Genomic DNA, 72,089 nt, shown 5'->3' with positions numbered 1-72,089 from the left:
TCTGCTACTTTGATACACTTAAGCCTTAAGAAATTTAATGTTTCTAACTGTGGTCATTACTTGCCTCATCATTTATGCGTCAACAACTTTGCTTTCTTTTCTGTATTAATCATCTTTGACATTTAGTGAGATCAGAAAAGTCATCAGTGGGTTCGGGAGTGTAAGTGAGAGAAGACCTGTATAGAATCTGCCAGTCACGGGCTGGGGGCGTGGCTCAGTGGTAGAGCCCCTGCCTAGAATCCCCCAGGGAGGGGCTGGGGGCGTGGCTCAGTGGTAGAGCCCCTGCCTAGAATCCCCCAGGGAGGGGCTGGGGGCGTGGCTCAGTGGTAGAGCCCCTGCCTAGAATCCCCCAGGGAGGGGCTGGGGGCGTGGCTCAGTGGTAGAGCCCCTGCCTAGAATCCCCCAGTGAGGGGCTGGGGGCGTGGCTCAGTGGTAGAGCATCTGCCTAGAATCCCCCAGGGAGGGGCTGGGGGCGTGGCTCAGTGGTAGAGCCCCTGCCTAGAATCCCCCAGGGAGGGGCTGGGGGCGTGGCTCAGTGGTAGAGCCCCTGCCTAGAATCTCCCAGTGAGGGGCTGGGGGCGTGGCTCAGTGGTAGAGTCCCTGCCTAGAATCCCCCAGGGAGGGGATGAGAAAGGATATAGCTCAATGGTAGAGCACCTTGCCAGAACCTTCCAGTGAGGGTCTGGGGGTATGGCTCAGGGGTAGCATGTCTGCTTAGTATCCCCCAGTGGGGGGGCTGGGGCATGGTTAGTGGTAGAGCATTTGCCTAGAACCCCCGATTAAAAATAAGGTGTGATTCAGTGGTAGAGCACTTGTCTAACATGTATAATATTTTGAGTTCTATTCCTAATAGTATCAGAAAGATCTTGTCTTGCTCAGAATTCCTACATTCATTAGCCTTGGGCCCGTCAAACTATGAACCAATGCAGTAAGGGGGTATAAGCCTCTCATTCAGATTGAGTGGTGAACTTAGTGGGTCTAGAACTATGAGACTGTATTCTCAGCACTAGGGAGAGACCAAAGCTCACTAGTAGTTTGAGGTCAGTTTGGGTTGCAGAGGCAATTTCAGGCCGGCTTGTGCTCCGTAGTAAGGGTTTATCTCAAAAGTCAGTCTCTACAAAATCCTAAGAGGCTGGCTGATGAAGAAAGGTTGGATTCCTAAGGATCACCTTAATGGTGGAATCACGGAAACGCTGGATACTTGAGAATTGCTCTCTGAATTCAACTCGTCTAAACTCGTAATTTTACAGATGAGGACAAGCAAGGGCCATAGACATTTAAATGGAGTCTTCTGATCTGAGTAGCTGACAGGCAGAGTTGTTATGAATGATTCCCAGTTCAGGTTGGGGAGCGAACTCAGCAGGAAAAGTTGTTGCTCAAGATGGAGGAACCTTCGTTTGATTCTCTCAACCCAGATAAAAGCCAAACTCAGCGACTTGTGTCCATGATTACCGCTGTGGCAAGACTCTGATGAACATTGGCAGGAGAAATCCAGATCCTATGGATTGATTGGCTAGCCCGACAAAGCCAGCAATAAACCAGGACTTTGCTTTAAACAGGGACAAGGAGAGGATTAACATTTGAGGTTGTCCTCTGATTTCCACTAATGTACCATGGCACACGTGTGCCTGCAGTCACATGCACTAACACACACACACACACACACACACACACACACACACACACACACTTCACCCTCAGACTGCAGAAGAGGAATCTCACAGAAGTCTCTTCAGGGTACCACTGGTCACCCAGCAGCAGTAGGGTGGATATCAAAACGGCACATAGTAGGTCTTCCTGTTCAATCCATGCCAACACTGGCAGGACTTATTTGTCTGTAAGCTAAAAGAATCTTTCCTTTTCTGTGATGGCTTTAATGTTTTAGGAGTGCATTCCTCATTCACAGGACTGAGAAAGGCTTTTACTCAGCCCTCAAACATAAAAACAGTCCATAGCAGGAAGGACAAATCACACTTTTATTAAAGCCAGCCCTATTTCTTAACCTATCATTATTGCTAAAACACAATTTCGTCTTCCTCTTCTGCTAACAAGAATAGATTCTACAGGGTCCCATGCTGTCTGTGACAACGCCGGTGTGGCAATTCATTTAGAGCCATGTGGATCAGGACTGTGTTCCAAATAACTCATACAGCATGCATTTCCTGAAGACTGATCCTAAGCAGGGCTCATTTTCCAGGTACCAATCTCTTCCCCTCAGGCAGACTGTTTTTCATTTATTAAATGACTGAGGGAAGCCAGCAGGGTGAGAAGGAAAGGAAAGTCCGATTTCCAATGAGAACTGACTCTGGTTCCTGAGAATCCTCTGGAAGACGAGGACATCGGCATATCCTGAGGGTTGGAGAGATGCCCAGGTCTGTAGAGTGCCTGTGCATGTGTGGGGCCTGACGTTCCAGCTGTCGATCCCATGGAAAAGAGGGTGCAATGGTGTGTGCCTCTAAGCCCAGCACTGGAGGAGTGGAGACAGGACCATCCCTGAGTCCTTAGCCAGTGTAACTATGTCAGCGATCTCAGGCTCAGAGCACGAGCTTGTCACAAAAAGCAAGGTAAGAATCATTGAGGAAAACATGTGATGTGAATTTCTGGCATCCATAGGCATGTTTACACATGTGCATGTGTACCTATGTTCACATGTGCACCACACACACACACACAGGCATCTTCACATGAACATACGTACTCACACACACAAAGAGAGGATGCATTTCTAGCCATGGTTCTCTTCATCATCTACATTCCCTGGACTGAGGAGTAGGAGTTTGCAGTTATAGTCTCCTTCTTTCCCTTCTTTCATCTTCTTTGTTTGCAATGAAGCCAGAACGTTTACTGGGGAATGTGGTAAACTTGGAACAGGTATGAGTTTTTTTTTTTTTTCCCCTAAGGTCTGTCACTCAAATTGGGTAGCTGTGCTGGCTTCTCAGTAGATAAAGGCTAGCAACAGGGTTGGGGGAGAGTGATTGAGATTACCTGGGTAGGTTGGAAGTTAGACAGACAACAAAACAGGTAGACAGATAGGTGATAGATAGATAGATAGATAGATAGATAGATAGATAGATCAATGATAGATGAGCAGATGAATGGATAAATGACTAGAGCTAGACGGTAGACGAGTGGATGGATGGATGGATACATAAATGTACATATAGGCAAATGATACATTATAGGTGGATGGTCAATTGGATACTGTGTTGGTTATCATCATCATCATCATCACCATCATCACCATGATAATCTGTGACCAAATACCTGACAGAAGCAAGGAGAGGAATTTTTGATTTGTTTTGGCCCACTGTCTGAGCAGTGCCAGTCCAGTTCATCATGACAGATAATTGATGTCAAAACAGAACATCTCACATTATGACAGGTGGGAATCATAGAAGAGAAGAGACATACAGGAAGGGGCTAGGGCAAGCTATAACCCCCGATGATGCATGCCAATGACTTGCTTCCTCTTATAAGGACCCATTTAATGCCAATAATGGCACCGTATTACAATCCAGTGAGGGATTAAATCATTGATTGGGTCCGAGCCTCCGTAATCCCTTCAAAACTCACACAAGCCACACCATCTCCTAGGCCTCTACCAAACTAGTCAAGGTGCTACTGAAGATTACCCGTTACAGATGTCTGTATAAGTAGATGGGTGGATTGATGGATGGATGGATGCATAAATGCATAGATGGATGGTTGGATAGATAAAGGTATGGACAGCTTTTCAAACAACATGCAGAATTGTGATTGTTTTAATTTATGCACTAGAGTGGTTTATTATGTAGCAAAGGCTCATGATACATCATCAGAGGAAAACTTAAGGGTAATAGAAAACAAGAGAATAAACTATCAAAAAGCTTGAAACGGTTGTGTTGAAGAGAAGTTATGATGAGGCCCTCAGAAGCCACGGGGTCCTGTTTGTTCTTAAACTAAAGCTTCTTGGGACAGGCTGTCTTTCAAGCATCCACTTCTTTCCATGTAATTTTGTAGACCAGAGTATCTAATATTGGTGTCTATATTTTGATGTGAGCTTCATCAAAAAATATGAGCCTGGCATGTGGCATGTATATTCGGTCGGTCCCTGCCCATAAGTTGGCCATAAGTTGACATTGACCTCTTCCTACCTCACCGACTGAGTTTTGAAGTTTATGAACACATATGTGTTAAGTGCTCACCATCCTGCTGTATCTATTCTTGCCATTCTCTGATCATCTCTTAAATATGACCTGGCTTATCTCCTCCTTGGTCTCATTCTGATTCTGGCCCTAACAGATATCTAACAGGTACCTGGCAAATGTGACTTTAAGGGGTTGGTGCTGTATCATTGGCCTGCAGGTTTCATCCTCTGAATACTGCATCCTGTTTTGACTCCATACGTACCACTGGACACATGCTAAGTTATCAGCTGCTAACCTGCTTTGCAACCACCAGAAAACCCCTTACTGAGATCAGCTCCCTCCGCACCAGTGCCAGGCAGCCAGACCCAAGGGCTCTCTTTATCCAACCCAACACAAGAGCAACATTTCTGAAGTCAGCAGCCAATGCCTCTTGCAAAGGATTATGGAGGACTTTTTCCCCTGCTGGGGTGGATTATGTGTGCTGCAAAACTTATTAACTTGTGAATCCTTTTTGTGTGTGTTAGGGGGAAACAGGTGCGTCTGAAACTGTTTTCCAGTAGCAAGAATGCACTTGATTTGTGGAGAGGCATTTTCCATTTGAGAGAGGGAGAGGGAAAAAAATAAATCTGCTTTCTATACATTAGTAAGTGAAAAGACTGTATTGTGTGTGTGTGTGTGTGCATGCATGCACATGCACACAGCCATGCATGTGTGCACGCAGCCATGCATGTGTGCATGCAGCCATGCATGTGTGCACGCAGCCATGCATGTGTGCATGCATGCACATGCATGCAGCCGTGTGCACATGTGCATGCACGTGCGCGCGCACATGCACACACACACACACACACACACACACGGCTGCATGCACACAGTGTGTGTGTGTGAATACTTTTAAATGGTACTAATGTCAGAGATCCAAAGTGTGAATACTTTTAAATGGTACTAATGTCAGAGATCCAAAGTGTGAATACTTTTAAATGGTACTAATGTCAGAGATCCAAGACACACTCATGATTTTAGGGAATAAGATGCTCAGGGGAGACTAATAGGAAATCTATTACTATTTTGTTAGAGATTGGATGTCAAGAGCTCCCCACCACAGGCTCATGTATTGAAGGCTGGGTCCCCTGATGGTGAAGCTCTTGAGGGGTGATGGGATCATGAGGGCTTAATTTCATCAATGACTTAATCCATTGATGCATTTCTAGCTGAAAGGGCTCTGAAGATGAATTCGTGGATGAGATTAGTACCCTCAAGACCCAATTGCCTCTCAATGGCATCATCGCCAGCTGGGGAAGCACACCAGCCTCTGTGGATATTTTATATCCAATCTGGAATAGGCTACAAGATGAGCACCTGTTGTTTTAATTACAATACCCTCAACAGAAGGTGCTTGGCTGATGATCTGTCTGTTAAGTCTCTCTCTCTCTGCCCCCTGTCTGTGGTGTGTATGAGTGTGTGTGTGTGTGTGTGTGCATGTGTGTCCATGCATGCCTGTACATGTATATGTGAATGCCAGAACGCTAGCCATTGTTCTTTGGGTTCCACTCATCTTGTCCTTTTTGTTGTTTATTTATATTTTGGGGCAGGGTTTCTTACTGGCCTGGAGCTTACCAATTGCCAGGATGGCTGGCCCATAAGCTCCAAGGATTCACCAATCTATCCTTCTCCAGCTCTGGAATTATAAGCTGTACCACTGCAGCTAATACTTCCTGCGTGGATACTGAGGATCAAACTCAGGTCCCATGCTTGGACAGTAAACACTTTACTGACAGCAGCACCCTCTCAACCCTGTTTTCCAGTTTTCATACCACCCTCTTTCTGCAGCATGGCACTTTGTATGCTTCCCTGTGGTTACCTTGCAAAAAGTCAGTAGCTTCTTTGTTTGAAGAGTTAGGATCTTTTAAGTCAAAGAACATTTCTTTCTTTTTTTTTAAAAAAAAAAGGTTTATTTTACTTTTAATCATGTGTGTGTGTGTTTACATGTGTGCATATGTGCATATGTTTTTGTGTGTTCATGTGTGTGTGTGTGTCCATGTGTGGGTATGTGTGCATGAGCGCAGGTGTACAAGAAAGCCAGAAGTGGATACTGGTTCTTGGAACTGAAGTCACAGGCTGTTCTGAGTCCCCTGATGTGGGCTCTAGGAACTGAGGGAAGATGAGGCAGTACGATTACCATTAGTTTAAATCCAGCCTGGGCTATGCAGTGAGTTCTACACCAGCCCAGGTTACAGAGTAAGACCATGATTTAAAAAAAAAAATCAAAATTAAGGGCTGAGTGCATTGGCATATACCTATAATCCTAGCCATGAAGAGGCGCTAGAGGCAGGCACAGCCTTAGAGCTCACTGGCCAGTCTAAGAATTGCTAGATTTAGTTTGAGCTCCTGTCGCAAAAACTAAAGTGGAAGGGACAGAGGAAGATGCCTAACATTCAGCTGCTGACCTACACACACACACACACACACACACACACACACACACACACACACACGGAAATTGAATACAAGAAAAAAGTTTTTAGATTGACTTAATTCATGTTTCAAATATCCTAATACAAATGGTCAATTACATGAAAATTACCCATGGTACTTTCAGGTGACAAGGAGGACTATTGAATTTATTGCTGAAGCACATATTTATGGAGCATCTATTATGAGCAATAAAGTCATCTAATACACCTCAGGGAGTGGATCAAATATGAAATTACCACATCAAGTTCTGGCACAGTCCAACAGTTCTGAGTGTAGGGATATAGACCCTGTTTCTGTTTAGAGATGGATTTTTGGATTAGTGATCTATCTAGGGGATGTCTAGCAAGTAGTGAGCCTTCTAACATCAGATATATGCAAGCAGATTATGCACGCCCACCTGCCAATTTCTGGAAAACAATCCAATGTTTTCATAATTATGAGAAGCAATAGTTGACTATTTTTTATGGGTTATTTTACTTTAAAAAGCATGTGCATGTGTGTGTTTGCATGTGTGTACATGTGTATATGTGTGTTCATGTGTGTGTTCATGTGTGTGTGTGTGTGTGTGTGTGTGCCCCTGTGTGGGTATGTGTACATGAGTACAGATGTACAAGGAAGCCAGAAGAGGATACCGGTCCTTGGAACTGAAGTCATGTGTATGCATGTGAACGTTTAAAACTTTAATGTTATGTGTATGGGGGGGGGGTTGTGTACCACCATGTGCCTAGTATCCTCAGAGGCCAGAAAAGGGTGTTGGAGTCCCCGGAACTGCAGTGACAGACAGTTGTGAGCAGTCTTGTGGGTGCCGGGAATTGAACTCGGGTCCTGTGGAAGAGTGGCCAGTGCTTTTAACCACTGGACCATCTTTCTTTCCTCAAGAGTTGATTCTTAAACTGCATTCTATTCTTGGGCTGACACCTTAGCTCTTTGGAGTGCTCACCTAACATGCAGGAAGCCCTGCATTCAATCTCTAGCGTTCTAGAAACCAGATGAGGTGCCACACACCTGCAATTCCAGCATCTGAGAGGTAGAAACAGGAGGATCAGAAGTTCAAGGTCTTCCTGGGCTACAGTGAGAGTTTGAGACCAGTTTAGGCTACAGGAGACTGTTTTTTAAAAAAGCAAAACTTGAAAGATGACTCCCCAAATATTAAAACATAGGACTTTGACTCATGATTCTTTCTCTCCTTCTCTGCTCCTCTCGCTTAATTCCTCCCTCCATTCTTCCCCTCCCCCCTCTCTGTCTCCCCCTCCCTCCCCTCTCCCTTTGCCTTCTCTCCTTCCAACAGGGATTTTATTTCAGGGGTGAAAAAACCCTGCCTTGTTCTTCATGGACTAAATTGGTTCAGCTCTAATTTTTGCATTTTAAAAGAATTATGGGTAGCATATAGCTTGGACAGGGGGTTGATAGATGGCAAAGGAAATTCACCTAGAAAGTGTCTTCTAAAGTGTGTCAAATGGGGTTGAAATGCATGGCTCAGGGCTTGAGATTGCTTACTGCTTTTGGAAGAGGACCTGAGTGTGTGTGTGTGTGTGTGTGTGTGTGTGTGTGTGTGTGTATAGGGTAGCATATGTGTGGGGGAGTAATATGTATAAAGGTAGTATGTATGTGAATAGTGCTGGTGTGTATGTGTAGGAATAGTATGTGTGCATAGGTTCTGTGTGTTTGTGTGTATATGTGTGTAGGGGTGGTGTATATGTATTGTAGGAGTGGTGTGTTTGTGTAGAAGCTATGCACATGTATGTGAAGGACTGTTGTGTGTGTGTGTATAAAGGTATCTGTGTATGTAGGGGTGGTGTGTGTTGTGTCTAAGAGTTGTGTGTGTGTGTGTAAGAAAGGTGTGTGGGTAGGGGTGGTGTGTGGTATATGAGTGGAAGGATGGTGTGTATGTGTGGTGTATTTGAGAAGTACAAATGTGTGCAATGTAAGTGTATATGTGTGTGTCTGTGTGTATGAGGAGTAGTAGACACCTGATAGGATGTGGGGTATCCTGATCTGTAATTCTCCAAATTATTCCTTCCAGACAGAGTCTCTCACTGAACCCAGAATTAGGCTCTCAGCCAGCAAGCCCCAAGGATCCTCTTGTCTCTGCTTCACCCAGCCCCAGGATTACAGGTGCACACTGCCACACTCAGCTTTTTACGCAGATGCTGGGATCAAAACTCAGGTCCTGATGCATGCACAACGGAAGCTCTCACTGAACCATCCCTCCAGCCCGTTGCAATTTTTCACATTTTGTGCTAGAGAGATGCTACCGCAGAATGAAGTTTAAAGAATGTTTTTGGAAGTCCAGGGTGGCCAGAGGGTGATGGTAAATGAGAGGTCACAGGAGGCACAGAGAGCTCATAAAGGTGACCATCCATTTGGTTGCCTGTGCTCCTGACAAAACAGTCCTGGTTATTTCCCTGTGCGTCTTCCAGTAGGGCATGTGACCCCACGATAGCTCCCTTGTGAGGCAAGACTTTTCTCATTTCCTGGCTCCTAATCTAATAGAAATGGCTAAACTAGTTGGCTGGCTCTGTTTGCAAGAGGAGGAAAATAGCCTAGGATCAATCATTGCCCCTGAACCCTCCTTCCTCCAGAGAGATGTTCCGGGTGGGTGGGTTGAGAGGGGCTGGTGCTCTCTTGACCCTGACATGTTTCCTAGCAACTGTTGGTCCCTCTCTTGGCTTTTGGTTGAAATCCAATAAAGGTGTAGCACTTTCCAGTGCTGGACCAGGATGGTGTACCCACACCGTGTAAGCTGCCTGCCTTTCTTTCACATTAGCGGTTGTTTTACAACTTGATTCACTGTCTGCCTGCCTGTTGCCAACCTTAGAATTGGACCCGGGTTTCCAGATTGCAGTCTCCAAATATCTCCTTATTAGAGGCATTTAAAAAATAATATCCTCTCGGAGAGCTGCCCGGAGGGTTTTCAATTCTTTTTTTTTTTTTTTTTTTGACTTTCCACTTATCCCCATGGGATGCTCAGTGCAAGTTTTCCCCTTGTTAGAATTCATTTGGCAGGAGAGGAGAATCTCAGATATGGACTTGAAAAGTAATTGAACATTTATAGTGAAGGAGACTGCTACAGTCGCTCAGCTGTAGGGCAGATAGAAGAGGACTGGCCTGTGCTTTACCTACAAGTGCAAAGTGCAGAGTTTTATCAATATTTGATTGTTTGGAGTATTAGATGCTGGAGGCTTGCTTTGTGCCCTACCAAGAGCTGACACCATTTCTAGATGGTTAAGGTAAACCCAGAAAATGGATTGTCTGGGGCTTGAAACAAATAAGGGTGCTTTGCTAACATCCCTACACGTATGGGTATACAGTAACATTTCAACGTGCATGCATGAGTGTATATGTGGTGACCAGATGTCACCCTCAGGTGTCTCCCTCGGTTGCTGTCTGCCTTGGTTTTTAAGGCAAGCTTTCCATTGACTACTCAGCTCTCAATTGGCTATCTTTATCATGCCCATCTTCTGACAAGGTGCAGGGAACATCACAGAAGAGGAAGTGGGAAGAATGTAAGAGCTGGGTGTGAAGCGTACTGTGAACTGTCTTCTGTGCAGGAAGCGGCGGCTGCCCTTAGGAACTTGCAGCAGCTATGGTTATGCATAGGATGTACACAAGATCAAGGCAGTCAAAATTCCAGCATCGATGAGGTAGGTCCTCTCCAGGCTCCACCCTTTACTGAAGAGCTATTGGAAGGAGAATTGTTCTTTTGGAAGGTAGGACCATTGATAGGTTTTTTTCATACTCCAGTGGAGAGCCCCATGCTCATGTGTATATGGGCAGCATTGATCATATTTACTGGGCTATGCAAAAGAAAAAAGGCTATCTTCCTTCTCTTGCTTCCTAAGTAGTATTTCCACTAAAAGAAAACTTTAAAGGAAAGAAAATGTGTATATGTCAGTATAATTCAGTACACATCACTCAGTTGCTCAGAGTTTTGGAAGAGACCACAAAGACAGGATGTGCTAGGAATACAAAACATACTTTGCATACTTGCACACACATGTATCCGTGTTTACACATGTGTGTCCCTGTGTGTACAGGGCTGAAGTCAATCCCAAGTGTTGTTATTCTTCAGGAAATGGAGTGGTTTAAATTAAAATAGACTGATTAGTTCATAGGAGCTGGCACTATTGTGAAGTGTGGCCTTGGAGGTGGTATGGCCTTAACGGAGGAAGCATGTTCCTGGGGGCCGGTGTTTGAGTCCTCAGAGACTCAAGGCAGGCCTAGTGTGTCTCATTCTCTTCCTGTTGCATATGGATCAAGATATAAAGCTCTCAGCTACCTCTCCAACACCTTGTCTTCCTGAGTGCCACCATGATTCCCACCATGATAATGGACTAAACCTCTGAACTGTAAGCCAGCTTCAATGAAATGTTTTAGTTTATAAGGGTTGCTGTGGTCATGGTGTCTCTTCACAGCAATTCAACCACTAACTGAGATAGATATTATCACCATGTTCTGGAGACAGGGTCTCACAAGGACCTAGAACTCCTCAGATAGTATAGGTTGGCTGGCCACTAGGCACCAAGGATCGGCCTATCTTCACCTCCCCATCTCTGGGATTAGAAGGCTATAACCCCATCCGGATTATTTTACATAGATTTTGAGGATCCAAATTAGGTCCTTGTGCTTGCATGGCAAGCACTTTGCTCACCAACTTCTCTGCAGAATCCAAACATTTTAAATTAAGATCTGAGACCATAGTCTGCAATGTGAAGAGAAGATGAAGCTGCTTCTCCCAGCATCTGTATTGTAACAGAAGCTGCCATGGATTAAGGGTCACAAGAAAGGGGTTCCTGGGAGACCATTGTCACTCTACCAATGTACTTCCCAATGGGTAAGGTCAGAAGGGAGAAACTACAAGATATTCACCTAGGCACATCCCATATATCTTTGGATAATGTGGGAGCTGGGCATCTATCTTACTTATACCTGAGCTGTGGAGAGAGACTTGTGTTTTCCTAGCCACAATCAACAAAAATGGAGCCATATTCTTAACTGAATTATCCCACAGAGTCCCTCTGTTTTGATTCTTGATTTACTGAGGCAGGATCTCATGTAGCCCAGGCTGATCTCCAACTAGTTATATAGCCAAGCTTGCCCATGAACTCCTCTCCCCGTTGCTGGGATTTCAGGCATGTACCACCACCCTGTATTTATGCAATGGTATGGATGGAACTAGGGTTTCTTGCATGCTAGACAAACACTCTACCGACTGAGCCACACCCTAGCCTGGGAAAAAAAGAGAGAATGGTATTAGAGTTTGGGTATGATGTCAGACTGGATTATTTAAAAAACTTGGCAGAAATGCTTTCTTCATTATCTCTTGTTTCTTCTGTTTGACCTTTAAAAGGATTGGGGAACATATTCTTGCCTTAGACTGACCTGAAAAGCTTAAAGATGTAATTGGAATTTCATATAACAGGAGAGGAGCTGGAGAACAAGAGAAATAGACTATCTTTAAAATCACAGCAGCATGGGGAATAATCATGGTTTCTATCCATGTTGACCTTGTTAATATGTAAACCTGATGTATACAGTTGTTTTAAAAAGCAAATAGCTATAATACAAACAAAAGTTAGAACATACACATTATTGGAGGCTGGAGAGATGGTTGAGAGGTTGTAACTGTTTCAGAGGACTTGGGTTTGACTCCTAGCACTGACACGGGGGCTCCCAATCATATGTAACTCTGGTTCCAGGGGATTCAGCAAACTCTCTGGGAATTTTAGGCAGATGACCTACAGTTGAGCCATACCTCAGTGTCTTACTGGATGGTTACTGGGCAAGTGCTCTACCACTGAGTTACATTCTCAGGCCCACAGTTTCTATGTATAGGAATATCATTTATTACAAAACCATTCCCCTTTCCTGCTGCCTACAGACACACCCATCAATCATCAAGTAGATGGAATATCCTAACTGAACAGGAGACCTCCTAATTATCAGTCAGCCTGTGTCCCCACGGAACCCCTATAATGTTAAACTACACTGGCAATGTTCTGTTCACAGTGTAACATTCATCGATCTCATTGATTTCTCTAAGAAATATAACTAGGTTTTGCATAATTTACGTGCAGGAAAATATCCATATTCATGTTTTCCCCTCCCATAGCCCGACAGTTCTGGAGAAACAAAGGCTACCTAGTTAACCAGAAATGGAGAAGTCGCTCTACTAGTTGAGGGAAACCAGTGTATTTTGGCTCGTGGTTCCCAAAATGTAGAGCCCATGATGGTGGAGAAATCGTGACAGCATGAGCCTGTGGTCAGCGGGTCAGATTCCATCCACACACAGGAAACAGAAGAGGAAAAAGAAGCTGGGTCAAGCTGTAAAACTTAAAAGCCTGCTCAAAGTTGTACCACTTCCTTCAACAAGGCTCCACCTCTTAAAGGTCCCATAGTCTCACTCCAAATAGATCCAGCAGCTAAGGATTGAAAGACATGTACCCATAGGAGACATTCATTTTCAAATACAATACCCAACAAGCCTTCTTCTACACCTGACAATATATGTGTCACTTTTTCTCTTGTATAGCAAGATGGCCACTGACAACTCATAACATCTCCAATGACATGCATTTCCCATGTGTGATGAGTCACTTCTTTTTCTTGTTGTGGCATTAAAATATATATTTAAATTTGTTGGCATTTCATCCATAAAGTCTAATCTTTCTTGCCTTGTAATATGGAATAATTTTAAAGTGATTCTTAGGTTTTGTTTACTTTATTTTGAAATGATATCTTATGTAATCAAGCTGACTGTGGACACACTATGCAACCAAGGATGAGCTTGAACGTCTGATCCTCTCTCCTCCATCCTCTGAGTGCTAGGATTGAAGGCATGTACCACTGCCCAGCTTAGAGATCACAAAACAAAATGGCAGAAGTGAAGCTGTGTGGCATTCAGGAAGTGAGCATACAAGGCAACATAGTACCAGCTTGTACACTTGGAACCTTCTCTCTGTGTCCAGGCACTGTACCAGATTCCAGGTCATATGGAGAAAACCTACTATATTGACTGATCTTCACTGACTTCATGAATTTTGGAATCACCTAGGAGACAAGACACACTATGTCTAGGTATGTTTAAGGGAGTTTCTACTGAGGTTTAACTTAGAGGAAAGAATTTTAAATATTGGCATCACTAACCCCTTGGCTGGGCCTTGAAGTGAAGAAAAATGAGAAATGAGTATCAGCATCCATCTCTCTCTGCTTCTTGATTGAGGATGCCATGTGAGCAGCCGCCTCACGCTCCTGCCGCAATGCCTTCCCAATCATGATGGACTGTCCCCATGATAATTTGTAAAACAGATTCTTCATTCCTTAAAGCTTCTTTTGACATGTATTTGCCATAGCAATGAGAAAAAGATATCTGTTTACCTATGTTAGTTCTGGCTGACAGTGCAACTGGGGTTCCCAGCTCCACAAAGAGCCAACAATTCCAAGTGAGGAATGTACTGTTTAGCTGAATATCACATGAGATAATACATGATGACTACTCAATGTTGTGACTATGTAGGGTGGTTATGGTGGAACTACAGATAACTAAGACACTATTAAGGTATACTACCAGGGATCCCTCAGCTGTTTCTTTGAAACACTAACACTGGCCTTGGTGAATACTTCCATCAACAAAGTGCTTGTCTTGCATTTCAGTCCCCAGAAGTTCCAAAAAAAAGCCTGCATCATCGTGTGTGATTATAATCCCGGTGCCTGGGAGGCAGGAATGGGAGGATCTCTGGGACTCTCTGGCCAGCCAGCCTAGCCTACTCCTGTGAATTCCTGGCTAGTGAGAGATTTTGTCTCAGCAGAGATAGACATCACTCCCAAGAAGAACACCTTTGTTGATTGGCTCTCACTGTCCAACTTAACCTTGGATTTGCTAGAAAGAGAGTCTTAAGTAGGAATTATCTAGATCAATCGGGTCTGCCTGTGGGATGTTGAGGGAGTCTGTCTTACTTGTTAAGTGATGCATGAAGACCATGCCTATTGTGGGTGACACCATTTCCTCAGCTTAAGAGTGGAGAAGGTGATCTGAGTCCTCAGCAAGTGAGAATCCATGTGTTTATTCTCTGTGCTCTGGACTCTGATAATGATGCTTTAAGTCTCTGCCTTGAGTTGTTCACAATAGCAGACTGGAACATGGAATTGTGAGCCAAATAAAACCTTTTTTACCTAAGCTGCTTTTCATCAGGGTATTTGTTAACAGCAACAGAAATGAAACTAATGCATACGTGCTCACTCACTTGAACACACACACAAGCACATACACATGAACACACACATGAACATACAACACACATAGACATACACATAAATACATGAACACACACACACAAAAGAAGTAAGTAACTGAATCAATAATTAAATGAATGAATGAACAGTTTCCATTCTGGAAATGTGCCCTGTTAGTTTGAGTCTACCTGTCCCTGGAATTGGCAGAAGATCAAAAATCATCCACTTCCCTCTCACTTCTGGATGCTTCCATGGCTCCTTGGTAGGTATCTTTCCTATTTATATTCATCTGATAATGTATTTCAGGCTCTCCCTGAAATTATCCCGCCAGAAAGATACAGAACCTCTAGTCAGCCTGTCTAATTCTTGGTGCACAAATTCCTCTACGGCAGGAAAAGATTTCTCTGGGGAAATTTTGGAAGTAGAGATTCTGGGGGAGCTTGGACACAATTGTTTTCTGTGGAGATGATCTTGGACAAAATTAAGCTGCCCTTAAAACTAGATGCTTTAGAAAATATTTTGAGGGTGGGGGAGGTGGTTCTCCCTAATACAAAGGATAATATTTTATTTATGAACTGAGGAAAACAATCTCCAAGTTACAAAATAAGGCGAAAGGCAATGGCCATGTTACACAAATTTCAATAGACCCATTCATTGTTGTCCTTCACACTCCCCACAGGGAATCTATAGAAGAAAGGCAGTCATTTTAGTTGTTGTTTTTCTTGTTTTTACAAAAAAGGAAACTGAGAATCAGAGTGGGGGAAAACGGTTCCAAAGCCACAAAGTTAACTCCTGTTCATGGCTGTGTGTCAGGACATCTCTGCCATCCTATCACTTGAGAGATTAAGGCGGGAAGATGAACTAAGAGATTAAGGCAGAAGTGAATTAGAGACCACCTTGGAAAGCATGTGGTGAGACCTATTTCTAACACACGAATTTGGAACTTCAGATTCTTAAATTGTAAAATGACATCCTTCTGTCTCTACAATATTCCCTCCCTCCCTCCCTCCCTCCCCTTCTCTCCCATTGTTTGCATCCTGGAATTCCAAATGTGAGCAACAACCCCATGCACCTGAACTACAGCTGTATTCAGTTCCCACTGACATGCTTTTCCTACCATGAAAAAAAAAAAAAAAAAAAAAAAAAAAAAAACGATATGCCCAAACTCTGAATCAAAATAAAGCTTTCCCCTCTCAAGTTGCTTCTTGTTTGTCACAGTGATAAGGGAGGTTGCTCCAGCTCTCGAAACTAGAGCACCTTCTGCCCTCCCTGGGGACCTGCACACACAGCCACACACTTCCCCACATATATCTACACACAAATTAAAATAAACTTTAAAAATAAAAAAAGCTATAACATAACCAGTAAGGTCTTATCGTGCCAACTTAAAAATACTTTTGTGTGCATGCCTTCGTGGTGTGTGTGTGTGTGTGTGTGTGTGTGTGTGTGTGTACATCTATGCTGTATATGTGCCTGGGTGCATATGTATACATGTGTGTACATATATGGAGTTCAGAGGTTAATAACAGATACCTTCCTCAATCATTTCTCCTATTTGTTTATTTATTTATTTATTTATTTATTTAGGTTATGTTATGGAATCTGGAGCTGGCCAACTGATTAAACTGGCTGGCTAGTAAGCTACAGAGATATTCTTGCCTTGGCCTCCACTGTATTAGGATTTTAGGACCTCACAGAGAGAGAGAGAGAGAGAGAGAGAGAGAGAGAGAGAGAGAGAGAGAGGCAAGAAGGAGAGAGAGTTGGGTATGTTTTAAGATTTATTTTATCCTTATTTATGTGTATGAGTTTGTTTTGTTTGTACAATGTCTGTGCACCATATGTGTATACATGTACAATGTCCATAGAGACCAGAAGAGGGTGATAGATCTTCTGGAACTGGAATCACAGACAGTTGTTAGCCTCCATATAAATGCTGGGTATCCACATCTAACCCAAATCTTCTGGAAGAGCAGCCAGTACTCTTAACCGCTGATCCATTTCTCTAGCTCCAACACACCTTGTCTTTTCTGTGGGTGCCAGGGATCCAAATTGAGGTCCTCATGCTTGCTCGCTCAGCACTTTACTGACTAAACCCCCTGCCTTGCACTTATTATGCCCACTTAACAGATGAGTTGGCACACTCGGGGCAGTCATTGCTACATTCTGTAGTCAGGGAGAAAACTCAAATAACCTGAGCTTGCAGCCTGTAGACTTGGCTTCCTGCCACCATACATGCAAAATAAATGGATATCTGTCTGAGTGAATAGATTGCTTGAATAAGCACTTGAGCCCAGTTCTTTGGAGGAAAGAGCACAGACAGTGCCCATAGTATGTAGTTCTGGACACAAACAAATTCCTCTTGGATGCTGATAGACATTTGTGTCTAGATATTAAGAGTATCTGACAGTATTATAGCTGCTCAGAAGCACTGAAACATTCTACCTAGGAAGCCGGTAATATATGTAAGAACGGGAGAAGAATGGGGGTGGGGATGAGAGAGGGGAAGGAGGAGAGGGTTTAGAAAGGATCCTAATTCTACCACAGATGCAATCCTTCATTTCTTTTTTACTACTCTGGAATGTTCTACTGGTGTCTATGCTGAAAGGTAGAGCAGCAACCTGTCATTGGGGATATTTGGTTGGCTTATCAGGCATCATAGTGAGATGAGGAGACTCCAACTTCTCTTATATTTTGTTTCTTCCTTTTCAATACTGTCTCTGTGAGGTGGTTTGAACATGCTTAGCCCAAAGAATTGAATTATTAGAAGGTGTGGCCTTGTTGGAGGAAGTGTGTCACTGCTTGGATGTGCTTTGAGACTCTCCTTCTAGCTGTCTGAGAATGCCAGACTTCATGGCCTTAGGATCAAGATGTAGAATTCTTGGATCCTTGCTCAGCATTTTATCTGCCTGGATGTTGCCATGCTTACTGTCATGATGATAATGGACTGAACCTCTGAACCTGTAAGCCAGCTCCAATTAAATGTTGTCCATTATAAAAATTGTCTTGGTCATGATGTCTCTTCTCAGCAATGGAAACCCTAACTAAGACAATCTGTTACATAAAATTTCCTAAGGAGACGTGAATACAAATTTACTCATTCCAGAGAGGGGAATGATACCAGACTGGTGTAGTGATTCCCCTAAAGTTCAACTGGAGATGATTCAGTAGCTGAGGGCTCTTCCAGAAGATCCAACTTCAATTCCTACCACCTATGTTGATGACTTACAACCCCTTGTAATGCTAGCTCAAAGAGATACAACACACACACACACACACACACACACACACAGAGAAAGAGAGAGAGAGAGAGAGAGAGAGAGAGAGAGAGAGAGAGAGAGAGAGAGATTTTTTAAAAAGCTCAACTTGATGAAGTATTAGTTTACATGTCTTAACTTACAGAATTACAGATAAGGATTATTTGCAGAAGTATTAGTGACCTCAAAGTGGCTGCATCACCACAAAGCTCCACCCCATCATGGATGATGCCTTTATGGAAGGAACACCATGGTTGCCATGTTTCAGTTCACTTTGCACTTTATAGACACTCAAGCATTTCCCTAGATAATTTTCAACTGGGAGAGGTCATAATGAAGTGATGGCTGGAATCTTAGGTGGGACTCCTTTGACCCTCTCCCTCCTTCTTCTGCTAGTGAGTGTTCATCACTACTATCATGGGCTTAGTGTCTCAGTTAGGGTTTCCTTGCTGTGAAAAGGCAGCATGACCAAGGCAACTTTTATAAAGGACAACATTTAGGAGAGACTACACACCCCTAAAGAAAACTAACTCCACTTTCTCTGGAAGCCATCAACTGTCAATAGCTCCTCAGCTATGGGTAGTAATGGCTTGTACAATCATGGTTTGTAAGTTGTTACACTTGCCCCTCACACTGGAATGCTGACTGGCTTGATGTTGTGCAGTTTTTGTGGTGGCAACTACAGGTGCTGCAGGTTCATGAGTCCAATGGTCTTGTCCTGTTCAATCTCTATTTCAATTTCTAACAATGCATCCCTGGTCAAGTCTTTGCCCTTTAACGAGAGTAGCCAGAGGCTTCAACAGGTGAATTCAGGATGTTTGAACAGGTGTCCCCAGATTTATATCCAGATCCATTGCATCCCAAACAGAAGAGAATCCTCCCCTAGTAGCCTCTCAGCACTAATAGAGTTTTCTTATCCAATAACCTACAGAGACTTTAGTAGGAAGTAAAAAGTCACTGTTGAAGTATAAACCCCTTTAAATGTTTAGATCAAAAGGCAAGTTTCCACCAAAAACAACATAATTAAACACATAGATATGCTTCACTTTAATTCACAAATGCTTCTGCACTTCTAAATTATTGCCACAGAGATCAGGGCCTGAGAAAATTAAAAACCATTATGCCTCAAAAGGATACATGATTTTTCACAGCTTTCTAAGTGAGATATCCTGGTGTGTAGAACTTTGCGTCGTTCGACTTCCTCCTTGATTTTGTAGCAATATTCAGGGGTGGATGGGAGCTGATTGGCAAACAACCACCAGCTGAGAATTCCTGCAGGCTGAGCATGATGGGAGCACAGAACTACTCAACAAGAGCCATGTTTTCCTACTGCTTCACAGTTAACTAGAGGGCAGCTGATGTGGTTTGCTCTTGAGTTGCTTCTCAAAGACAAATAGTGCTTGGTTAAACTGATGTCACTTTTCTTCCCATTTGTGTGTGTGTGTGTGTGTAGGTATGCATGTGCATGTATGTCTACCTGTGTATGTAGGTGCTCATTCCATGTACATGTGGAAGCCTGAGGTCAATGCTAGGAATCTGCCTTTGCCCCTGCACCTGCCCTTGCCCTTCCTCCTCCTCCTCCTCCTCCTCCTCCTCCTCCTCCTCCTCCTCCTCCTCCTCCTCCTCCTCCTCCTCCTCCTCTTCTTCTCCTTTCAATCATATCCAAAACTTACATACAGACACGACAATTCTTCCTAATCACCTTGCATTGGGGCTGTCCTGTTTCCATCTTCTGATATTGGGATTATAGTTGGGCCAACAGGTCTACCTGGCATTTACATGGGTTCTTGAGATCTGAACTCTGGTCTTCATGCTTGAGTAGCAAATGTTTTACCCACTGAGCCATCTTCCCAGCACAAAGCTAGATGAAAAATAGCTAACATTTTTTGTTGTTGTTATTTTTGAGAGAGCATCTCATGAAGCCAAGGTGGCCTGGAACTGGTAAGCTGACTGAGGTAGAGGATGACTTGAAGTTCTCATCCCACAGCTTTTACTTCCAGGCTAGGATTCTGTTCATTTTAGGCAGCGCTGGGATATAATGCCAGATTTCCACCCATTAAAGTAAATCTCCAGCTGGCAGCCTTGTTTTGGATGCTGTAGAACCTCTAGGGTAGATTCTAGAGGCCTTAGCTGGAGGAAACAGGCTATTTCCTGCAGTATCTTTGCTTCGTGGTCTACCATGTTCTGAACAACTCTTACCATCAGGATCTAAACTGCTCCACCACATGTTTTTTGCCTCTGAACTAAAACCATCTAAAACAGGGGCATCTAACTCTTTGGCTTCATTGGGCCACACTGGATAATGAAGAAACTTATCTTGAGCTGGGACACACATTAAATGGTCTGAAGATATCTACTCTTCTACCCGTGGAGTGCCAGAATATGTATCCACTTATTTTGTGTGACATTATGGTATGATCAATGTTAGGTCACAAAATGGGCTTCAATACTGATGTCAGTGAATTAAGATGGTGTGGCTCAGGTCCCATTAGTGCTGAGTTTTTTTTCCTAGGAAACAGAAGGGCTTCAATACAGCAGAGCTGATGACAGTGAATTAAGATGGTGTGGTTCAGGTTCCTTCAGAGCTGAGTATTCTTCCCTAGGATCAGAAACCTAAGCTTCTAACATTTCTCAGAAGTCCATAACAGCTGCCCAAATGTTTCTATCAGCACCTGTTTTGTCTAAACAAGTTCCTCCAAGCTGTTTCAGCTCCCAAGACACCTTCCCCTGGCCATCTACCCATATGAAACCCAGCAAGCTTTGGCAGCTGACACTGTCCCCTACTTCTGAGACAGCCTGGGAGTTTGCCCCTAATAAACTGCTTTCTTTCCAAAGAGTGGTTTTGCTTAGTGATTTCTTGTTACACATGCTTATAATCTTGTCATCCACAAAGTTCACAGTTGAAAACCTACACAACTGACTATAACTCCATTCTAGGAGATCAGGAATCCTCTTCTGGCCGCCACAGGGAACTGCACCCCCATGTACTTTCCCACAGATACACACAGGTACACATATGAATAATAATGAAACAAAAATGAATTATTATGAGATTTAAAATAGATCTCAAGAACCCACATAAATTCCAGGTGGATATGTTGGCCCATCTTTATTATCAGGGGCTTTATTGGTAAAGCATTTGCAATGCAAGTTTAAATACTAGAGTTTGAGCCCCAGATAACTGATGAAAAAGCCAAGTACTGGGGTTACACACTTGTAATTCTGGCACTATGAAGGTCGATTCAGGTAGATCCCTAAGAATCACTGGACAAACTTAAGGGGCATGCATCAAGCCAATGAAAGACTGAAAAAATTAAGTGGATAGCATGTGGGGATGGCAGCTAAGTTTGTCCCATGGCCTCCACATGGACATCTATGAAAATAACATACACCTATGAACACATGTACACCTATGAACACATAAATACTTTTGAACATATGAATACCTACGAACATGTGCACACCTATGAACACATGAAACATCTATGTACACATCAACACCTATGAACACATGAAACATCTATGAACATATGAACATCTATGAACACATGTGCACCTATGAGCACATGAATACCTACAAATACATTAACACCCATGAATACATGTACACCTCCAAACACATGAACACCTATGAACGTATCAACACCACCTATGAACATATGCACACTTATGACACATAAACACCTACAAACACATGAACACCTATGAACATATGTACACTTATGAACACATCAACACCTATATACCCTATGAACATATGTATACCTATGAACACAGGTACACATATGAACACATGTACACCTATGAGCACATAAACACCTATGAACACATGAACACCTCCAAACACATGAACACCTATGAACATATCAACACCTATGAACATATGTATACCTATGAACACATGGACACATATGAACACATGTACATCTATGAGCACATGAACACCTATGAACACACGAACACCTATGAACACACGAACACCTATGAACCTCTGCCTGACTCCTCAGCATTCCATCCCTGACGCCTCAGCATTCTCATGCTGTTTTAAGCCCATTGATTGTTTTGTGTTGGGTAAAGCCAGCTGAGAATCAACATTCATTTCTCTGCTCTGTGACTGTGAATGTGATCAGTGGCTTCAGGCTGTTGTAATGGAAGTAACCGAGCACACAATTGACTGTCTCACCCTATCCATGAGCAGCTACTGATTTACAGAGATCAAAAGTTCCATCAAATTCACTTATGATCTAGTAGGTGTCTCTGATGAAGAGATAGACAGTGCATAGGATCATGGTTATCATCGGTAGGGAGCAAACAGAATGCAGTTTCTTAGGGGAAATAGTGAGACTGGGCAGGGCAGACCACATCAAACAGGCTGCAATTCGTGCTTAGCATGTATTCGTGGATGACAATAAAGCAAAGTTGGAAACCTAGTTGTATAGAATGGTCAGTTCAGATCTGTGACTATAGGACTAAAAGGGGCTTGTGCTAGTATGGACAGTTGGTGGTTAATCTTGGTTAACCTTGGTTAATTGATAGAAATATTTGTCTTACATAGTATTTGGTCTAGTTAGCTTTAAATGTCAACTTGACATAGCTAAGAGTTGCTTGAGAATACAGCTGTAATCAAGAAACTGCCCATATCAAACTGGCCTGTGGGATGTCTGGGGACAGGGTTTATCTTGATTGTTGATGTATAAGGACCGAGTCCACTGTAGGCATCATCACTATAGGCAAGTCATTCTGGACAGGCATAGAATGCTGGCTAAGCATGAGGGAGAGAGTGAGGCATTAAGAGGCATCTTCCATGGTTTCTGCTTCAAATCTACCTAATTTTCTGCCCTGGCTTCCCTCAGTGATGGAGTGTGACCTGGAAGTGTAAGCCAAAGGAACTCTTCACTCCCCATGTCAATTGATTTATGTCAGAAAGTTTTATAACAGCAACAGAATGAGACTGGTGCAGACTCATAGCAGGCTCCATTGAACACCGAGACTCAAAGCGGGGCATCTTTCCAAAAGAGTGAGCTCAGGAATATGCAGTTATATAGAAGTCTAAGAAAACTGCATCATCCTCCAAACATGAGGAGTAAAGCCAATGACACCAACATAAGCCTGATGTTAGCAGGGGTACCATACCTATGCTCCATCCTGGACCTCTGGGAAGAAGGTCTAAATGAATGCATTACCAAGTAATGATTCTGTTGCAGCATTTTATCGATAACAAGAAAAGACTAGCTCAAAGATGCCGCATGTCAATGGAGCAGACAGCCCAGCTCCCCACTTCCCACAGGTCATTACCTGCTTCTAATTGGGTCTGAAAGCAGTAGGCTTGTATTTAAAGGTAGGCAGACAAAATGCATTGTATTTTTTCTCCCAGGAATACCATGAAGAGGAGCTGAGTATCCAATTGTAACTGTGGCTTAGGGATTCAGGTGAAGTCTCCATGAAGCCTATGTCCATCAGTCCAAGCTATGTGCCCTTGTTTGAGGCACATCACATCCCTGAGGCTGTGATTGCTTATTTATAAATAGAAATGAAGCCTGAAAAGATAGCCTTAGTGGTTAAAAGCAGTTACTGTTCTTGCAGAGGACTCAAGTTCGGTTTCTACCACTCATGATGTGAGGCTCAAAACTGCCTATAACTCCAACTATAGGCACTCAATGACCTCTCTTGGTTCCTACAAGAACTGAACTCAAATATACATAGCACACACAGACACAAGTGCATAGACATAGTAAAAATTATATTTTAATTGAAAGAAATGAGATGATCAAATGATGGCTATATAAACAACCCTTCTGCTACTTGAATATGAATCTTCCTCCTCCATTTGGAGGGAGATGGTTCTTAAATCTACCTCCCATTGCTTGGAAGAATGTTGAAAGTGTTCTCATCATTATTTCAGTCTCTGCGTATAGCACTTCACAATATTATAATCTGCAGCATCACATAGATTTTTCAGTTCATAGATGAGGATGCTGAGATTGACAGAGCAGAGGAGACCCGGTCAAAGCCATGAGTCAGCTTCCTGTCACTGTATCAAAATGCTTGAGAAAACCAACTTAAAGTGTAAAATGGTTCCCATTGGCTCATAGATTTAGTTTCAATCTATGGCCATCTGGCTCTGTTGCTTTGGGGTTCATGGAGAGGTCGAGTGGTGAAAAAGACTGCTCATCCCATGGTAGCTAGTTAGCAAAGCATAAACAGAAAGGCGGAGCCTGAAATCCCACTGTACCTACCAATGGGCAAGCCCTCCAATGGGCATACTCTCCAATGACGTACCTTTTTCCTGTAGTCCCTACCTGCTGAAATACCCATCACCTCCCAGTAGTTCCACATGCAGGCTACCAAACCTTTAACAGATGAGCCATTGGGGGAGAACATTTTAGATCTAAACTATAAGAAAGATCATGCCTTTCTCTAGATGATAAGTATATTCAGGGCCCAGGAAGTAATGTTCATAAGTACCAGGAAGTTCCTGAAATCTTTAAGACTCACTAAGCCCCTCCTCAAGACAACAGAAGCACTAATGTTGGCCAAAGAGAGGAGACTTGGCAACCAGTTACCTGAGCTGCTTATACATTGTTCAGGGAACTCCCAGGATATAGGCTTCATGTGTTCTCTCTCGTGTAGGAGTGGGCTTTTCAGTGACATGTCTGCTTTGAGCTATCCATGCTCCTGGAGGTAACTCCTAACCCAAACTCCTGTAAGTAACCTCAGTAAACTCACTGGTCACTAAGCTAGACTTGGGTGGAATTGTTTCCTTCATCTGTTGTCTGTGCCCTAGCTGGTTGAATAGATACTTGCTCATGTCTTCCATGGAAAATAATACAAAACACCAAAAGTCTAAATAGTCTGACACAAGCTCTGGTCTCTTAAACACATCACCTCATAGTAGTTGACACTGTAACTATGGGAGGGTATGTGTGTTACATGTTGATAAGGAAATAGTGAGGGAAGATACCAGGCCTAGGTTATTTTCCCCTCATTAATTAATTAATTTATTACTTATTCACTTTACATTCAGATTGATGCCCCCACCTCCCCTGGTTCCCCCACCACACACACACACAGTCCCTCTTCCCCCAGGCTCTTAAAGGGTGCATTTTCTCCAAAAACCACTACACTGGAAAATCAGCTTTTCCTGTGGGAGCTACACTCAACACACATACACATCATAAAGAGAGGGGAACTGGGAGAAAGCTGGTATGTATAGATGCTATCAAGCTATAGATGCAAAGGGCCAGCCAGTAGGCTCAGTTTTCAGACAGCACTTGAAGAGGTCAGAGAAACAGGAGCAGAATTTGCCTTCTGGAATGAAGGTATTGCGACCAGCTGGATGCAACACATAGGTGGTCCCTTCCCTATAAGACTATTGCTTAGGTGGGAGTAAATGCTGAAAGCATCCAGCCCCACCAGTAAATGGTACAGGCACAGACAGTAGCCACTCCAGCATTATTAGCTTGGGAACCTGGATTTGTCAATGAGCTGCAGAGAAAAAGCAGACTCTCCTGGCTTAGGGATGTATGTTCTTTGAAACAGCAAAGTTAGAATTAAGAAATTAAGATGAGCCAAAACTCCTACAGGTGTGCCCCTTCATTCACCTGCCATAGCCTGAAAGTTTGAATGACATAACAAGCTCTTAGGGATGGAGGTGGCTGCCCTTCACTTAGAAAATTCTACTAGGATGTCTCCATTCCGACTCCACAGCTCCCCAGGACCCCGGTATCATGTTGGCACTAGATTTCAATTCTGGCACTCCAGTGAGTTCTTACATAATGCTGGGGATAGAATAAGAATAACCATGACTTTCGTTGCAAGCTCAGAAAGGAAATATGTTTTTTTTTTTTTTTTTTTTTTTTTTTTTTTTTTTTTTTTTTTAACATACCTTGCTTCGCTGCTGAATTTTTAGTACTTTCAGAATGGATCTTTTCTTTTTCATTTGCATGAATTCCTTGGACCCGCTGCTAGATCTGAAACATGATAAATATTCATTGATCAAACAAGTAAACACGAATGTGAATGAACAAATGAGTGAATGAATGAATGAATGAATGAGCAAGCGTTGGAATGAAAGAGTAAAGAAGTAAATGAATGAGTCAGTAGCGGAGTGAGTGACTGAGGGACTGAATGGATAAATAGGCAAATCACATCTAAATCAATATATTTTAAGGTTTCCAAGGATGGCATAGGTCATTTATTACATCTATGGCTGAATTTTCTAGCTGTCCATGATGAGCCTTCAATAAATACTGCAGAATGAATGAAAGTTCAATGTCTGTCTTAGTAGCACCAACCTTCATGTCACACCCCCTCCCACCATATTTAAATGGGAAATATTTTTAGTTGAATTGGTCCAGATTAATCAGCATTGAGTCAAGAAAGTACAGCCCTGTGAAAGGTAAGATCTTGTGGAAGCACTCACTAATGTGTGGCCACCCAGTCTAAGGCTTATTTCAAGGCCCATCTTCACAGGGCTTGCAATGTAGAGAACATGGATTGTGGAGTTTTGGAGCTTGTTTTGTGGCTTCTCCAGTCAGACATAAGTAAACATCTATTTCTTCTTAGTAAGACAGTGAAGGCAACTAAAATCTAGTTTAGTTAACCAGTGGGCTTGTTGACACTACACACAAGGTTGTGATACAAAGGCAGCTTCATCATTGAAAAACCCACCCTCACATGGATACACACACATAAAAGCCTCACCCCTGAACCTCCTGGTCCATTTTCCGGCTGTTTCTGCTTTTGGAGTCTCTTCTCCATAGCAATTGCTACCACCTATGCAATCTCATTCAGGGGACTTGTAAACCTTGTCAGTTTCAGGAACCTCCTGTGACCTTTGAGTTGTTTGTTAACTAATCGCCTTCCAGAAGGAAATGTCAACTCAGAAGAAATTGCTATACAACAAATCCTGACTTTGCTTGTTCCGGAGCAGTGAAAGCACAGAGAACTCGGATCCCAGTCCTCTTTTTCTCAGCCAGTAGAATCCTCAGACCCAGTATGATGGTGTGATTGGTGTGATGCAGAGATGGATTAACACATGAATTAGAGCTCAGGAAGCTGTTTCTTTCTCAGCGGTACACTCACTCATCCAGTCTGCTAGATATTCTGGGAGCCCCTGGGTTCTTTGTCTTCCCCTCAGAGCTAACATGTTCTCTAGATATGATGGCATGCGTTGTTTATGTTTCCCAATAGCTCAGGTCCTCACACTCATGGGGTAAGCACTTCACCTATTTAGTTGTTGCCAGACCTCTTTAGTATGTAGTTTTAAAGATTAACTAGGGGCTGGAGATGTGGTTCAGTGGTTAAGGTGCCGCACTTAGTACCTGAATTCAATTCCCAGAGCTCATGAAAAGTGGGTCATAACTGCTGGTACCTCCAACTCCAGGAGATGTGAGCACCTGTTCTTACATGTTCATTCTCTCCCCACCAACCCATGCATAATTAAATAATAAAAGTCTTTAAGGATGACTTTAGTGGCATTAGAGAAATTCTCCTGGAAGCTATTGCACTGCAGAGATGCATGTGGCACTAGTACGCTGGTACCAATGCCAAGCTCACCGCTGGTAACCTCATCTCTACCTCCCTGCTGTCTTCAGCATTACCCGTAACTAGCTGAGTGGTGCGCTTCTTAGAGGCTCTTGAGCTGAGCTTGCCTGGTAACCGTTTCTTTACTGTGAGTTCTAAATGCTTTCCAGCAGTCAAATCACATTTGTATTGATCTTTAGAACATTTTATTGATCAAACACAGGGAGAGAAACATTTGAAACATAAACCTATTATTTTAACAATTTGTTGCCAGGAATAGGAAAATGATGTTCTTATGTAGTCCTGAATTTGGTGAGTGGGCTATCCCAGGATGACTTGTGGTAATAATCTAGGGGTGTCTAACCCATGAGCCACAGGTGCAAGAGAATGCATGGTTATTTTGTGTGATTTTATGGTAGACCTTGTCATCTACAAAATTCACAGTGAAGTACTGTGTGATAGAATTATAAAATGTCATAAAAAGAACTCTTGTTTTAAGTCAGTTGGGATACACTCATGGCTATTCTGGGTTATGTACAGCCTAGAACTATGAGTGGGACACCCCAGAAACTAGCCTCTAACCAGGCTTTTGAAGATTGCTTATCTATCTCAAACTTAGGACTTTTGACGCTGTCTTCTATGTTTCTGTCCCCAGAGGCTCTATGTAGGGATCCTGCTCCTTGCGGACTATGCCACCAGACAGAAGAACTGGTAAGGTTGAACAGAATCAGAACTGGGGAATCTCAGAATTGAGAATGGCAGGAGTAGAGCCAGCTCCCTGCCAAGCTCTACTTCTTCTGGAACATGTAATCATGACATTCCACTGAGAGGGCCATGACTATCAGTCACACAGGGACAATGCCTGAAGTTTTTCTCCATGCAAATAGAGCATCCCTAACATCTCAGACTAACTCAATGGGAAGCCTTTACTCCGGATCCTACCTGACTCCTGAAATATTTATAAGGGTCCTATCCACATGGAATAAAGTACACAAGTTATTTCACCAAGAATACTCCAAGAGTGGCTGTTTTACTGAGCTATAACATTCTGGGGAAGAGTTTTCTCTCCCAAAACATTTATCACTGAACCTTGGGTCTACCCAGCAGGCCAGGCTGGTACCCCTACTGCTGCTACTTGCTGCAGTCCTCCACTGGGTGTTGGCACTGCTGGGGTGGCACAGGAGATACCAAGGCTACCTGCACATGCTCCCCTTTGGAGAGATGTAACACTTTGGCCATTCTGGCCAGACCAGAGCCCCTCAGAACTTTTCCAGGGATCCAGAGATTTATCCATTCTGGTTCCGTGGAGAACAACACTTGGGGACCTCTATCACAGACTTCATTCTGCCTCCCCTAAGCTGCTGTAACATCCCCAGTGGCGACCCCTCTGCCTCCTGCTCTTACTGAGTTTCCTGACATGGTGGACTCTATCCTGAACTATGAGCTGAAGTGAAATCTTCTCCCCTTAAATTGCTGGTAGTAAAGTAAAATGGAGTAGCCACTTTAGAACATGGTTTGACAGTTTCTGAAAGCACTAAGTATGGAGTGTCCACATAACACAGCAAGTTCATTCTGTTATAGACTCAAGAGAAATGGGACACATTGATTCAATTAAACTTTCCAATGGGCCTGAGAAATTTCTCAGCATGTAAAGGTAACTGGCAGTGAAGACTGGCTCCTGTAAGTTGTCTTCTGACCTCTGAACATCCCTCAAAATTAAAAAAAAAAATAATTTACTAGAAAACATGTACAAGAGTGTTCATCTCAGCATTACTCACAGCTAAGGTAAAAAACATCCAAATTTTTATCAAGTTATTTGAGTGATTATATAAAAGAGTGTATGTTCATACAATATATTAGTATTTTGTCCTAAAAAAGAATGAAGTAAGATAGGCAAGGTGGTGAACTCTTGTGATACTGGCACTAGGGAATTCAAAGCCATCTCTGCTACACAGTGAATCTGAGGACAGTATGACTTACTATTGTGTCATAATTCCTTCCAAATTGAAACATTCTCTCTAGTGGCAGGAGAGGGCTCAGTTAACACTCACAAAATAAAGTTCACTAATCTTAGAAAGTTCCTGAAACTTAGGAGATTCAGAAGACACCCACATGAGGTTGTACTAACAGTAACAATTGCTGTGTGGAGGAGACTCTCCACCTGATAGAGCTGCCTGCAAGTTGTACAGAGAGCTCCACAGACAGGGTTGTCATAGGTTGTCACCCATGCAGTGGTAGGTGTCTGCTCATGCAGCTGCTCGAGTCATTCCTGTGCCTGTAACTAACTCCAAATTCACATTCCTGTAAACAATTCCAATAGACTTACTGGTTCAGAGCTCAGAGGTTGACTTTAATGAAATTGTTCCTTTGAGTCTGTTGTCAAAGCCTTATCTAGGGTGAGTAGAAATTTATTCAAATGCCCCCAGGAAAAATGTACAGTGGCTACATTGGACCCTATCTCAAAAAAATGAAATGAATGAATGAATGAAGTTTTGATATTACTTTAACATAAACTATACACTGTACTAGCAGTTTCCTCTAATATTAAAACTGCCCATTTTTGAGAGATGCTCATTAGACACAAGATATGTACAGGGAGGTAAAACAACAGGATATTCTAAGGAGAGGAAAAACATTCCATCCCTTAGCCAAGCTCATTAAGCTCAGGAAGTAAACAACTCAAAGGTCTCAGGAAGTCCCTGAAACTAACCAGATTCATTAGGACTCTCCCTCTCTGAATTTATATAAGCTGTAAGAAATGCAGAGAGATGCTCTCAGACAAGCCAAGCTGCCTAGAATCCTCTTAGACAAGCCAAGATGCTTTGAAGATGCAGAGTCCAGCTGTGGTACCTGGAAGAGGTTCAGATCAACTGAAGAACTACCTGGAAAAGACACTTTCTAACATATTGAGCTGCCTGCAAGCTATGCAGTGTTCTCCATGTTTCCAGCTTCTGTGAGCTTCATGAGCAGTGTGTAGCTTTGGTGCTGCAGCTGTCTTAGATTCTTTTCTGCTTTTATATGAAACCCTGCACCCACACTCCTGTTAGTAACCCTGATAAAAGTTACCGATTCACCAAGTTGGACTTTGGTGTTATCTGTACTCTGGCATGTTATTAGATCCCTATCTGGGATGACTAGACATTCATTCACATCTCCCTCCAAATGGTATTAAATAAGAAACCTAACATTATGCTCAGTAAAAGAAAACAGGCCACATACTGTGTGATTTCGAGTACTTAAATAATCAAAAGTGAAGTCCCTAGAGACAACATGGATGCATGGTTGCTCGGGATGGAAAGAAAAGAAAAGGGTGAATGACTAGTAAATTTCCTGGGGTTTACTTGGAGCAGTGAACCAGTTTTGTTATTACATATACATCTGTGTATATACATAAAAAATAGCTGAGTTCAACACTGTGGATGTCACACTATATAGCTTATATTTTGGTTGTGTGATATATATATATATATATATATATATATATATATATATATATATATATTCATGTGAATGTGTGAACACGTGTGTAAACAAGTCGGAGGTCTATTTCCAGCCTCTTCTTTGGGCATTCTCTACCTTAGTACAAGAGATTAGTCTTTCACTAAATTTGCAAGTTGGCTACATTGGTAGGCCAGTAAATTCCAGCAATCCTTCTGTCTTGTGCTGGAATAATACATATGTGCTGTTGAAACTAGTTTTTGCTTGTTAGTTCGTTTTGCTCCTTTTTTTTTTTTTTTTTTTTTTGGTTTGTTTTGTTTTAATTGGGCTTTGTAGTATTTGAACTCAGGTTGTCATGCTTGCATAGTGAGCGCTTTGCTGGCTGATCGATCCCTGGACCTGCACATCACTGTTTTAAAGATGCGGTGTGTGCATTAAGAGCACTCTGAATGAGGTCAGTTGAAGGTGGAGAAGCAGTGTCAGGATGTTGCTGGAGTTGCACTGGAGGGAAACATTCATTTCCATGCCCTGTGATTTTCTTACACGGACAACAAGCCCCCGAGATGACCCCTGTGACTGAGAGCACGTTGTTTTCATGGCTTATGGCAAATAGGATCCCCTCAGTCTAAGCTGCTTCATTCCCCCCTCCCAGCCCCCCTGCCCCCATGCAGTATTAAAAGGGGCCTACCTTTTTGTTTAGGATTCTTTAATTTCCTCTTGGAGAAGAGAAAGAAACTGTTGACAAGTGTGGAAATTGGAAATGTAAATGAAAAACTGAGTCCCTGGGGAGAGCTTGACTGTAGAACCTCAGCTCTGTCACCTTGGGTAACACAGGCTCCTGCTTTAGGAGTTAGCAGCAAAGACAAATCAAAGGTTTTACCATTCCATTCATCTCTCAAATGTGATCGAACACGGTGTATGCCAGTGGAATGCAGAAGAGTCTGCTTCTCAGCGGTCTCTGCCAAGCATCCCATCCCTCTTGGAAACAGATCTCCCAGGTCCCAAAGCCCCAAACAGAGAAGGCTGAAGGCCGGGTAGAACACACCCAGGCTCTCTGCTTCCTGGGCTTGGAGGCTAAGCGCTGTTGTCTGGAGATATACATCATCTGTCCACGGGGTCCGTTGTTATGGAGAATGTTTTTATTTATTTATTTTTAACCAGCATGTAAAGCTTTAGTTGTCATTGTGACATTTTCAAACCGTGTGTTTTGTGGTTCTCCTCCCTCTACTGTCCCCTCCTTTACCCTTATACCCCTCCCCGGATTCTTTTCCTCTTGCATGCCCTCTGTGTTATTTTGTCCACTCTCTATCCTTCCTCCGCAGCTAATATTGTCCTATCTTGAACTCCTTTTTAGATTTTTTTTACCTTTATCCCTCCCCTCATTACACGTGTTTTCATATACACATGTATATATCATAGGCTTTGCTCCATGTATGGGGGAGAGCCTGTGGTTTTTGTATTTCTGAGCTAGGATTTCCTGGCCTAGTATTACCCTTCCCACATCCCTTGCTTTCACTCTTTTTCATAGTTGAGTGATATTCCATGGTGCACACGAGCCACTGTCTTGTTGTCTATCCATCTATTCCTATACCTCCTTATCCACAAATACCCCCAGACATTCTAAACACCCACTTTAGCCACACGGAACTGCTTCTTAGCCCTTGGACTCAATTCCTTATGGTTAAGCACCTCCCTCTCTCTATGACTGCATAAGGGATCTTAAAAAAAACAAAAAACAAAAAACACACGTTTTGTTCTCCATAAGTAGGCTGAAGCTTTTCCTCCAACCATGTTATGCTATCAGCGCTAATATGCTTTTTGTTTTTCAATGCAGAATTTCTCTGTGTAGCCTTGGATATTCTGAAAGTTGATCCGCCAGCCTCTGCCCTCCTGCATTCTGGGGTTAAAGGCGTGTATTCTGACTCCATGTCTCCTTGAGTCTCATATCTCCTGAATCCTGTCAGTCTCTGTTACATCCACATGGAGAAGACATATGTTCTGGTTGATGCTTATGAATCTGATTGACAGCTCTTCACTATATACTCAGAATCAGTGTGCAGATTCTGTTCATGCAAGAGCAGAATCAGTCTTATGTGTGCCCTCTCGACAGGTGTATGCAGGCCAGGTAGATTCCTGGAGACTATCATCAGGAGGATTTTTGCAGGTACTTAGAAGATGTGTGATTCAGCTAAAGTGACACAGCTGCTAGATCCAGGGCCAGAAGCCAGGTCACTTGTGTTTAGTTTGACTTAATCAATCCTCTCAAAGTATGGATAGAAAGACCATGAATTCAAACTCTTGCAATCATTATTTATTATGATTTAATTTATTGTGGATAGAATTTTTTCTTTCCTTCCTTCCTTCCTTTTTACTTTCTCCTTCTCTCCCTCCCTCCCTCCCTCCCTCCCTCCCTCCTTTTCTTTCTTTCTTTCTTTCTTTCTTTCTTTCTTTCTTTCTTTCTTTCTCCTTCTATTTTGTCTTGCTATGTGTTCCTTTTTCTCTTCTTCCCATTTCTTTTCTTACCCTCTTTTGCTTCTTTTATTGTGTGTGTGTGTGTGTGTATGTGTGTATGTGTGTGTGTATATACTTCAGATGGCATCTATTCCCCCTGCCCTGCCCCATATTGTGGACATACAGTGATAACTAGATAGTTGCAAAATGGTTCACAGGCATTGTAGTTCATAGAAAATAGCATGAAACATGGGGGTCAAGTGGTTGGATTGGGGCTCCCATCCCTGAGAATATTACTCATGTGCTCTGTGAGAAATCTTCTAGTTTTGTTGGACCTCAGTTTCCTTTGTGTAGGGGACGAAAGTTGAAGGCAATGCCTTGCAATGTTGTCTTCTCCATGCCTAATGGAAAAGAGTATTCTACTTGGAGGCTGGAAAGATGGCTTAGTGGGTAAAGTGCTGAACAAGCATGAGAACCTGAGGACCATTGCAAATATCTGGGGGTAGAGGTGTATGCCTGTAATGGTAGTGTCAGGTTATGGGGTCTGAAGGACATCTGGGATGCACTGGTCAACTAGCTGGATGCATGTGTGCTGTGACACACTCACATGTTAACGTACACAAACACAAAATAAATAAATGAATGTAAAAATGAAAAGGAAGTGGACAGAGACTGAGGGAAACGGTCAATGAGATGGTTCACTTCCACTACTTCCATGCAAGCGTTATGTGCAGCAGTGCACATATGCACATATATGGCTCCTGCATGTGCAGGAGCTTGCACCCCCTACACACACACACACACACACACACACACACACACACACATACGGAAAAGTCTTCTATTTTTCTAACTGCCAACTGAGGGCTAGATCCTCACCCTGAGGAATGACTCTCTTGCCTCCTGTACTCTAAGTTCCCCCAAGAGCTGAGTTCATATGTCAGGTGGCTCCAAATAGTGTTGCCTTCATGCTCTGGTGGACTCATAAAGCACAGTGTATTTCTTCTCTTCCATTTAACCATTCGGCAGCATGGAAGAATACCTGTGCTCCCTCCTGGTTAGCCATGGCTCATTAATTGCCACTGGTGAATGAATTTTAGTCTGATTTCCCTGAGATAATCCAGTCCCGTGTTCAACTAAACATCAGGACATAGTTTTTCAGCTTTGCTAATGAAGTACCTAATGGAATTGCATTCCTGACGATTAGAGGTGGGGCACCTAGAAGGTAAGAGTCAATCACGGGCCTCAGCTGTTGCCACCTGCTAACAACTCCTTTAAGAGAAGAAAGCACAGTCTATGTAGTCCTTTCCACAACTGGAATGTTCTGAAGACCTGAAGAGGAAGAAGGGGGTTGGAGAAGCATTTGACCTTCTCCCCCTCTTCCTTTTTTTCCCTCCCGATCCTCCTTTCTTGCCTCTTTCCTTCACTCCTCCGCCTGTCACCACCCCTCATCTCATTTTCTGGAGCACCAGTATTACAGATGCAAGGTACATACCCAGTTTTTCCGTGGGTTCTGAGGGTCTGAGTTCAGTGCCTCGTGCTTTCACTGCAAATGCCTTACCACCTGCCTCATTTCTGTAAACCTCTTTAGGTCTTTTTTTAAAATTTTTTTTATTTATTCTGGCTCTATTACTGGGCATTCATCCACATTCAAAGGTGAAAAATGCTTTATTTAATCTCCCATGTGCTCCTCAGTCTTCGTCATTTGGAGTGCTTGCTTGGGCCAGTTCTTCTTGGGGGTTTGACAGCTTTATGTACCAGTTAATGTTGCTCCCATAACCCTGGGGGCTTTTTCATGGTCAAAGGGAAGTGCCCTTAAATTTAAGAGGTCAAGATGGAAGAGTGAGGGATCAGGGACAAGGGTGGAAAAAAGTGATGGCTCCCAGGAAGCCACCATACATTTTCAGTTCCTGATCTGTGTGGCTCTGATACTGAGCACAGCATTGGGGTGCTGGGTATGGAAAGAAGAAATACTTAATTTTATTGTGAGGTGCATGTGCGTGTGCATGTGTGTGTATTATATTTGCTTGTGTAGATGTGTGCACATTGGTGTTCAGGATTATAGAAGTATCGATGTTGGGTGTCTTCTTCAATTGTCCTCTGCCTTTTTCCTTTTATCTCCTTCCCTGTGTCCTCTTTCTTTCATTTGTTCTTTCTCTTCTCTCCTTCCTTTTCCTTCCTTCCTTCCTTCCTTTCTTCCTTCCTCCCTTTCTCTCTCTCTCTCTCTCTCTCTCTCTCTCTCTCTCTCTTTCTCTCTTTCTTTCCTTCATGCTTGTTTGCTTGCTTAAAGTCAGAGTCTCCCACTGAATTTGGAGTTCAATGATTTGTTTTGTTTGGCTGCTCAACCAATAAGTTCCAGTGATCTGCTTGTCTCTGTTTCCTAACTCTATTGTTGGGATTCCAGATACATGTCTCTGTGCATTGTTCTGAGGATATGAACTCAGATCCTGGTGTTTGTGTGGCTGGCAGTTTTCTGACTTGAGCTATTCCTCCAGTGTCAGACGAATACATTTCAAATGTTCTTCCCATGCCAAAGAAGGGAGAAAAGAACTACAATCAAAATTGGAATCTCAGTCTCCAGAGAAAAATAGAAGTAGAATAGATGATCGAATCCGTGTTTGATATTGTAACCTTAAACCATTCTATGGAAGAAAGTTGATTATCCTGAATATATGACAAAGCTTAGCCTCTCTAAATGTCCCTTTATCTTTCTGTTGTACACCCCAGTTTTAAGGCAGAAGAACTGGTACTATAGAGCCAAAGCTGTTGTTGAGTTCAAGCACTGGAAGGCAAGGGTGTCTCAGGCCATGTGTCAGTAAAGTTGCCATGGTGAGTGTCCTAGTTGACTTTAGGAGAGTTTGACACAATTATGGGATAACGTAACCCATCTGCAAGTATTCAGCCAAGTCAAGTAGCAGATGAGACTGGGAAAACCAGGGGCACAAGGCATACATAAGTACTTTCTGGAGGATAGCTAGAGAGAAGGACACACGTCCCACACTTTCGTACCTCACAGTATGCCATTAGCTGCACAACACACAGGTCAGTGTCATACCAGATGCAGAGATGTGCTCTGAGGTCCTCCTATTCTAGTTTCCTTGCTACTGTGGCTGAAGTAATAATAAACACAGGTGGACAGTCACCTCCATGGAACATTTAGGAGTAGCACAGCTGGGTCATATGTTAAGGTCTATTTTAAATATCTTGAGAAACTTCATACAGATTTCTATAATGTCTGTATTAGTTTGTATGAAATTATCAGATTTGCAGGAGAAGGATAGAGCTCAAAAATATCACATTAAGTGAGGTACCTTAGATGAACAAACAGAAATATTGTTTGACTTCTTTTATACATAGACCTTAGCTTCTAATGTTTTTATGCTAATGTGTGTAATATTTATGTGCTTACATGTATAAATATACATCTAAAGCTTAGTTATGGAAGTGGGTGTAGTTGTGGGCATAGGTTACAGATTTAAGAAGGGAGATATAGGTATGGAGGTATAGATAATAGGATGCCACTATCATCACAGCTGAGAGGAGGCTTGGTGGCAGGCAGGAAGTTACAAGGTACTGTAGACAGAGACAGCAACGAGGAGAGAACAAAAACAGATTTGCTTTGAAAATGCCACAGTGAAACCCAATACTTCATATGTTGACACTAAAAATAATTAATTACAAATTTGCCATAACCAAGGTGCACCAGTGAGTAAAGGCACTTGGTGTTGAGCCTGATGACTGAATCTGATCCCTGGAACTCACATAATGTAAGGAGAATACTGACTACCTAAAATTGTCATCTGCTCTCCATCCTTTAAAGGTGGCATGTGCATCCTTCCCCACCCACATTAAATGAATAAATATAATTAAAATTTTTAACAGACTTGATTTACTTAATTTTTCTTGTATAAAAACCCTTATGTGGTAGCCACAGCTGGAGCCTGGGTCCTCTGAATAGAGACTCAGATGCAGGCTTTCAGAAGATGATAAGTGAATTCATGATAAGGAGACTTGGTGAACGAAGTCTCTTTCTAGAAGTCAGGAGTCAGGTTGCTGTATGTCTTGAGGGTGGCATCAATGTTGGCCTTGGCAAAGCTGCCCAGGATGGCAGTGCTGCCAGCATCTGGCTGATGTGCAGCAGTCATTCATCAGGAGCTTCTTGGACAGAGGAGCAGAGACAATGCCAGTATCTCTGGGGGGCAGGAATGAGATGCACCAAAACAGAGCTACAGCAGCCTGGCACCTTGCATGGAACAGTGTGGGGCTTGCCATTCTCCCAGATGCCTTTCTGCACAGGGATGATGGAAAGCTTGGCTAAGATGATGGCTCCTCGGATGGCAGGGGTTACCTCCTTAGAGTACTTAACACCAAGACCAATGTGACCATTGTGGTCCCCAACAGGGATGAAAACAATGAACCTGGTCCACTGTCCAGCTTGAGTCTGTGTCTGCACTGGCATGATCTTCAGAACCTCATTCTTTAGGGATGTGCCTAGGAAAAAGTCAATCATTTCAGAATTCTTAATGGGCAGGAAGAAAGTAATCAATGTCTGTTTTCTTTTTCATCCAAATAGCTATATGTTCTACCTGGTGGATGGCTCTAACATTTTATGTTCATGTCACATCTAAAATAGGCACTATACTAAGATTCTCAGACCTTGAAACTGAAGGGAAGAATAGCTAATTAGACAATACATTGCTATGACATGCCAGGAAGACTGCTAAGCTCAGAGCAGAGAAAACAAACAGATATGTGTTTTGTACAATTTATGAACTACTAGGAGGTAGGACAGAAAGATGCAGGGGAACGAGATACCTCATGATGAAGATGTGAAAAAAGATTTCTGATCCACTGCTAGTGGGCATAGAAACTAGCACATCCAATATGGAAATCAGTGTGGAGAGACTTTCAAAGCTAGAACTACCCACATGACCCTGTGGTCCACTCCTGAGAATATACCCAAAGGAGTCTAAGTCAGCATGCCACAGATACATGTGCTCATCTGTGTTTATCGAGACATACTTCACAGTGGGCAGATTGTTAAATCAGCCCAAGTGTCTATTACAGATGAATGGATAAAGAAAATGTAGTTTATATAGACACACAATGGAATTTTAGCCATAGAGAAGAACAAAATGATGTCACTTGCAGGAAAATGGGTAAAGTTGGAGATTATTATACTCAATGAGACAAGCCAGACCCAGGGAAAACAAAACAAAAGAATGTCTTATGTCTTATTTATCTCATATCTCATGGGTCTGTTTGTGTACATGTGTGTATGTGTGCACATGCACACATTTGGCACATGCACACACGGCACATTCATTCATATGTGTGTGCACACATGTGTGTAAGTGCCTACATATGTGTGTGTGTGTGTGCATGTGTGTGAGTGTGTTACAGGAAATTAGAAGGAAGACTGCATAGGAAGAGGAAGGAGGCCAGCTGAATGGAGTAAAGTCAACTAGATTGAATTTGTTCAGATTGAATTTGCTCAAAGAACATGATAAACTCAAACAAACATGTCAGGAAGTCCATTGATTTCTGCAATGAATATACACTAATAAATTGATTTAATTAAAAAATAAATGGAATGGAAACACTAAGGATTGATGTATAATACTTTTTGATGTGACAATATATGACTAATTCCAGAAAGGCTATGATTGATGAGTGGGTGCCTGCTTGCCAAAGGTGATTCTGTCAGGTGCTTTGATGAAAGTAGAGTTCCAAGCAAAAGGAAGTGAAGCACACAAGAGCTTGGTATATTCTGGGCAACAGAGAGAACCTGTGGGCTCCCCCAACCTCATTTGTTTAGTGAGCAGTAGGATAAGGAGAGACACTTGAAGGGTTGGGAGGTAGAATATCATTGGGAATATCATTTAGGACGTAAGGATTTGGCCTGTGGTAGAGTATTTGCTTTGAATCCTCAAAAGGGCTATGGTGTGGCTCAGTGGTAGAGCATCTACTTAGACTCCCCCAATGAGAGGCTGGGAGTGTCTTAGTGGTAGAGCATCTTCCTACAATCTACCAGTGAGGAACTGGGAGCATGGCTCAGTGGTAGAGCACCTTCCCGGAGTCCTCCAGTGAGGGACTGGGGTTGTGGCTCAGTGGTAGAGCCCCTGCCTTGAATCCCCCAGTGAGGGGCTGGGGGCGTGGCTCAGTGGTAGAGCACCTGCCTAGAATCCCCCAGTGAGGGACTGGAATTGTGGCTTAGTCATAGAGCACTTTCCTGGAATCCTTCACTGAGAGGCTAGCAGTGTGGTTCAGTAACAGAACACCTGCCTAGAAACCTTATGTGAGGGTTGAGGAGTGGCCTGGGAGTAAAGAACTTGCCTTGAATCCCCAAGAGAAGGCACTGAGATTATGGTTCAATAATGAAGAACCTGTTTAGAATCCTCCAGTGAGGGGCTAAGGACATTGCTCTATTCTAGAACAGTTGCTGAATATGTACAAGGACCTGGCTTTGATACCCAACAAAGGAGGAACACTGTTTTTCAAGCTTATTTTAGATATACAACAGCTCATACTATATGTTTTGTGTGTGTCCGTGTGTGTGTGTGTTTATACACATCTTCCTTGGATCAAGGAAATATTTTTGAGGTGCATTTAACAGCCTTAGACAAATAAAATAAGGGTTATGAGATGGTTTTATACACTGTGTAGTGTGAGTTCACCTGCCCCCTAAAGACAGTGATCCACAGAGAATTAAGATAGAGCTCTGTCTTTCACAGTTCAATCTAGAAGGGACACACCAAGCAGATGATTATATTATTCAGTGCTAAGTGCTAGGGTAAGTGTGTAAAGTTAGATGACAGGAGCTAAATGGTGGAACAAAATGAGAAGAGGAAAAACAGGAGCGGTTCCAGTTAGAAGGGAGATTGTGTTTATGTATACAGCATGGTGCTATTTTATACAAATTTCAAGTATGAAGCTGTTGTCCTAATTACCATAAACTGTCAATGTGGCCGGCCTAGAACGACATGAAAGAGAAGTCTCAATTGAGCAATTGTCCTTATTAGACTAGCTTGTGCATATGTATATGAGGGACCATCTTCATTGTTAACTGATTGAAGAGGATCCAGCCCACCATGGGTGGTTCCATTCCCTGGGCTGGTGGTCCTGGGTTGTATAACAAATCTGGCTGAGAACTCAGTAGTTAATAGTACTGACTGCATTTCCAGAGGACTCAGGTTCAATCCCCAACCCACACACGTGGCTGCTTACACCTCTCTGTAACTCTAGTGGCAGGAGAGCTGAGGCTCTCCTCTGACCTCCTCAGGTTCCAGGAATCCAAGTGGTGCAGAATCTATGCAGGCAAAACACACACACACACACACATACACACACACACACACACACACACACACACACACACACACACGCTGAGTATGCACAAGGACCTTGCTTTGATAACCAACAGGGTATCACTGATTTTTAAGCTTATTTTAGATATACAACAGCTCATACTATACGTGTGTAATATATATATATATAATATATATATATATATATATATATAATATATACTTAGTATATATATTTAGTATATATACTATATATATCATATATATAATATATATACACATATATATGTATATATATATGCACTATATATAGTATATATGCACTATATATACATATATATGCACACACATATATTATAAGGATCAATAAAATCTTTTATATGATATATATTATAGAAGTTTATATATACTATATAAATATAATAATAATCATGAGCCTACAAATGAGCCATCAGTCAAGAGTTCCTCTATGGATTTGTCTTCCAGGTTTCTGCCTTGAATCTCTGTCCTAATGTTCCTCAGTGATGGACTCTGATATGGACATATTAGCCAGTTAAACCTTTTCCTCCTCAGGCTGCATTTGGTCAGAGTATTTTATCATAACGGAAACTAGAAATTAGTGCTAGGAGCCACAACCACAAGCAGAGCCATGTCTTCTGTTGATGGTGGATAGCCAAGGGGCTCCGGGGATCCAGTGCTTGCTAAAGACCATGGTTTTTGAAAGCTCTTCCAGCAGGAGGGTCATTTGGAGATGGTGGAGAAGCAGAAGAATGTTTCTATCTGTTGGGACATTCTGACTTTTCTTGTTCAGAAGACGGAGATGGTGAGACAACTGGACCAGGTTGGTGAGAAAGATCCGGAAATCAAGCAATGGGTTTAATATATATTTTAGAGGAAACAAATTGGCAGGGCTTGACTTTTACTGAGCAAACAGTCAATAGCTGTTTTTAATGAAATTGACTGGATGGTAGTACAAGAGTTAAGAGGTCAGGCACTAATCAAACACTCAATAAATGCCTGCAATGGTTGTGATTATCATCAGAGGCGGAATCACAGAGTACTTGGGAAATCTCAAGGAGGCTAAGATAACTCGTAGGTTAAGTGGCTCTAGGATGAAGGAATGAGGGGAAGGCTTGCAGATTGGGACCGAGGCATTGCTCCAGGCCAAATGAAGGAAGGTCGATACTTGTGGACCACACACACAGGAAGAAGGTATTGACTCTAACTCCCTGAATGTGGCTGTCAGTTTCCATTCATTGCCAGCAGCGTGCCTGGACGAACAGCATCTGCATCCGAAGCAATAAGATGATGGATCTTGGTTTATTCCTGGGGGTCTTACTGCCAATGAAGTCCTTTGATGCTACCATCCATTTTTTTTTCCTCTTGGTGTTTGGAAAGGATACTGATTTAGACCAGGTGATTGAGGGAGTGGGTGTGTGTGCACGCTCGCGTGCACACGTGCATATGCATGTGTATATTTGAGTGTATGTTCATGTGTATAAAGGTACATTTGTGAAGGTACATCTGTGTGTGGGTCTGTGGAGGCCAGAGGACAACCTCAAATGTTCATCAAATATTGTCCACCCTATTTTTTGAGACACAGACTCCCGCCTGGAACTCACTAATAGGCTAGGCCAACTGGCCAGCAAGCCTTAGTGATCTCTCTGCTCTTGCCCTCCAAGAATTATGATTAGAAGTGTGTTTCTTCACACACGATGTTTTTTAAAATGTAGATTCTGGGGTTTTTACTCAAGTTTTCATGTTTTGATTGATCCACAACTCATTCATTCATTCATTCATTCATTCTATCTTTCTTTACCCCTGCCTCCTAGATCCAATTTAAGTACTACGTCTTCCAATTAGTTATTCTATCTATCTATCTATCTATCTATCTATCTATCTATCTATCTATCTATCATCTCTGACATATGGTCTCATGTATCACAGGCTGGTTTTGAACTTCCTTTGTAGCCAAAAATGATCTTGTACTCCTCATTCTTCTGTCTGTCCCTCCTGAATGCAGGGATACTAACCATGCACCATTGTGCCTGGCTTATGCAGTGTTTGGATGGAACACAGGGCTCTGCATTTGCTAGTCAAACACTCCACCCACTCAGTCACATCCTCAGCTCTAGTTATCAAGTAACTGAAACTTTCTTTTATTTTTTAGATCTCTCCCATTATTTTCTACTACTTCTATGATTTTCTAAGACCATAGTAATGTTATTATGATTATTCTTCTTAAGTATTTATTCTCCACTACCAAGTAAATTATAGAGGTTTTTTCTTTGATCCCTTTCTTGCTTTCATAGACTATGCATTGGGTCTGTCTTGCTATTTGTCTTGTTAGTAATTAAAGAACATTTTGCTGGCCAATGAGAAAGGTTTATCTTTCACCTTGGTCAAAGCCTCTGGGAATCATGCTTCTGACAATTTTCAGCATTCTAGAATTTGAACACAAACACATTAAGGGATTGCACACATATATCCAGAATTGTGTCAAAATAGCAGCCTAGAAATGAACAACTCAGCCATGCTTAGTTCCAGGTGACAGCATGTGTCTCACCCAAAGAAAGGGAGAAGTTGCACTGTGAAATGGGGCAAAGGTGAGAAACCTGGAGGTAGAAAGATGCTGGGATTCAGGCAAGATTCTGTTCACAACAGTTGTCTCCTGGCTCTTAGCTTCACTTACTCCGTGAGGTACTATTTTCTCATTATCACAAAGACACAAGTGCCAGACCTGCTAAGTCTGGTGGCTTTATCTTAGATGGACAGATCATAAACCCAGCATCATTATCCATCAGTAGAGGAGAGATGGACAAATTTTTCTGTCTGCCAACCTGTTTACTTGTTATATACCATTCTTACTAGAATTCTTTATTCAGTGCCTTAATTAAATTTCCCTTTTAATGCTAAACAGTATGGCATAATCTATGTCATGTTGCTATGACAGAATGATACAGATTGTATCTTTTATAAAGAAAAGATGTTCTGGTGGGTGGAGAGATGGTTCAGTGGTTAAGGGTGCTCTTCAGAGGACCCAAGGACCCACATTTCAGGTGATGTGAAACTACCTATAATTCCAGTTCTAGGAAATATGGCATTCTCTTCTACTTTCTGGGGACACCAGCACACACACACACACACACACACACACACACACACACACACACTCATTAAAAATAAAATAAATCTTAAAAAAGGATATTATTTGGCTAAGAGTGTTGAGTGCTGAGAAGTCTAAATTCAGTATGTCATGGTTTGCATGAGAAATATCCCTCATAGGCTTGTGGATTTAAATCCCTGGTCCCCAGTTGGTGGCACTGTTGGGATGGTTATGGAATGTTCAGGAGGCCTTGCTGAGAAGTACCTCACTGGCAGTGAGCTTTAAGGGCTTACAGCCTGGCCCACTTCTTGCTCTTTCTCTGCCCCTGTGTGCACATGAAATAATCACCCAGCTCTCATACATCTGCTCCATGCTATGCCTTTTCAGCCAAGATGGATTTAATCTCCCCAGAACTATAATCCCAACTAATCCCTTTCTTTTTATAAATTGCTTTTGGGCCATAGTGTTTTTATCATGGCAACAGGAGAATAACTAATATATATATTAGTTTTATATATATATAAACTCTCTCTCTCTCTCTCTCTCTCTCTCTATATATATATATATATATATAGAGAGAGAGAGAGAGAGAGAGAATGCATGTAGTAGGGGCCTTCTTCCTTTATCATCCCTTCTAGACACTTCTATAACCGAAGAAAAGACACCTTGCTTAATGGACTCTTTGGATTTTGAAGGCAGCATTTATATTGCTTGTTTTGGTTTGTTCCCCTTGTCTACTTACCAAGTGGTCCCAAAAGGTGTTAATTTGAGTGGGGCATGCAGCAGGAGAAGGCTCGGCAGCAGGTCGTGCCTGCTTCAAGAGCTGATTCTCCACTTACTGTGATTCAGCATATCCAACCATGTCTGAAGTGGCGGTGGCAGATGGTGAAGCTCGCTTGAGACTTTTCAAGATTGCTGTAGGTGAACTGTAGTACAGGCCTTTAGGAATTTTCTAGCAAAGACTTGCTGTTTTCTGACAGTAAATGCTCTCCTTTTAAAGAGACAGACAGCAGTTTGTGCTGGGGAGGCAGCTCAACTGATAAAGTGTCTTCCACGCAAACATGGGGACTTGGGTTCTGTCATCAGCACTCCATGTAAAAAGCCAGACACAGTGGCATGTGACTGTCATCCCAGGATCTGGGAGGTGAGGCAGGACAGGCTAACTATTGGAGTTTGCTGGCCAGCCAGCATAGTAAGCTCTGTGAATTTAGTGTTGGTCATGGAATTCACTGGTCTAATCTTTCCCCTGTTCTTCCACAGTGCAGCTGACTTGCTGCAGTGGTGGGATGGCCTTTTGAAGACACAGTTGCAATGCCAGCTATGTGTCAATACTTCATGGGATTAGAGCATGGCTCACTAGAAATCTATGTATAGTTTAAATCTGCACCTGATGCATGATGCTCTTGTCTTCAATAGGAGGATTCCGGATGCAGAAATTAAGGGGTTATGATACCATTCCTAGGGAGACATGACCAAATATGTACTCAGGCCAGATATGACCTGATAACAGACTGAAGCAAAGATACTACCAAAACTCTACGTGGTGGAACAATGAGTTTTATTGGAGTTACATACAGGAATAGGCTTAAAGCTACTTATAAGACAAAAACACCTTAAAGATGGCTCCATCATCAATGGTCCATTCTAGCATGGGTGGCAGCTTATGAAAGCTAGAAACTCAGAGCTTATTGGACAAATTCTAAGAAGCTTGAGGGTTTGGGCAGCTTCCAGGCAGCTCAGCTGGTCCGAACTTCTTCTAGGTAGCTCAGATGGTCTCTGCTTTTTCCAGTTTGGCAAACAAATCTCTGCCTCTTCCAGGCAATTTGGGCTGGAACTTTTCCCTTCATCTCAGCTGACTGAGAGTCTTCTAGGAAGCTTAGCGTGTCTGAATATGTCTGTCAAGATGAAGAGTGGCTCAGTGGTAGAGCATTTGCCTTGTCTGAATTAGGCCCTAGGGTCAGTCTCCAGCCCTGGTCAAAGAAATGAACCAAGAAACACAGATAAGTAAACATAAGATCCTAAGGGACATTTTAAACCATGTTGAAGGAGCAAGTTGAATTTCAAGGGTAAAATGCATTTATTTTTCTTTTCTCACCATGTTGTGCCCATTGTCAGAGTTTAATAACTCACCATTTAAAGCAAGGCAGCCAGGAACCATTTGGAATTATGTCACAGGTGTGTGTGTGTGTGTCATGAATCTACTGTGAAGGCTTTCATTCTTTATCAGTGACATCCTTGACTTCGAATAACAGCATCAGAAATTCCTTCCTGAGCTTAGTTCACTGTCTGTAGCTCATCTCTTACCCCTCCTTTTAGCCCCCTCCCCCCAGGGGATGCTCAGGCTCCTGCCTGCATTTGGAAGGGCTCCCTGCACCAGCTGCAGGGGCTGGAATAAACACAAAGCTGTGGTGGTTTTTGTAGTATGCACTCAGCAGGAAGCCAGCCCCAGCCTGGTATGAAGCTCCCAGATTGTCATCTTCCATTCATAGCAAGGGACTCAGCATCTTTTAAAGGATGATTTATTGAAATGGGAGGTTCAGACTAGATGTGTATAGGCCAGAGAACTTTGTACTGAATTTTACTTCTCATTTCTGTGTGTGTGTGTGTGTGCGTGTGTGTGTGTGTGCGCGCTTGTGTATACAGACACACATGTGGAGGTGCATGTGTAGGCCAGAAGTAGATACTGTGTAGGAGGTGTCTGCTTTAGTCTTTCTTTCTTTCTTTCTTTCTTTCTTTCTTTCTTTCTTTCTTTCTTTTTTTCTTTCTTTTTCTTTTCTTTCTTACTTTCTTGATTTCTTTTCTTTTTTTTTTTCTTTTTTTTTCTTTTTTTTTTTTTTTTGAGACACAGTCTCAGTGAATCTGGAGCTCACCAATTTAGGTAGACTCATCAGCCACCAAGTTTCAGGAATCCTCCTGTCTCTACCCACCCACTCAATGCCATGATCACAGGTGTATGTTAGGACTCCTGGTTTTTATTTGGGTGTTGGGGGATCAGAACTCAGGTCCTCACGTTTGCACAGTAAGCCCTTTACCAAAGAAACAGTGTCCTCTGCCATTTCTGGAAATTTCTGTACCTATTTCCCAACTCATTTGAGAAGAAGTCAGCTAACACCCCACTCCCTTCTGCCCCCTTCCGCCCACCACTTCTACATTTGACTTTCCTTTTTATGGTTATTTGCCTGGTGGGAAAAACAAGCTCCACCCTGCACCATTCATTTATAGTGTCATTTAGCTAACTACCAGATGCTCAAGGTAAGCGTTTTTATTTTATAGGGTTCATGCATGTCTTTGGTGGCCAAGAAATTAGTAACTAGACCCTTCATTGACCCTCCAGGCCTCGTGTTAATGGTTGGTTCACTTAACTAACCAGCAGTTGCCAGCTGTATTCAAGGAGGCTAATAAATAAAAAAAAAAATCAGAGAGCAATAATTAACCTTGAGTATAAAGGTATTAACCAGAGGCAATCAATCACTTTGCCAGGCTTAGTAAACACTTAAAATGTATTAAAGGTCCCGGAAGGATTAATTAAGGAGCTGAGATCTTCTGTTACAAATAGATGCAATAAAGGGTCAAACACAACTTGCAGACTGATGATGGTTCAATATAAGCCAAGTGGTAGCTAGACGCTCTCCACTGTCAGAGCACAGCACTTTCTCATTGAGGAGTCTGACATTTGCATATATGGAGATGGTGTGTGCACATGTGCACATGTTCAAGTGGAAGCCAGAGGGCAATCCCAGATGTTGTTTCTCAGGTTGTTGTCTACCTTACTGTTTTTGAGACAAGCTCTCTCAGTGGCTTGGAGCCTGTCAATTCATCTAGGCTGGCTACCCATGGAGCTCCAGGGGTCTACTAGTCTTCGAATCCCCAGCACGGAGATTACAGATACGCGCCATCATGTCGGGCTTTTGAAATACGTGTTCTGAGATTAAAGTTGGATCATTATGCTTGTATTGGCAAGCACTTTACTGACATAGGCATGTCTCAGAGCTGGGTTTCTAATGTTCCTAAACTAGCATTTCTCTATAAGGTATATCAGAGAATGATCCTGTCCCCACACACAGCCTTGGCATTCTCTGCTTTAGCTGATTTGTTTCATCATTCGAGTAACCATAATAGTGAAAAGTCATGGTCCCCCTTGCAGAATTGCTCCCTGTATAGGTGATAAATGTTTGCACAGTACTGAAAAGTGTGAGATTATACAAGCTTTACCAACATATTGTATAGGATTGTTCCTAACAGATATGCTGAAATATCACTGACATAGTACCCATGTGGCCTACATTTGGTATGAACAATTCGACTGGTTTTGGCATGTATCAGCATGAAGCCATTTCTCCAGTCACAATGGGGAGCACTCCATCATCCCAGGGTTTCTTGTCCCCTTTGCAACACACCTTAACCCTTTCCAGGCAATCACTGATATTCCAGCCTATATAAATTAATTGGTGTATTTAGAATTTTAAGCAAGTGAAATTATGTAACATTCTTCACCAATAATAATAATAAATAATGTGTGTGTGTGTGTGTGTGTGTGTGTTCAGTGCTTGACATGAAACCCAGGGCTGCACACACACGAGGCAAATCGTCACTAAGGTATGCCTCCAGTATATTTTGAATCTTGAGTTTTGTAAAAGAAGCTGTAACTGATTCTTATTTATGACTAATATCTATATATCTCTATCTATCTATCTATCTATCTATCTATCTATCTATCTATCTATGTCAGTTTCTTATCCATTAACCTGTTGTTAAACATTTGGATTGATTCAAAGTTTTGGTTCTTATAAAGAAAACTGACGTGAAGCTAGAGACATCTTGGTGGTGAAGAGCACTTGTTCTTGCTTAGCATGAGAAAGTTTGGTTCTCTGAACTCCTGTCATGTAGATCAAAGCCACCTATAATTACAGCTCTTCTGGTTTCTGCAGCCACATGAACTCATGTGCCACGCACATAATTGAAAACAATAATTACATAATGCAATACTTTTTAAAAAAATAAATAAGGCTGTCATAAACATTTGCACACCTGGATTTGAATGGACATAGGAATTTATTTCTTTTGCAAAGTGGCTCGTTTGGCACGCATATTTGTGACTCTTTGTTTATCTGTTTGCTTCTTTTGAGACAGACTTTTATGCATTCTGGGAGAGCCTAAAATTCTTTATGTGGCTGGTGTATATCTTGAACTTCTGATCTCTCTCTCTCTTTCTCAATCTCTCTCTCTTTCTCTGACACACACACACACACACAGACACACACACACACACACACACACACACACACACACACATACACACACAGACACACACCTTACCCTGGTCTGAATTATAGATTTCCATCATCATGTCTGACTACATTTAACTCTCTCTCTCTCTCTCTCTCTCTCTCTCTCTCTCTCTCTCTCTCTCTAACATTAATTGATTAATTGATTTTGTATATATGTCTTGGGGTTTGTGCATGTCACAGTAGAATGTGGAAATCAGAACACAACTTGCTGGAGTCTTCTCTATTTTCACATGTGAGCTTCAGGGATTGGATGAAGGTTACCTTTACCCACTGAGCTATCTTAATGGCCCCATTTTTAACTCTTTAAGATTAAACTGTCAGCCTGTGGAAATAGCTCTTCATAGGACCAGCCTTAGCATTCATGATGGTGTCTGAGAGTCAGTCTGAGTACTGGAAAGAGGAAAAGAGGAAAGAGTTGGAGGAGGATGCCGAGGAGGAGGAAGAGCAAGAGGTTTTTAAAAAAAAAATTAGGAGAGGGAGAGGAGAAATGTGGAGTGAGGAGAAAAAGGAGAGAGAAGGAGGCTCTTCTCCTTTAACATTTCAAGCACCCATATATGATGTTTTCAGACTCTCCTGAAAATCAATATAAAATATTGTCTTTATTTATAATTGCCCTTACTCTTGGGAGAGGGCCTAAAATGTAAACATTTATCGATGATGCATTTCCAATATGGCATTTTCATTTTCTGTTTAAGTTTGGCCTTTAAATAAGCTCCTCTTTTTGCCATTTGGTCTCAATTTAAGAGAAAATGTTGTTATTCGCTGCAGTTGTTTGCTGCTTCAGGAAATAAATCAATTTAACTGGGAATCTCTCCCCAGCTTCTCAAATCTGTCCAACTCAAAATCTTACTCCATAAGTATCACTCGTATCTTTCTGTGTGCTTGTTCTGTGATTTGACTAGTGAATGTCTTCTCCTCCTCCTCCTCCTCCTCCTCCTCCTCCTCCCCTCCTCCTCCTCCCCCCTCCTCCTCCCCCCTCCCCCTCCCCTCTTCCTTCTTCCCCTCCCACTTCCCCTTCCTCCTTCTTCTCCTTCCCTTTCCCCTTCCTCTTTCTCCTCCTCCTCCTCTTCCTCCTTCTCTTCCTCCTACTCCCTTCTGCTCCTCCTCCTTCCAACTCCTTCTTCTTGCTCTTTTTTGAGACAGAGTTTCTCTATGTAGCCCTGACTGTCTTGGAACTCTCTCTATAGACCAGACTGACCTAGTACTCATAGAGATCCACCCACCTCTGCCTCCAGTGTGCTGGGATTAAAGGCATGTGCCATCACTACCTGAGCACTAGTGACCTTCTGTTTGTGTTTCCCCCACATTTTCCAAGGCTGCTTTGAAATCTTCCCTTTGTTACCTCAACTTCTTACACCTAGCCATCCTTGGCTCAGGCTGAGAAGCAAGTTTGCCCAGGAGATCACTCTAAGCCCCTGAACTTTTGATGAAGGTTGTGGAATGTGTTTGTGTTAGTTACTCTGCTCATTGTTGTGACAAAAGTATCTGAAAAGAAGGATCTTAAGGGCAGATGGGCCTTTTTTGGCTCACAGTTTAAAGGCTACAGTCCATCATGGTGGGAAAGGCATGGATCTGGGAATATGAGGCTGCTAGTCACATTTTATCTGCACCCTGGAGAGGAAAACAGACAGGAAATGAGGCAGGGTGCCTAACCTCAAGTCCCCGCCTCCCCCGCCCCAGTGACTTACTTTTTCCAGTGAGGTTTCACCTCTTAAAGGTTTTGTTTTTCCAAATCTGCACTGCCAACTGGAGTTCAAGTGTTCAAACACAAAGCTTATGGGGGACATTTCAGATTCAAACCAGAGCTGAGACCAGGCAAATAACCACGTGTGCTACAGAGCTGAAGAGACACACTTCTTGTCAGGACTGGTAACAAGCTTTCCAACCTGCTACTTAATGTTTGTGTTGTTCCACGATCTACTCATCATAATGAAACAGTGTCCAGGCACACTGTCTGTTCCTCTCATCTCTCTATTTCTCAGCAACAGCCCTCCCAATTCTGTTGTTAATGGTAGAGCTATATCAGTAAACACAAGAATGCCTACCATAGAGAATCGTAGAATTTCAGCAAAACATTCACTATCCCTCGTGCTTCTCTTGGGGGGAAATACAGCCTAGCTCGCAGCACAGTTAAGTGGATTTGTAGCTTCTCGTAAAACTAGACCTAGTGAATGTTGACTAATGAATCCATGGTGACCTTGCATGGAGCAGGGGTTGAGAGAGAGGACTTTAATTCCTATTCCGTGGGACTTTCTTCCTTGTTTTCTCATAATGAGATGGTGAGGAAGACCTAAACTGATAGTATTGTATGCAAAAAATCCTCTTATATAATTCAGAAATCTAATTTAAAAATTATTACTCCCATTGGGAATACACACAAACCTACCATAGTGCTGATTATAGGTAAAGAAGTAAAGAAGTTGTGCATACATATGTACATATGTGTGTATGTATGTATGTATGTGTGTGTGTGAAGTATGTGTGTGTGTATTTATGTATGTGTGTGTATGTATATATGTGTGCACTTGTGTGCATGTGTCTGTGGGTGCATGTACCCATGAATGCATGTGTGCAGGTCCTAGGAGGATGTTGGATGTCTTCCTGTATTATTCTCTGCCTCATCCCCTTGAGACAGGTTCTCTCAATGAACCAGGAGCTCAGTGTTTTTGGCCCCATTGCCCTAGCACTAGGATTGCGAGTGTGCTCCAGCACATCTGGCTTTTAAAAAAATGCATATTTTGGGCATCAAACTTAAGATTCTCATGTTTACAAGATAAGTATTTTAATCAACTGGGCTACTTTTTAAAACCAAATTTCTTTTATTATAGCCTTCTAGTATCTCCTTTTTAGATGCCGTAGGGGCATAGGACATGGTCACTGGACAGAAGGAGCAAACCACAGGAAAAGATTAATTGGCTTTAAATTAAAAACAACAAATCACTGTCCTGGAACTGAGCTTCATAGACAAGTCTTAGAAACATGTTTGGCTTCTTAAAATTTTTTTTCTCAAAGGACAACTTAATTAAAAGTGACTTGAGGATAGGATGGGGACAAACATTTAATAATTCCTACTGTGTGCTAGGCATTGTATTTTTTTCCTACCCCAGATGGTATATGGTATTTTTTCCTCTCTCTCTCTCTCTCTCTCTCTCTCTCTCTCTCTCTCTCTCTCTCTCTCTCTCTCCTTCTTAGCCTCTGTCTCCTTCTCTCTCTCCCTCCCTCCTTCCCCCTCCCTCCCTCCTGTCCCCTTTCTCCCTTCCCTAACTCTCCCCCCTCCCTTTTTCCTCCATTTCTCTCTCTCTTCCTCTGTGTGTGTTCATGCAAGTAAGTATAGTGGCAAGATGTTGATGCCTTTCTCAATCACTTTTTACTGCCCCCTCTCCCCCTTTTATAAGTCAGGCTCTCTCACTGAACCTGAGGCTTGCCATTTTTGCTAGGCTAGCCAGTGAACTCCAGGAATCCTCCTGTCTATAAGCCCTAGCTTTGGATGTGCTGGCTAGTTTTTCTCAACTTGACACAGCTAGGGGAGACTTGGAATGAAAATGCCTCCTTATGATGGGTCAAGTCTGTGGAGACATTCTTTTGATTCATGATTCATGTGGGAGATACTAGCCAACTGTGGATGGTGCCACCCCTGGGCAAGCTGTCCTCAGTTGTATAATAAAGCAAGGTGGTAAGCCCTGGGGAGGAAGCCAATAAGTAGCATTTTTCCATTACCCCTGCATAACTACTGCTTCCAGGGTCCTGACTTGAGCTCCTGCTCTGATTTCCTTCACTTATTAGCAGTATGGACATATATGCCAAATAAACCCTCTTCTTCCTAGGTTTCTTTTGATCACAGCAACAAAACATAAATAGAAACAGGTCCATATGGCCACACAGAACTTTTTCCATGGGTGCTGGAGATCTGAATTCAGATCCTTCCGTTTGTACAACAGATGCTTTGCCTACTGCGTTGTCTCTCCAGTCTCTAACCTCTAATTTACAGACAAGGAAGCTGAGGCCCAGAGAAGGCCAATGACTTAGTTACTTACTGATTAAGAGAGAAGTAACTTGAGGCTCTGCTGGGCTTAGCCCCAACAGATTCTTTTCATACAATTATACGATAGAATTCCTGAACAGAATGATACACATAGCAAACCAACAAAATAAATTGTAGAAAAAAAAGTCAGATCTACTCCTCTAAGTGAATGAATTCTAGCAAGTGGTGGGACAGGAAGAATTCTTGCCTCTACTCCCAGCCCACTACTGAGCAGGCAAAATAATCACTGGTCACAGGATAACCATGAACTCTGCATAACTCATTAGCTCTTATTGTTTAGTCTGATGACATATGACAAAAGAATTTGTTCCAGATGTCAAACCAATGCAATAGAGTTAAACAGCATACACACACACACACACACACACACACACACACACACACACCCCACACACACATCTCCAGCAATGGAAATCTCAGAGGCAAAGGAAGTAGATGCTTAAAGCCAGTCACACTGCTTGAAGTGTCCCCAACTCTGGTAGCCTCCACATCTTAGTCCCAAGACCATTTTCTGTCTCACCAGTCATAAATTATTTGTTCACTATTCTCAATGTTAATGTCTTTTCTGTTTTCTGAACTTAAGGCACTTGAAGAGATTATTGAGATAAATTCCTTGTGGGGTTTAGTACTGTGGAAACGTTTTATCTCCAAAATATATAGACATAGGTATGTATTTGTCACATGAGCTCAACAGCCAAGTTCAATGTATCTTTCTCTTTTCTTTTTTTCACTTTTTTGCTTGTAAGATGGCTCAGGGCCCAATTTTGTACACAAGAGCAAAGCTCTATGAGGCCTCATTTCCTCAAAAAACTATAAACTGCATTACTCAAGGTTCTTTAGAGAAATAGAACCACTAAGCTACATGCAGGCACGTCAAAGGGATGCTGCATTTTAATGCACACAATACTGTTATTGTGGAAGAAATTTGCTCTTGTGACTATGGAATCCAGGAGGTCTTATAATCTCCACTCCAGAAAAGGATGCAGGAGAGATGGAAGCCTGTCAATTTGAGGTCAGGGGTCTGAGAACCTGGGTTAGAGTGAGGAGGCTTCTGGGATAAGTCCAATAGCTCCGAGAGCTAAAAACCAGAAATTCTTGTGTCTGATGTCAGGAGACAAAATACAATACAACTAATAAAAAGAGGAAGGAATGTGACCTTTTCTGTCCCTTCACTTCCTGTCGGAGCCCTCAGTGTGCTGGGTGTTGGCTGCCTGAAATAAGGAAGGTTTGAGCTAGTCTGTTTTCATCGCTGGGACAAGACACTTGAGAAATTAACAAAAATGGCGACAGTTTATTTTAGCATGTAACATCAGAGGTCTAGGTCTAGCACCTTTTAACTCTGTGATGTGGTGAAGTAGGTAGTGAGGAGCATGGAATAGAACCAAGATGATCAGTTCATGGCAGACAAAAGGGAGTGATGGGGGAAGAATGGAAGAGAGTTAGAAGAAGAACCAGAAAAAGGATGGGGAGGATGGGAGGAAGAGAAGGGTGGGGAAGAAGGCAGAAGGAGGGAGGGGGAGGGGGAAGAGGAGGGGGCAGAGGTGGGAGAAGGAGAGGAGGAGAAAGAGAAGGGAAGGGGAAGGGAAGAAAGAAGAAAAGAGGATATTAGGAAATAAAGATTAGATAAACCCTTTTAAGTTTTCTATTCCTGTCACTGTGATAAAATACTCTGACAAAAACAAATTAAGAGAAGAAGGGTTTCTTCAGACTTCTAGTCTAAGTTCACCATGGTGAAAAAGCCAAGGCAAATGGGGTCTTGTGGCACTCAGTCACATGACTTTCTCAATCAGCAAGGGAGAGAAAAAAACGAGCACTTTAGTGTAGGTACCCACCTCATTTTCTCCATCTTGCACACTCCAGGATTCCCTGCCATGAGATTAGATAATCCCCGACAGGTGTGTTGGAGGCCTGTCTCCCAGACAGTTCTGGATTCTGTGACTCTGACAATTAACACTAACCACCAGGCTTTTCAAAATCATGAGCTTGGTTGTCCACTTCCTCTAAATGAGCGTTACTCCTCACAGTCCATTTGATGGTTCCACCTCTAAATGCTGAGATCAGAGGCACACACAGCCATTCCTGGCTTGGCTTCTCCTTCTCTTTCTTTCTCCTCCTCCTCCTCCTCCTCTTCTTTCTTTGTTTTTGCTGAGTAAGGGGTACTCAAACTCAGATTCTCCTGAAAACATTTTTCTTTTTTTCCATTTTCATGTGTGTTTGTGACTGGTCCACATGTGTAGGTACATGTCCAAGGTTGATACTGAGAATAATCCTGAATTACTCTCCTGTCTTATTCACTTAGGAAAGGTCTCTCAGTCAAACTTAGACTTTAATGATATGACTGGTATCATGTTTTAAATGATAAATGTCTTGCATAGGTTCCTATATTTGAATAGATGATCCCCAGTTGGTGGTGCATTTGGGAAAGTTATGACAACTTTAGGAGATGTAGCCTTGCTGGAGAAAGTCTGCCCCTGGGGTGAGCTTCGGTGGTTTACAGCCTCACCCTACTTCTGGCTTGTTGTCTCTGCTTCCTGTATGTGGATGAAATGTGATCACTTCTAAGCTAGACCACATCAGGAATAATTCCCTTTTGCAATGCCCTCAAAGATTTAAGATTATGTATTTTATATGTCATGAGATGGTCTATCTAATAATGCCTTTCTGTAACCAGATCTGGCTCATGCAATCTGGGCAGGAATGTCACTGAATGCCATTTTGTTCTCAGTGTCAAATGCACAGTGCCCACCCAGACCAGACTCTATGAGGTTATATTAGCTTCCTTCACTTGGTCCTGGTGGCATTTCTAGGTTTCTTCATCATAAAGACACTATTTCTCCTTTGTGATAGGTCACTATTTGTTACAGCATATTTTGAGACACCAAAATCTTATGTATCACCCAGTCTGCCTTGGAATGTGTGTGTGTGTGTATATATATATATATATATATATATATATATATATATATGCATATACATATACACAATATACATGTTTTTGTGTGTATATATAGTATTACACATAAATATGTAATATATTACATACATATGTAATATATCATATGCCATATACCACATACTATATACCATATATACCATGTACCATAGAGCATATCTCATAGATCATACTTTATATATATTGTATGTATTATAATAACAACATATAATATAATATATAATATGTAATATATAATGTATATTGTATGTAATATGTTATACATATTACATATATGACATATATAAATGTTATATATGAATTTTAGCCATAAAGGAAGAGTTCATGTTGTATGCAGGAAAATAGCTACTGCCTACTGAAATTACTCACAGTAAGCCTATCTCAGACAAATGTTGTCTTCTGTTTTTTTTGTTCCTAGATTTCTCTAAAATGGTGTATGTGATGGGAATCAAATGGTAGATTTTTTTTTTTTAAAATTGCCATTCACACTTGTTGTTTCACTAACGAGACTTAATAGAAACAACTTAAAGCAGGAAGCACTCACCTTGCCTTGCAGTTTCTGAAGACCAGCCCATGACTGTGTGGACCCATGTGCTTGGGAAGAACATTGTGTCAATGGCAACTCACTGCATGATGGGCAGAAAGTAAAGAAGGTTGGTGAGAAACAGGAAGTGGCCAATATGGCCAATATCCCGGACGCTCACTTTCTTCAGTTAGATCCCACCTCTCAAAGATTCCAGAGCTGTCCAAAACAGTACTGTTACATTTTTTTAAAATATTAATTTTACTTGCATGTGTGTCTGGGTATGTATGTGTACATGAGTACAGGTGTTCGTGGAAGCCAGAAGGAGGCATTGGATCTCCTGGAGCTGGAGTTACGGATGCTCATCTCCTGATGTGAGTGCTGAGGACCAAATGAAGGGCGCCTGGAAGAGCGGGAAGCTCTCTTAACCACTGAGGTGGTTATTCTCCAACCTGGTCATTTTCTCCAACCTTGGTTATTCTCTATTCATGCATTTATTGTATCCATATAGACTCAGAAGGGCTCATCTTACTTATTGCATTATCATCTATAGGACAGAATACATATATACTGTTGTGAAATCATATTTGTTTCAGCTTAGTTCCACAGCGGCATGGATTCAGTGTTTACAGCCTGTCTGTTTACCATAGTAATACTGTTCATTTCTTGGTTGGCTGAAGTTTATCATCCAGTATTTTTTAACAAGACCCTATGGGATTTAGAGTCTCTAAATTCATACGCACTTTAAAATATTTCCCCCCTTTCCCTCTAACCACTTCATTGAGTTACAATTCACATACCATACAATTCAGCCATTTGAATTTTCCAATTCAATGCTCTTTAATGTATCTGGAGTCAGGCAGTTTTTACCAGAATCAATTTTAGGACATCTTTGTCAATCCACAGAGGAACCGAGTAACCAGTCAAGTCTTCCTATTCCTCCTAAATGCCCCAGATCTTGTAACAACAAACAAACAAACAAACAACAACAAAACAACTAATAATTGTGTGAATTTTGCTATTCTAGACTTTCCTTCTTTTTTAGTTTATTTTATTATTGGGTTTTTTTTTAAGACAAGCTATCCTAGACCTCACTCTATAGACCAGGCTGTCCTCAAACTCACAAAGATCTGCCAGCCTCTGCCTCCCAAATGTTGGGACTAAAGCATGTACCACCACCACTCGGCTTAGATTTTTCTTACAACTAGAATAAGACAATGTGTAGTAATTTTTGACTGGCTTCTTTTACTCATCATGTTTCCAAGTGTCGCAGCTTCGTTTCCCATTCCTTTATCAAAATGTGGGAGACCGTGTCTATTTAGACTCACAATTCAATCCCTGTGTGAAAGTCAAGGCAAGAACTTTGAACATGACATCCACATTAATAGAGAATAGATAGAAATGAATGAATGCATGATCACTTGCTTATTTGTTCTTAAGCAGCTTGATTTTTCCACTCTTACACAATTCATAACCCATGCCTAGGGAATGGTGCCACTCATAGTGGGTTGGGTCTTCCCACATCAATTAACTTAGTTGAGGCAAACCCCCACCATCACATAGATGCCCACAGACCAAACGAACGCCAGCAATCTCTTATGGAGACTCTCTTCCTAAGTGATTATAGATTGTACCAAGTGGATCATAAAAGCTAACCATCACATCAAGATTCATTAGTGTGATAGCTCGTTTATTACCTTTTCATGTTGAATAATATCATTTTGTTTGCTGTTTCATATTTTATTGATTAATGAGTTTACACTTGGGATATATGTATGTATGTGTACGTGTGTGTGTGTGTGTGTGTGTGCTATCTATAAACTTTTCTATGGTATGTTTTCATTTTTCTAGAACAAACACATTGGAGTGCAATTTATGGATTATATTTGGGTAAAATATCCTAGAGTATTTATCATTTTGAGAGCTACCCAAGTGTCCTATGCAATAGGTCTGTCTGTCAGTTTACATTCTACCAATATCATAGGAGTTTTCCATTTCTACGCCAGTCTTTATTGTGATGACTGGTCTCAGTAGTTAACTTGATGAAATCTAGAATCACCTAGTAGATGGGTCTCTAGCAGGTCTGTGAGAGATAGTCTTGATGAAGTTAATTAAAATGGGAAGACTTGTCCATAGGTACCATTCATTGTATTGGGTCCTTGGAGTACATAAAAAGGAGGCAGTGAGCAGAGCACCGGCATCCGTCTCTCCCTACTTCCTGACTGTGGATATAGTGAGTAATGTCACTAGTTCCCTCATGCTTCTGCCACCATGCCTTCTCAATTGTGATGAATTTTACCCTGGAACTCTGCACTAAGATAAAGCTATCCTCCCTTAAGTTGCTTTTGTGAGAGTATGTTATCAGAACAACAGGCAAAGTAATGAAGATGGTTTATTATAAACCACCATGTTGGATATAGAATACTATCATATTGTAGTTTTGATGTCCAGTTATTTGTTGGCCCCTGACCTTAAGTATGTTTTAACCTGTTCCTTGCCCTAGGTTTAATTCTGGAAAATTGCTTGTTTACACTGTATAACTTTTCTTTTTAAAAGCTTTGTTTTTAATTGTTTGTATATGAATGTGTATCTGTCTATGAGTATATCCACGTAAGTACAGGTGTCCACGGAGTCCCAAAAGGGAGACATATCCATGGAGTCGGAGTTCCAGAGCACTAGGAGTCACCAATATGGGTGCTAAGAACTGAATCCAGGTCCTCTTCAAGAGTAGGAAATGCTTTTTAATAATGGAATCATCTTTCCAACCCCAATGGCCTATTTTACACTTAGGTTATTTAACACCAACTCCTGGATTCTAACCTATTTTTAAAGCTTATGAATAAAATTCCTTTGTTAGATACATGATTTGCAATTGCTTATTTTAAACACATTGGATGCATTTCTCCACTAGCTTTATGGTGTCCTTGAAGGCATATAATCTTTGAAGTTTGCAAGGAGATGAGTTATCTGCTTTTCCTTTTGCTGCCCATGCTTTTGATGTCATGTCTAAGAAACCATTGCCTAGTCCAAGAGCATCCAAAGATGCCCCTCATGTCTATTTCAGTCACAATTATTGTCATGCATGTTTGTATTACACATCATAATCAGTAGCTCACCTGATTCTCCTTACACAGTCCAGGATCCCAACTCAAAGGATGGTACCATCCACAATACATCTTCCTGTCTGGATTCACCAAATCAAGATAATCTCCCACAAGAATGCCTAGAGGACTGTCTCCCAGGTGATTCTGTCATCAAGTTGACAACTGAAATTAGCTATTACAGCAAGGATGACCTTTAACAGGACCCCTCCACCTCTCAGGTAGTGGGATTTCAGGTGTGCACCAGCACATCTTGCATTCCAGCTTGTATTTCATCGCACCATTGTCTCTCTAGATCTTTAATATTGCTCGTATTTCTGCCTTCAGCTCCAGTTCTTTATAATGCCCCATTAAACATCCTTTTGAATGAAGGCTGGGCAACTCCAGATCTGTGCTCAAAGACCATATTTTCCTGTATGACTTTTTGATGTGCAATCTCCCTTTCTCTATTTTCTCATACATCCTTGCACAGCTCCTGTTTACACTCTGTCTTGGTCCTTTTGATATACAGTTTGTATTTGGTTGAAATGAGTTTTTCCTGGGCATATCATTTATGGACGCACTCTGGGCTGCAAAGAATAGCAGTCTGTCTGTTCTTCATTCTGCTTTTCAGTTCAGAAGTAACTCCCTGCTTTAAGGTGGAACTTCTGTGAACTCTTTAGTGTCTGTGTGAGCACACCTTGACTCACCTGCACCAACAGAGGTGAGCTCACACTTCAGGATTTCTTGTCCATTTTATATCTCAAACTCTCTCAAGTTCAGAAGAGTGTTTCTCTCTCTCTTTCTCTGTCTCTCTCTCTTTCATTCTTCCTCCTTCCTTTTTCCTTTCCTCTTCCTTCTTCCTTCCTCCATTCTTTTTTCCTTCTTCTTTCCTTCTTCACTTCCTCCTTCCTTCCTCCCTCTCTCCTTTGTCTCTCCTTCCCTCCTTCCTTCTTCCTTCCTTCCTCCCCTGCTTCCTCTTTCTTTCTTTCTTTCTTTCTTTCTTTCTTTCTTTCTTTCTTTCAACTTTATATGGTTCTATGTTATGGGGAGCTTTAATTGTCAACTTGATACAAGCTAGAATAACCTAGGAAAAGAGCTTCAATATAAGGCTGTTGACATTAGACTGGCTTTTGGGCATGTTTGTGGGGGATTGCCTTACATTAATTGACAGTAAAAGACACAGTCCACTATGGAAGAAACATTCATTGGAGAGGAAATTTTGAGCTATATGAATGTAGAGAGCAAGATGAACATAAGCAAGCAAGCAAGCAAGCAAGCAAGCAAGCAAGCAAGCAAGCAAGCAAGCAAGGGAAAAGCATGCGTTCATCTCTTCTGGTCTTAATTGGAGAGGTAGTGTCTAGCAGTTTGAACTCTCTGCCTTGAGTTCCTACAATGGATAGATTTGTAACTACTTGCAACCTGGAGTTGTAAGAGGAAAATACCCCCCCCTTTCTCCTGTAAATTTCATTTTTTTTTCTAGAGTATTTTATCCCAACAGCAGGAAAGAAATTAGGGTACTATAGTACTGGAGATTAAGCTCAGTCACATGCCCTTCAGGCAGGTGGTCTACCATTGAGTTATAGCTCTTTTATTTTCTATTTTGAGACAGGGACTCACTAAGTTGTTCAGGCTAGCCTTTAACTTAGCAATTGTCCTGCCTCTGTCTCCTGAGTACTTGTAATTGCAGACTTATACCACCAGATCTGGGAGACTATTTTAGTACTCTTGAGCACATGTAGGAAGAAAGGCTTTAAAAAATGACATTTCTGGTTATTTGGGAGGCATAAACTCTATAAGGCTTTAATTTTGTTCTTTATTTACTCCATATGTCCAGCTTTTTTTTTTTTTTTAAAAAAAGCATATTGCTCTGTACTCAGGAAAAAAAATGATGCATTAAAATATGTGTGTATGTGTTTGAGTTTGCATGTCTGAGACATTTGTAATGTACATACCTGTGACATTGGGTTCCCTATTCAATTATTCTCCATATTATTCCCTTTAGACAGGGTTTCTACTTTAAACTGGAGGAGGGGATGGCAGCCAGCAAGCCCAAGGAATAATCCTGCCTCCACACAATGAGGTGCTAGAACTAAACCCCTAGCTTTTCATATGGTCTGTGGGATTTGAACTCTGGTTGCCATGTTTGTACAGCAAGTACTCTAACCCATGGAGGCAAATCTCATCTCACCAGAACCATATCAATGTCTTGTAGTAAAAAATCAGAAAGTCCACGTGGCTACTGCAGAGGTAGAGATAGACCTGAGTGAAGGGGGAAGCTGGATTTACAAGGTGCTTCCTCTAAAAGGCATGGCAGTGATGGGCAATGACAAGGTAACTGAGGACAAGCAGAGAGCTGAGACCTAGCAAGGGCAGAAAAACCACTGTCATTAAAGAGGTCAGCAGGTCAGGTAGAAACAATCTGGAAGCAAAGCTGGGCCAGGAAACTCCTGTACAGTGGGGTTATTATGATAATGTGATAATTCTTGTGGGAGAGCAATCTGAGAAGCACAGAGCTTAGGGAAATAGCCTGGATTTCTCAATTGTGGAGATGGTGAGTAAATTTCAGTCTTCTCTTTCCCTTTTCCAATTGTTTGGCTCCTTCCTAGCTCCTGGCTCAGGGGTCTCAGGGTACTGTAATGGCATTAGCCAGGAGAAGACTGAGAATGGACACAGAGAGAAAGATACAGGCAGAACTCTGGAATGTGATAAACTGTTGTTTTCAGAGCATGCTCAGTTCCACCCCTGGAGTCACATAGAGAAAAAGGCATCATTTTCGGTGAAAGCCCACTGAGCATGTCACCTCATTCCTATCAGTCAAATGAGGAAAGAGAATGATATTCTGAGAACCCTGCTGGTGGCTGTCTCTCTCCCCCAGGATGAAGCCATACAGTGAAGATGACACCGGGCTCTCAGAGATGGGGTTATGACAGACAGCATCTGCTCTGAGTCATTCATGGACCAAATGGCATCAGCAGCATCTCTCGGCATCCTTCTGCTTGGGGATCTCAGATGGAGGACATTCCAGACACCTTGTAAAAGAGTCTGGTGTAGATGAGCAAAAGCCGCCTTAGCTCTACATACATATACTGTGGTAAAGTCATACAACATCACACACACACACACACACACACACACACACACACACACACACACACACACAGACTTACATGTACACACATAAACACACACACACTGAATAAAATGCCAAACCTTTCTTTTAAAATTATGGTGGTTTGAATGAGAGTGCCTCCCCCCCCCCCCCATAGGTTCACATGCTTGAATACTTTGCTCCCAGTTAGTGGAAATATTTGGGAAGGATGAAGAGATGTGGCCCTGTTGGAAGTGATATATCTCTGGGAATGGGCTTTGAGGTCTCAAAAGTCTCTTGCTACTCCCAGCATACTTTTCTGCTTCCAATTTGCAGTTTAGTCTATCAGCCCTTAGCTAGTGCTCCAGCCAACTTGTCTGCTGAATGCCCAATCCAGAGCTCCAGTGCTATAGACTCTAGCCCTCTGAACCCATAAGCCCAATAAAATGCTTTATTTTATATGTTGCCTTGGCCATAGTGTTTTATCACTGCAATAGTGTACTGGCTGGTTTTACCCCAATTAGACACATCTAGAGTCATCAGAGAGGAAGGAGGTTCAGTTGAGGAAATGTCTCCCTAAGATCCAGCTACAAGGCATTTTCTTAGTTAGTGATCAGTGGGGGAGGGCCCAGCCTGTGTGGATGGTGCCATCCCTGGGCTGAATAAGCCATGGGAAGCAAGCCAGTAAGCAGCACCACTTCGAGGTCTCTATATTAGCTCCTTCCTCCAGGTTCCTGCCCTGCTTGAGTTCCTGTTGCAGCAATAGAAACTTTAAGACAAATAGAAAAGTAACCAATACAAAGACATGAGAGCCTAAGAATTAACGAGAGAGATTCCTCAAGTATGTGCTGTGCCAAGGCAAGTCCTGAGTTCCATCCCTAAAACCCAAGGAAAAAAAGCCACATATGGTGGTGTGATTTTAATCCCAGCATCAGGGTGGTGGGGACAGGGGGATCCATGAGATTTGGTGACTGAAGGGACTCTGGTCAGCCCACTCTGGTAAATATGACTCTGGCAGGCCTTGCAAAAAAAAAAAAAAAAAAAAAAAACAAAACCAAAAAAAAACACAAAAAAAACAAAAAACCACCACCACCACCACCAACAAAAACATTAGATTACATTCCTAAAGCTAGCCTATTCCACTAAGGCCTAGTCTCTTTTTTGGCCACTTCCTCCTCTTGAGGCTGACTACCAAGGTCTAGCTATCAAAGTATTGAAAAAAGTCCAGCAATCAAAAGGTCCCTTTGACTCATCTAGTTAACACACCCGCTCAAAATTAAACCCCTCATCCTGACACAGGGTTTCCCTCTTTACTTGGCTAAACCACTATTTGTCTACAGGTCACTCTGTGTCTCTCAATCCAGAGGCAATCCTTTGTCCCTCTCCAGGACAAATATCCCTGTCCCCATACCTTACTCCCTTCCGTGTCTCCCTTATCCTCTATCTCCTGTCTTTATCGCTTATCTCCTGCCCTCTGTCCCTCTGAGGCAAATGAATCTCCTTTGTGCTGAAAATTTGTCTTGGGGTTCCTGAGCCGATACTGTTTTCTTACACTGACTATGCAGTCTTCCCTTCCTGATGTATTCCAGCCCACTGAGAGACCCTGTCTCAAAGTACAAGGTGCATGGAACCTGAGGAATGATGTTAAGGTTGACCTTCATCTTTCTTGTGTGCATACAAACACTTGTACACCCTCCTCCCCAGTGTGCATGTATCCACCCCTCCATGCGCATTCAAATATTCTACCACTAGTGGTACCACCGAACTTCTTTATAAGAGTCTGTTTATTTAGTGCATGTGTTACTGTGTGAACAAATGAGCATGTATGTGGATACCACAGCCCATGTGTGGGAGTCAGATAATGGGACCTTCAGGTTTAAATTCTCTCCTTCCATCATTTGGATTCTAGGAATTGAATTCAGGAGGTCAGGTTTGGTAGCAAATATCTTTTCCCATTCAGCTCTTTCTGAATGACCCTGGCTCCCCATTGTCTCCTCAGTGTGAGGCAGATCTCACTAAGTTAGTTACTCCGGTCTTGCTTTGAACCAACTTTATAACTTTGGCAGGTCTTGAACTTTGGATCTTCCCACATCAACCTCCTGGGTAGCTTCACTACAGGTTTGCGCCTCCAGTTTGGGTCTGCGTTTATGTAGCAGGTCTGACTTTGCATCCACACATTGCTTCTTCTGACTGGTTTCTAAACCTTACTTTTCTTACATAAGAAATGAAATACTAATTCTGGAGAATTGGCATACTAGTTATGAGCACTTGCTGCTCTTGCAGAGGACCTGAGCTCTATCCCCAGTACCCTTATCAGATGGATCACGACCACCTATATATCAGGTTCCATGAGTTTGGATGCCATCTTCTGGTCTTTATGGGTATCTGAAGTGTGACCTCCAAGGAAGGGGATACCCACACTGTAGGGAGACTAAGAAGATATCAACATTGTCTATGTGCCTAAATATTTTAATCTTCCTTCCTTCTCTCCTTCCTTCCTTCCTTCCTTCCTTCCTTCCTTCCTTCCTTCCTTCCTTCCTTCTTTTCTTTCTTTTCTTTTTTCCTTTTGCAGACATAGCCTGCTACCCATGTATGGAAAGAATAGTATTTACCAGATGGAAATCAACTCTAGATAGTTAGTAGTAGAGAGCAGAAATTTGTGTTTTATGTAGCAATATGTTCTGAGCATCCATATATAGTAGAATCTTATTAAAGATTAAAGAAATTAATCATCTTTTATGTGCTAAATATTGTGCCATGTGGCTTTTCTGGCTTTAATTGTATTTTACATGCTGGAAATATATCAGTCAGGACAGGACTAGTTATGCTACTGTAACAAATAGCTCTCCAATCAGTTTGTGGCAGCATGTGTTTCTTACTCATTTATACTGCATGTGCGATTGCTGTCTAGCTGACAGCTCAATCTCTAAGTTTTCTTACTCCCTAACTCAGGAGTCAGAGAAGCCATTGTTGCCAGTCAAAGCGAGATAGATAACTAGAGATAGAGATGATAAATAGAATAAGAACAGGACACGAGGTGAAGAGAAAAGAAATGGAGATAGTGGATAGAGATGGTGTAGATGGAGAGAGGGAGAGAGAGAGGGAGAGAGAGAGAGAGAGAGAGAGAGAGAGAGAGAGAGAGAGAGAGAGAGAGAGGACAGAATGGGAAAGAGGAAGGAACAGAGAGAAGGAAAACGAGACAGAGAGTCACAAAGGGTGATGGAGAAGGGAAAGAGGGAGCTAGACTGATAAAGTTATAGATGGGGGAAAGGGAGGGAAGAAGAGAAAGCTAGAGAGAGAACTAGGAAGATGAACAAAGAGAGTGAAAGAAAAGCTGGAACACAAGGGAGTACCAGAGATGGAGGTAAAGAGAAACAGACACACATAAAGGAAAGGGGCAGGAAGAGAGTGAGAGCCAGAGTGAGAGAGCTGTTAGCTTCAATCTCCAAGTAAGATGGGTTAAAAGCTGTTTGTATTTATTGGCCAAATATGCCAACTGGTCATGCTTGAAGTCAAAAGGCACAAGATGAAGTATGTGTTTCTGTCCAGAGGCTGGAAGAACAGTGGGATTTGTCTGAACAGTCCTTTCTTTCTCCCAAGAGCACAGACCCTCTCCTAGAGTAACCCAGCTAGGTGTGAAGGATTACAAACTTTGAGTGACTCTTTAGTCTACATGTTTCTACCATCTTCCTGGGATCAAAATGTTTGTTTTCTGAAGGAGATCTGATTTTCCCTATGTTTGGATAAAACCAATTGCCAGTACTTACAGACATCAGGCTGCCAGTTCGTATAGACATCAAACTCCAGCGTGAGCTGAGTCCTGGGCCAGAAAGATCTCTGCAGAGCCACAGGAGTTCCTGCCTGGTGGGGTTCAGTAGCACTAAGAAGCTGGCTTTGTTACTCTGAAGTGGCACAGATGCCCAGGCTGCCTGAATCCTGGTGCCAAATGGTGTCTGGATTCATTGTGGTCAGGATGTTTCATAATCTGGGCAGGCATTCTTGTTGGTAATTCAAATACCAGGCTGGCTTTCCAAACATGACCCTCTAGCCCAGCTTCCCAAGCGTCCATGACCCTACATAAATAAAATGTGATCCTGTGATGGGTGCTCCAATTCCAAACAACCTTAAAATTTTCACTCATTATGAATATGAGGCTGAAGAGGTAACTCAGTTGCCAGCCTAGCTGAATTGGTGAGCTCCCAGGTAGTAAGATGTTCTGTCTCAAATACACAAGACGAATGGGAACTGAGGAAAAACTCACATGGGCGTTCCTCACAAGGTTGGCTTCAATTTGCACACACACACACACACACACACACACACACACACACACACTTCTATATACATATGAACATGCATGCAGACGCTTATAAATAACCCTTAAAACATATATTTATGTTTATCTCCAAACAGCAGCATTGCATGACTACCCACCACAATCAACTCTGCATTAAAATTTTTGTTTGAGATTTCATTTAATCCTCAAGCCAGGAGCTAGTTAGCAAATAATTTCAAATACCAGGGCCACTTATCAACTCAGTTAGCCTCTGCTGGCCATATGGTTTGTCACAGCCACAGAAGGTTTCCATTTGTATCATAAAAACCATAGACAGAGCTGGAGAGTTGGCTTAAGGGTTAAGAGCACTTACTGCTCTCCTAGAGGATCCAAGTTCAGTTCCTAGCACCTCTGTCAGGTGGTTCAAAAAATTGGGGGCTAGAGAGATGGCTTGGAGGTTAAGAGCTCTGGCTGCTCTTCCAGAGGTCCTGAGTTTAATTCCTAGCAACCACATGGTGGCTCACAACCATCTGTCATGGGATCTGATGCCATCCTGTGGTGTGTCTGAAGACAGCTACAGTGTACTCATATAAAATAAATGAACAAATAAATAAATAAATAAATCTTTAAAAAATCACCTATATTTCCAGCTGCATGGATGTGCCACCCTTTCCTGGCCTCTATGGGCATTGTGCACACACACACACACACACACACACACACACACACACACACACAGGACCAAATTTTGTGTTATTCAGAGTTCTCAAGAGAAACGGACCCTATAGTGAGGGGGGGGGGGATGGAGAGAAAGAGAGAGAGGGAGACACATATATGTTTATATGTTTATACTTTATTAAATCAGTTTACCTTAAAATAGTGACAATAGTCATCGCATACCTGAGAGACTAGACTCTTGGTCACCCATGAAGCCGTTGCCTCATTAGTCCCAATTTGGCACAGAAGACTTGGGGTTTCCTGGAGAGCCACCGGTCCTCACTTAACAAGAGGGTGAGCTTGTCCACAGGTTATAGTTTATTAATTCTTGCACTATAGACTTCTGTGAAGGAAGCAGGCTGTTAGTTCTCAACTTACAGGTGAGAGAGCATAGTATAGAGAAGAGGCTGGGCAACTTTGAGCAACAGCAAATAGAAGTGTAAAGGGACCTTGGGGTCCATCTGATTCCAGTACTATCCTGAAGGATTTCCAAAAGGGAAATATTCCATCTGGAGGGTGGCTGTTAAGACTAAAGAAGCAAAACAACTTATAAGTTTCTGGAAGTTCCTGAAACTAACAAGAGTCCCAAGGGTATGTAAGTCGCCTCTCCAAGGTTATATACACAGTAAGGATTGCTGGGGAGAGGAGAGACCCTTGTACCAGTGGAGTTGCGTAAAAGTCAGGCAGGGAGCTCCTGGGTTCCGGCTCTCATGAGCTGTCACTGAAGGTGGGGTTTGAAAGATATGTTTACAGCTGCTTTTGAGTTGCCTTGGCTCTTATAAGTCACCCCTCCCTCATAGTCCTATAAGTAACACCAATAGACTCATTGGGTCACAAAGTTGAACTTTGGTGTTCCTGTCATGTTAGCCTGTTATTGGTTCTGTGTTTGGGATGAATATGGGTTAGTTGGTCGTTTCCACAGGTAAAGTATCACACAGCATGTACTCATGCGTACATTCATGTAATGCTTCTACATGAACTTGGGCCTTGGTACGTCTAAAGAAGTAGAAATGGAAGCTTTACCCAGAAGCCCTTCTAATAGTTACTATTAAGAGTTTCTCCTGAAGAACTAACTATCCCCATGACCGTGAGGTTTTACTAATATCAGGCAGAGGAGTCATCTATTGTTTGTTTTACTATATTATACAATGTATGGCATTGCTTAACTCTCAGCTGCTGACATTATTGGTAGAGGCCATGAAAACCTTAGGAGATGTGCTTTACTGGAAGAAGATGGTGACCAGGGGGCATTTTACAGAGCAGAGCGTCTCTTCCCAAGGAGCCCATGGAGGTCAGAAGACAGGCTCTGGAGTAGTCTCTCATCTTCTACTTTGTTGATCTAGTTCTTGCCTTCTGTTCTTTGAAGCTATGCACACCAGGCTAGCTAGCCATGAACGTGTTCCCTGCGGCTCACTGTAGAAGCTCTGCATCCCACTCCTACACCTGACTTTACAGGGCTTCTGGGTATTCAAACTCAGGTTCTCATGCTTCTGTGGAAAGCCCTTCAACCACTTAGCCGTCTCCCCAGTCCATTCCCTACCTCTGACCCATGTGTTTCGGAGCTTCTCTAAAACATGAGGTGAGCATTATTCATCCTACTGGAAAGGTGATTTCTCCATTTGAAAGCTTTGCAGGGTTAGAGAAGGTCTCAACATGTGACAACCTCGGTGGCCTGGCTGCCCTTGGCTCACTGCCCCTGCCTCCTTGGTTCTGTTCATCTTCCTGCAGTACCTTGCTGATCTGTCATTCCAGAACCATCTCCTGTGCCCTTCTCCATCACCACCTCCAGCTAACAGCCTCTTTCCCTGAACTTTATATAAGCTGGCTCCTTCCCAAGGCCCCCTGGCAGCTTTCCCAGTTACTATTTTCTATCTGCCCAGCATCTCCCAGGTTCTCCTCTTAAGCTCTTATCTCTTTTTTGGCAGCCAAATGCCCTCTGTTTTATTCTCTCCCTTGGGCACACTCATACTATGGAACAAAGCCGAGAGATTGTTCACTTTCTTAACAGAAGCTGTTTTGAATTCAGCCCCAGCTGCTACACCTTTCAGAAGTGAGATGCCTCCCAGAGCAGATGGCTCAGCAGTGGCTATTTTAAGCCCCAGAGTCACAAGAACACACCCCAAAATAACTCAGTTCAGCAGGGGTCAAATGCAGAGCAGAGCTGCTGGCTTCAGAGAAAGCATGACCTCTAGCTTTCTGGAGTCATTGGCTAGGTCAGTACTTGGGGTTTCTGGTTAATGTGACTTTTCAGTGCAGTTTCTCAGCTGATGTTTCCCATCTGACTTGACCACACGCTCAGCTTCAATTGGGGAAAAAAATTTCCTCTGGCTATGATGATGCCAGAGCCTATACTCCACCAGTCTTTGTAGCTGCTACCAGACTAGCATCAAGAGGATTTCTCTTTGCCCCTCTGTATCACCCATCTCATTGTAGCTCTGAGGTAAGAAAATACTTGGGAAGATGGATTAGTTAGTTAAGTACCTGAATTTGATCCCCCAAACACTTGCAAAGATCCACTCTCTTATTTATATTTCTATCAATGTGATAAAACACTCTGACATTAAATAGCTTAAAAAAGGAAAGAATTTTATTTGGTTTATACTTCCAGGTCACAGTCCCTCACTGAGGAAAGTCAGGGCAGGAAGTAAGCCAGGACCTTGAAGCAGAAACCATGGAGGAATGGTGTTTACTAGCTCATTCAAAAGCTTGTGTTTAGGTAGTGATTTTTTTTTGTATAGTCCAAGAGCATTTGCCCAGGGAATGGTGTCACCCATAGTGGGTTAGGCCATCTTACATCACATTAGCAATAAGATAATCCCTCACAGACTTGTCTGATTTGGTCAGTCTCTCAATTCTTCTGTCTCAAGAATTTCTAAGCTGTATCCAGGTGATGATTACAGCTAACTTGACCAGTTAAGTATCGTGGCATAGGCTTGTAAGCTCAGATCTTGGGGGGCAAAGACAAGTGGATTCCTATGGCTTAGTCCTCAGACAACCTATCTGAGTCAATAAGCCTTAGCCCAGTAGAGAACTCATCCCAAAAAAGAAGGTGGATAACTCTTACAGAATGACACCTATGGTTCAGTTCTGGCCTCTTTATCTGTACATGGGTGTACACATGCATTCTCTCTCTCTCTCTCTGTCTCTCTCTCTCTCTCTCTCTCTCTCTCTCTCTCCTCTCTCTCTCTCTCTCTCTCTCTCTCTCTCTCTCTCTCTCTCTCTCTCTCTCTCTCTCCATCTCTCTCAGAGAAAGAAAGATGGGGAGGAAACTAGCTTGAAATGCAATGGCCTGAGTCATCAGTTATCTACTCCCTTCCATGTCCTTGAACTTGGCTAAAGAACAGCTAACCTGAGCTCAGCCTTCTTGATCTTGGTTCCAAGTCTCACATTTCTTTTTCCTGCTTGACATAGCTCTCATCTCACTGGGCCAAGGGTATCTCTTAAGAACATCTGCTAACTGCAGCTGTGGAAATTCAATAGCAAACGTTTGATCACATCTGCATAGGCAGAACCTTTTTTGTATGATCCTGCCAAACTGTCATTGGCCAGAACAGTTTATGAAGGAAGCCTGTCATCAATCACAGGAGGAGAATCACACCACACAGACCATGGTAGGATGGAGAGAAGAGTTGAGATCAGCATCACCACTATCACATCTGGGCTGCAGAGAATTGGCCATGGAAGCTGAGTAGAGGAGGAGTGGCCAAGGTGACACCTTGCTTTCCCTTTTTGGAATGAACATAGATTATCCTTCATGTATTTATAGAATGGATGCCCACTTCAGTTTATGGACTAGGATGTTTAATGTGATTGAATTATTTAAATGGGCTTCTAAGAGTTTTTGAATTATTCTATTCTATTCTATTCTATTCTATTCTATTCTATTCTATTCTATTCGTGGTTTTATATTTGTGAAGTCTGTAAGTGATACAGGACAAAGGGAGCCCCTTTAAATAAAATGAAGCTTTTTATTTGCACATCTCCGTCCCTGCATGTAGGAGTATCTCTAGTTTCAACAAGACCAAACAAATATGTTTCTATCATTTTCAAGAAGACAACAGCAAATGAGATGAATGTGGTTCTATTGTGAGGGCATAACACTGGATCTGTGGGCTTGCAATAGGGCGAGGGGGCGCCCTACATGTGAGATTTTATGTATAAAGACTATACATAACCACAATAGCCATGTGGTTGTTATATCCCC

General features: G+C 42.3%; 1 long non-coding RNA gene and 1 pseudogene across 2 annotated transcripts; both read right to left on the bottom strand.

The window, feature by feature from the left end:
- Positions 1-37,464: 37,464 nt before the first annotated feature.
- On the bottom strand, positions 37,465-44,777 carry LOC143438091 (small ribosomal subunit protein uS5 pseudogene; annotated as a pseudogene).
- A 675-nt stretch (positions 44,778-45,452) lies between these two features.
- LOC143437861 (uncharacterized) lies at positions 45,453-66,760 on the bottom strand. Of its 2 annotated transcripts, none has more exons than XR_013107079.1 (2): positions 66,660-66,760; positions 45,453-45,885 (listed from the first exon to the last, which is right to left on the bottom strand). It is a non-coding gene; the product is annotated as an uncharacterized LOC143437861 (long non-coding RNA). The 2 variants fall into 2 exon arrangements; XR_013107078.1 differs by lacking the exon at positions 66,660-66,760 and adding an exon at positions 56,743-56,824.
- Positions 66,761-72,089: the final 5,329 nt, after the last annotated feature.

Source organism: Arvicanthis niloticus, chromosome 24 (assembly GCF_011762505.2).
Source record: "Arvicanthis niloticus isolate mArvNil1 chromosome 24, mArvNil1.pat.X, whole genome shotgun sequence".
NCBI lineage: Eukaryota > Metazoa > Chordata > Mammalia > Rodentia > Muridae > Arvicanthis > Arvicanthis niloticus.
Note: the sequence above shows the minus strand (reverse complement) of the source record. Positions and strands in the feature narration are given on the sequence as shown.